Source organism: Pinus tabuliformis, chromosome 2_2 (assembly GCF_031772625.1).
Source record: "Pinus tabuliformis cultivar Carrire ecotype Pingquan chromosome 2_2, CPIR1, whole genome shotgun sequence".
Taxonomy (NCBI): Eukaryota; Viridiplantae; Streptophyta; class Pinopsida; order Pinales; family Pinaceae; genus Pinus; species Pinus tabuliformis.
In genome coordinates, this window is record NC_142300.1 from 297,180,968 (window position 1) to 297,253,056 (window position 72,089).

Consider the following 72,089-nt stretch of genomic DNA (forward strand, 5'->3'; position numbering starts at 1 on the left):
GTCACCTCTGTAGGTGCTTGATGAGTAGTTTGACAATTAACCCTGCCATAGTGTAACTATGACCCTGCTTGGGGAGAAGGCTTTATACCCATCAAATAGAGACAACTATGATAGGGAGAAGAACACTGCAGATGGAGAAGGTTTTCAACCCTCCATATAGAGAAGGTTTTATCACATGGAAGAAGCCAGAAATGGTTCTATTAGGTGGAAGAAGCCAACAAGAACCATGCCACTTCAATGCCAATAACATAGAGACCTGTCAATTCTATAAGCATTTGAGGACTGTAAGTTCTGCAAGCATTCGAGGAGAGGAGTAGTTATAAAGAAGCTCTTTTAGGTAGAATAAGTCAAAAATGAACTTGCAGATGGGAAAAAAATAATTTATTCTTTTAAATTGGGTCACGAAAATTTACCAGGATAGGAAGAATAGGCAGATTTAACCTCCAGGATAGTGTTCTTCTGCTTACCTGCTAGTATATGATGCAAGCATGGTCACAAAAAATAAATGGGCCCACTAACTTGATGTTAATTCCATAGATTTGGTACTATGTTCATTAAACTACTAAGAAAATATCATCCTACATAGGTTTGAAGCAATTCAGCTTCCGAGGCGAATTTTGGTAAATTTTGGTACTCCTTTCTATAAAATACGCTTGACAACAATTTATATTCTGCTATTTTTTCAATATTCTCTTGGCCTCTACCAAGCTTAATAATAATGCTGCCAATTTAAAATCCTTTTCCATTGTATTTATGTAAATGCACCCCCATCAAAGGTCACCTTGGTCAATATGTTGGTGCCCACAATGAATTTAATGTAAATTGGCAATGGTGCCCAGAGTTCCCTTGTGTTAATTTCCATGGCCTCAACTATGTAGATCAGGTAGAATGTCATCATGATCTCAAATTCCAGAGCATTTCCCAACCCCACCCTAGAAGACAATGAAAGAAACCCCACCCTAGAAGATAACGAAAACAAATTGATGCTTTGCATCTAGTCAACAAGATTTGCTTATAATATTTCCATTCATACGAAGTAAAAATGAACCGAACAAGTGGAGAAATGGCTTACCGCACTGTCCACGTTGGCGGTGGTATACTTGAGAATCCCATAGGAAACTACAATTCCAAGAATCGAAGAAATCCAGTAAAAATAAATTTTGAAAACAGTCCTTAAAGGTGTGATGTGCCCTCTAGCCAGGGGACCTAGTCACGTGAAGGTCTCCCTCAGGTCTGATTTTTAACTAGAAATTTGAAGGTCTCCCTCATGTCCCATTTTAACTTGACAACCTCTAAGTCTCAACTATCTCCTCTATATTAACACTACCTGTGTTGTTTCTAATCTTATATTTTGCAAAAACATGTAGTGGCTTAGCCTAGCCACCTTGATACCTTGTTGATACATTGCATCCATTAATATCATCTATTGATACACTGTAGCCATTAATATCACCTCTAAGGGCATGTATTAGTTAAAACACTTCTTAAAAATGTGATGTGACCTCCAGCTAGTCCCCCTCAGGTCTCCCTCAACTCTGCTTCTTAAATGGATAGTCGAAGGTCTCCCTCAAGTCCGATTTTAACTTGAAAACCTTAGAGTCTCAGTTGCCTCCTCTATATTGACATTGTTTTTGTTGTTGCTAACCTTTTATTTTAGGGAAAATCTGAAGTGGCTTAGTCTAGCATTCTTGATACCTTATTGATATGTAGCAACCATTAATATCACCTCTAAGGGCCTGTATTTGTTACAACTTTTAGTCTAGCATCCATGATTGTCACGAAAATTTTAGAGATTATCGTTCTTCATGTGGACCTTTGTGTGGGAGAGATTATCATTCTTCATGTGGACCTTCGTGTGGGAAGGAAAGGAAAGCAGAAAATACACACAATAGTAGAAGTCATCCATATTCTTGTCCTGGGCCAAGTCATCCATCATCTTCTCCTGGGCCAATTCAAAGGCAGATGCCAAGACGGGGATAGATGGAATGTGCATGCCCTCCCTGATGTAACCTCCAGCCAGTAGCCCTCAGGTCTCCCTTAGCTCTAATTTTCAAATGGACAGTCAAAGGTCTCCCTCAAGTCCGATTTTAAGTTGGCAACCTCAGAGTCTCAGTTGCCTCCTCTATATTGACATTGTTTTTGTTGTTGCTAACCCTTTATTTTAGGGAAAATCGGAAGTGGCTTAATCTAGCCTCTTGATACCTTATGGATATGTAGCAATCATTAATATCACCTCTAAGGACCTGTATTTGTTACAACTTTCAGTCCAACAACCATGATTGTCACGAAAATTTTAGAGATTATCATTCTTCATGTGGACCTTCATGTGGGAGAGATTATCGTTCTTCATGTGGACCTTCGTGTGGGAAGGAAAGTAGAGAATGCATGCAATAGCAAAGTTCATCCATATTCTTGACATGGGCCAAGTCATCCACATTCTTGTCCTGAGCCAAGTCATTCATCATCTTGTCTTGGGCCAACTCAAATGCAGATGCCAAGATGGGGATAGATGGAATGTGCATTCCCTCCCTATTGAGAGGGTATCTAGGTAGTGGAGAACACATGTTTTACATGCAAGAGGGGGCCCACATGGTAAGATTCATGTTGAGTGGTCACTACTAAAAAGATGAAAGTGTTTATTTAATTTAGTTCTCAAAGTTGGTTCAAGAAACATGATGATGTGTATTGCTAGTAATACCTTGTGGGATATTACTTCTTTGAATGCTACATCGGTTACATTGACTATTGAGAATGCCTTGGGGATCACATCATATTCCTTTTAGATAAGCAACTAGGAAATCGGGTGGTTTTTCTCAAGGACACATCTTATCATTATCTATTTATAGGGCTTAGTAAGGTATTCATTTTGATCCTTCTTCGAATATCCATTCCTCTGGTAGCAGGGTAGTCTTTTTTATCCTTCTCTAAATATTGGTTCATCTTCACAGTCAGATGTCCTTATTGTGTAAGATATGGAAAGGTCCACAAAATCTTAGGGTGCAGGGGTACGCATTTATCATAGCAGAGATGAGGAATGTTGTCTAACAAAAGGATGATTTGGGTGCAGGTACTTTCTGAAATTCTCTTACATTTTAGATTTGCCAACATTTGATTCTTTTCAAATATTCCCTTCCATTTTCAGATAGAATAGACCCTTTAACCATGCTAACCTCTAAGATATTGATACTCACCTCGTTCTCGGAGGTCATCTGACGGTGTGTAGAGCATCTAAGCCCAGCCCTACCCTGACATCGAGCATACAATCATCTATGATTTGTTCTCCAATATGATCTTCCATGCTTTCCATTGGTAAAAAAATAACCAACCACTTTCAACCCTCTATTGAGCCACCTTGACTAATAACATGCGAGTCTTGGTATAGCCCTAATAGATGAAAGGGAAAAAAGAAAATAGAATAACCCATTATACTCCACTCGTCTACTCTGTCCATTTATTCCAAACAATTTTTCCACTCATAGACTTTGTCCATTTATTCCAAACAATTCTTCTGGTTCTGCTTGACCTTCCTAACAAGATAAGATAGGTAGGCCGAAGATAAGATATGGAGGTATCTATTCGGGATGGCCCACTTCCTCTTACCGGGATGACCTTAGACCATTGCTTTCTTACCTTAGTAGAAGTAGAACAGCTCTAGCAGATAGAAAGGAGTATAAGGGCATAAGACTGATGGAAGTACAACTAGTTCAGATAAGATAATAAGTACCTGGATTTAAGATAAGTCAAAAGATAATAAGTACCTAGTGAAGTTGCTCACTCACTATCCAAGACCAAGGAAGGTTACTTTTGCTAGGGGTACGCATTTATCATAGCAGAGATGAGGAATGTTGTCTAACAAAAGGATGATTTGGGTGCAAGTACTTTCTGAAATTCTCTTACATTTTAGATTTTCCAACATTTGATTCTTTTCAAATATTCCCTTCCATTTTCAGATAGAATAGACCCTTTAACCATGCTAACCTCTAAGATATTGATACTCACCTCATTCTCGGAGGTCATCTGACGGTGTGTAGAGCATCTAAGCCCAGCCCTACCCTGACATCGAGCATACAATCATCTATGATTTGTTCTCCAATATGATCTTCCATGCTTTCCATTGGTAAAAAAATAACCAACCACTTTCAACCCTCTATTGAGCCACCTTGACTAATAACATGAGAGTCTTGGTATAGCCCTAATAGATGAAAGGGAAAAAAGAAAATAGAATAACCCATTATACTCCACTCGTCAACTCTGTCCATTTATTCCAAACAATTTTTCCACTCATAGACTTTGTCCATTTATTCCAAACAATTCTTCTGGTTATGCTTGACCTTCCTAACAAGATAAGATAGGTAGGCCGAAGATAAGATATGGAGGTATCCATTCGGGATGGCCCACTTCCTCTTACCGGGATGACCTTAGACCATTGCTTTCTTAGCTTAGTAGAAGTAGAACAGCTCTAGCAGATAGAAAGGAGTATAAGGGCATAAGACTGATGGAAGTACAACTAGTTCAGATAAGATAATAAGTACTTGGATTTAAGATAAGTCAAAAGATAATAAGTAGCTAGTGAAGTTGCTCACTCACTATCCAAGACCAAGGAAGGTTACTTTTGCTAGGGGTGAATATGCTTCTAGAACTAAGTAAACCACTTCTAGTTATGAAGCAACCGGGTATGGAACTAATGGGGTTATGGATATCCAATAATGTACACTGTATCTCAATCTTGAAAAGGCTTTCTAATAAAATAGACACCATGTTTACCAAGTATCTTTCCCACCTCTTACACCAAGTTGACATAACAATATTTCCCATTTATATAGATATATATTTTCCACATATCATACACAATGTTAATAGATACGGATTTACCAGCCACTTACCTCAAGAACCAATAGAAATTCTAGTGGTCAGTCCTACGTAGTCCATCAAGTGTAGCGTGAACCTTTCGTTATCTCGGTGCTCTCCTCCTAGTCATGCCTCCAACGATATGATTGCTCTTATTATAGGTTATCTATCTATTGTCTTGATTGTTTAACTGTTGCAATTTGCTTCATTTGGTTTTGATGCATGTTGTTATTGCCTTGTTTTCTTTTTATTATTTTTGTCAAAGATTTTAGGGCATCCTCGTAGAAGCTGCATAGTTGTGCTTGCTGCATCCATATCCAATAATTTCTTTTACATGGGAAAATAGCCATAGTGGTGCACCTCTAATTTAGAAAATTTTCACTCTTGCTTTGGCATTAAAATTGGATATTTGGGTACAGGTGAAAAGGAGATATTCATTTTCATATGTCCTTTTTGAATGCAGAATTTCAAATAATATGTGGTCCACCAATCAATTGCAGTTGACAGTAAGGGACATAATATACATAGAGGAAAACAATGGTGCAATTAAAATGGTAGAAATAAGTGATGAATTTACCATGGGATTTGATATTGAAGCAGAAGAATATGTTCCATTAACAAAAAATGAAGTCCACATGAAGAAAGAGATATTTCAATTGCATTTTTATCTTGTATATGCATTTTTAAATTAGCTACTTTTTATTTAGGATACAAATATCGGTAGCACTTCTCACAGTGTGACTTTAAAAGTTCATTGAATGAATGAATCTTGTGCAATTTCTAGTTGCTACTCATTGACAAAATATAATTCGGTTGAATTTCTCTAAAGATAGGAGGGATTTTCTTCAAGTCATGTAGCATATTATCAATGGAAATTGCATAGATGCTAATAGTCTAGATAGTTGGTGAATATAGTAGAGATTCATTTTAACATATATGGAGTTGATTTTTATTACTTTGTTTATTATTTTGAACATATGTAGTAGAAAGTAGTGAAGAAAGTATATGGGCACTCGAAAGGTAGATGACATATTACTAGAAGAAGGATTGTAGCAAATAAAGTTTTTAAAGAAAGTCCATACTTCGCTATATGATGTTAGAATTTATTAAACTCCTGAAAGATATGTTATCTCAAGAACATTCATTATATTAGGAATTATTGTTGATGTCTCATAGGTCAGAGTCGATACCAAAATTATTTCACATCCATTAACAAGGTGAGACATGTTGCACTAAATGACTAGGTGTGGAAATATAAGGCACCATTGTCGTAATGTCAGCTTCCAAGTGACTCTTCTTGGGTTGTGCCACCTTCTTCTTAGTGCTTTCCAATCTTTTCAGGGTATGTTGAGGTTATTCTTTTCGTATTTATCTTACTCTTATCATGAAAATGCCATGCACAAAGTCCTCAAGCCCTTGTCCTGTTCTGTGCTCAGACACTAATCTAGGAACTCCCATGAATAAACTTCAGCTTCCCTTTTTGTAATTTTACCCTAGCCATATATCTTTTCCCGATACTTGTGTAGTGGACCCATATTGATTTTCATCCATATTGATTTTCACAACACTTGTGAAGTGGACTAGATCATACCTCATATAGATACCTCTTTATATAGGTCTGAAATGATCTCGATTTTTCTTATCAGCTACTTTCCCTTTGTTACTAGATATGAAAATTTTTAGTTTCTAACAATCACAACACTTATAACACAATATTAATATCTGTGTGATGTAGAATTCCTAGAATAATTCTGATAACCTAATGAGCTTTTTTGTTTTAACTTGAAAAAAATTGGCTTTGTTGTCCATTTTGTTTCAGAAATGCATTGCTTTCTTGTTTCAGGAGGGATAGCGTGATAGTTAAGGAACCCTTGAATAAGTTGACGCAAAATGGAAAATGAGACAAGAAGGTGAAATCACATGTGAGAGGAGCCATTTCTTATGCTCTTTCCGATCAAGTACCCAACTATGTTCAATGTAGATAAGTCACTTGAAAATTCTTTTATACATGTCCTTGAATAGATGCTTTATTTCTGGCAGATTTTAATTATTATCATCAAATCCTATGCACGAGACCTCAAATGAAGATGTCAATTTTACATTCAGATGTAGATGTCAGGTTTAGATTTTGATATTTTATATGCTTATAACTTTTATGTGTGTATTATTAAACATCTTTACTATAACTTTTATAGTAATCATTCTAGCAAAATCATGGCATGCATCCATGTATATAGGTCCCATCGTTCGTGATGGAGTGAGTGAAATTTCTTTAGCTATATTTCTCATTCTTATGTAGATGAAAGATAACACTCAGTTCCATTCGTGCTAAGTTGAGAGCATCAATGCTCTAACAATTTCCTTGTATCTACGTGTAGGGTATATTTAGTTAAATAATTTAGTAAACAAAACTCCAATTATTGACAAAACTCAAATCAAATTATTGACAAAACTCAACTCCAATGGTTACCAAAACTCTCTATACAATTTTAATATGCAAATTGCTTCACGGCACTGAGATTACATGTCAGCAGTAGTAGGGACTACTGCTACGCCAATTGCCCTTGTTATTATAGAAATGTTGTAAGATTGTGGAAATTTATTTGGAAGCAATTAAATATATTGGAGATTCACGAAGCGAATACTATTTGCAACACTGTAAATTATAGTCACATGTCGAGATTTGATCTGACTACAAGTGGATAGGAAGAAAACTGACAATGACAATAAGTTTTTCGTAAGAAGAACTTAACAGTAATGGGTGAGTTATAGACATATGGAAATATAGTTGGTAATGGAGGTATGATGAAAAATATTTTTTTTTTATCTTTTTATTTTTTTCCATTTCGTTTATATTTCATTATTTATTAGCACGATCAAATTAGTAAATGTGGTTGATATAAGTGGAAAGCGTATACAAATCACATATACAACTAGGTAAATGTGATTAATATACACCAAACAAATGTATTTATGATTACTATTATTATTAATTAATATTATTATTTTTATTGTTAAATAAATTTAATAGCATTATTAATTAATCCATTTTTACTTTATTCATTATTAATTAATACATTAAATAATTTATTGAATAATTAATTCACTCATTAATAATAAAATATCATTCATAAATAATAATAATAATTGACTAATTATTATTAATTATTAATAATGTTTTATTAATATAGATATTGTTAATTAAATAAATATGTATTAATATAAAAATTCTTAATTATATATATATATATATATATATATATATATATATATATATATATATATATATATATATATATATATATATATATATAGATAGATATATATTGAATTAGTTAAATAATTCATTTTTATTTCATTCATTAAATAAATCTTAGAGTAAATATTAATGGAGTATTAGAGTTTTTGAATAATCTGATACAATCCACTACTGATAACAGAGTCAAAATCAGTATGGAAACTATTTTGGATATTGGAACGTGTTTGCAAAATGCACATGAAAAGATAGAGTTTTTGCAACTTGAATCATAGTTACAGAGATATGAGTTACAACAACATAAGAATCATGACACCCATCAATAGCGAACAAGTGGTCAAATCAGTAACATTGAGGATGACTCCCATTGTGTGCCCATTTTAGGAGCAAATTTGCATTGCAAAAGCAGAAATTCAGTCTACACTTCGAACCCAATCATTAGAACTTGGGAAGATCTTGTCCATAACAAGCATAGAACATGTCTGGGATATGACAAGAATGTTTCTTTTCATATTCCAAATTACTTGAAGCCCATCCAGTTTCAGAGTGCTAGATTTCCTCATGACAATTCATCTTCAATGGTTTCATATTCCGGTCCTCTTCCACAACCACAACAAATTGTTAAATGCCAACATTGTGAAAGAGTTGTTAAGGTGAAAGATCACTATTTTGATCTTCTTCCATGTAAGAATTGTCATAAAACCAGTCATTCTTCAAACAGATGCTTAAAAAAAAGCCTCCTGCAAGAGCAAAGATTCATATTGGATGGATCGCTTCTTGGCAATGGGATTCAACAACCAAGAAGATATTTCAGTCATACGTCAGAACTTGTTCTAGAGTATTGAACAATCTTGCAGTTGAGTTTTCTCCATCGTCTCGTCTTCTATCTGAGAGGGGGGAAGTGATCGTCATCTACAAGTTTCAAAGCCACATCAAGCAAGCATGAGCCACAACCCACCATACCAGATTCAGAGTTGTAGCCAGAGACAAAGATTCCCCTGAGCATTCCTTCGGTTGATGATCAACCTTAAACCATCATATGTTGAGACCTCCCCTTTTAGGTTGGGGTTCTTCCTTTTTATGTGGGGTGAGACCTTCATTTCAAGGTTGAAGGTTTCCCTCTTCAAAATAGGAGGAGCACTTCCTCCAGGAGAATACCACAACTTCATGTCAGATTTGGAAGAGTTATGGGAACTGCACTAAGCATTCTAGTGTGGGTCATCATCCTTAAACTACCCCCCTTATACCAACATTTTAGGGAGCACATTCAGCCTATTGCTGCCACGCATGGTTTTGCACATTTTGTATTATAGCTCTCTTCTTGGACTCATACATAACCCTTCATATTAAGGGGGAAATGTTGGACACCTAATATGGGTTGGTGTGGGATGTGAACAACCATCGAAGTACAATACACCACTTGGAATATGAATCTAAGGGTCACACCATGTACAATAAATGTAGACCATTTCAATAATATATGTAATCTAATGCTTATCATTTAGATTAGCTATTTGCATTCCTTGTGAGTTCAAGAGGTTTAAACTCGATATAATTTTTATATAATTTTCATAGTATTTATACAAATCAAAGAATGAGATTTATTTTCAAAGTAGTTATGCAAATTTTATCTTTTTTCATAAAATTTATTAATTAAAAAAGATGTAGGCTTTTGAGCATATGGTATTGATAAAAAAGGGTATTGGCTCATATTATTGTAACCAAGTCTATTTATTGATTAACAATGTTCATATACAATGGACTTGAATCACTATGATTAAAAATATTATTAAATGTTTTTTTAACCTATAGGTTTAAGTTACATATTAATTTCTTTTTGTTATTAATAATAATAATTATTTTTAATAAAGTTATAATTTAGTTAACTTTTATCTATTATATATATATATATGTGTGTGTGTGTGTGTGTGTGTGTGTGTGTGTGTGTGTGTGTGTGTGTGTGTGTGTGTGTGTGTGTATTAAAAATGTATAATAAACCAAGTGCTATGGGGAAGTGTAATCGGTGCCATTCAAGTGAAAAAATTGGAAATCAACATATGAAGTGGAAAAATTGTAAGGAATAAGGATTGTTTAAATTTTGGTGTGTAGAGACAACTAGTACTTATGCATATTTACATTTTATTGATACTTATTAAAGCATTTCACATAAATAATAAACACATAAGATATATAAAAATTAAACCTAAGACTTATTCAAAATTTCAAATTATAAGATATATATTCAAATCTACATTATAATGTTTTTTTCTTTTTTTCTTTTTTTAAGGAGTAGTATTTAGGTCTGACTTTTGTTAGTTTTTTATGGTTGGTAGCATCATAAAAAATTTCTAATCTCAACTTGGTTAGAGAGGCTTAGAAACAAAAACTTCAGTTAAGGAGAAAATACCTAGAGATGACTCAATTAAGTTAATTAGTCTATAATTAAATATTTTCAAAATCTAATTTAGAAAAAGTGATTAATTAACGAGAATTAATTGAGAATGGTGAGATTTCTCGAGAGACTCACATGGATAGACTTAGAGATGATGATTTAATCATGGTCATTTTTTAGCGAATGCAAAATTATAAGAGTAGGTCAATGGGATTGGAGTGTGACACACAAGAAGAGTGAGTTTCCTTAGTAGATTGATTTTCCAAAGAGATCGTCTTATCCATTGATGTTGATTTAATCATGGTATTTGGTGAGCCAATGACATATTATAAAATTAGGTCAATGGGTTGGAGTGTGACACACAAGAAGACTAAGTTTCCTTAGCAGATTGATTTTCAGAGAACAACATTCAACCAAAAGAATTCAAGCTAGAAGGAAATAAGAGAAGGAGGGAGACAAGTAGCAGATTTTTGGAGGAAGAGTCATCTGAGAGAGGGACGATTTTTCCTCACAAAGATGTGAAAGAATTAAGTAGAGGGTCTTTAGAGGAAAGTTTGATTTAGCTAGAGAAATTGATTCAATAGCTCACGGTAGAGATAATTTCCAGAAGGCCAAGTGTGTCACTTCTAGGGGCATAGATAAGAAAACCTACAAGATTGAGTGTGTTCTGAAGGGAGTGTGAATTAGTATATGTAGTGGATCACACAATGGCATTTCATGGTGCCTACATTGACCAACGTTCACAGTATAATCAGTTTTGGTGATGAGGTATTGGCCTGAGATATTTTGCGAGTATTTTTTCTCTCACATTGGATTTCTAGATTAAGCATCCAAATTATACTTAAAATTTATACTACTGCATAATAATAAAACTCTCATTTGCTGCACTTGTTTTCGTGCATTGGGTTTTTCTAGGGATAATTATCGAAAAATAACGATGTCATATTTTTGTGTGTGTCATTTTCCTGCATTTTATTTTCCACACTATTTTTATCATGAAGAAATTGCAATGTGATTCATTTGTTATTTTAAAGTAACAAGATAAATTGCATAATTTAATTAGTTAGAAGAATTAATTCCATTTTCTGAATTTCAAGGAAAATTTGGCAACTTTTTGGAGTTTCTAGTGGATTTTCGGTGAGAATCCAAGGAAAATATTTGTGGCCAAATCTTGATTTGCGTTTCTTAAATTGTCTTTTTACTGTAGATATAGATTCATCACCGTCAGAAATCCCCAATGCAATTCCATTGGGAAGAGTTCAACTATCAAAATTGTGGTTTCAATGAATCCGGCTTATATAGTAGATAAAAGTAAAGAAAACAACTTTCTAAAAAATAACACTTAAAAACTAATAATTTAATTTCATTATTTTTTACATCTCCATCTATGTTATTAGTTTTGGAAAAACTTGCTACACAAATATGAGAATTACTTTAAAAATATTTCTTAAATCACTATCCATGGCCTTCTCCCAAAATGGAAATCAAACAACCTTGACATGAAAATTGTATTTTTGAAAACCATAACATATGAAGGATAAAACATTAAAAAATTGCTATTATTATTGTATTTAATGGATTGAAACTTTTCCACTAATCATATGCATAATCACTTTATTGCTTACCTATCAAGATAAACAAAAAAAATTCAGTATCAACCCGTTAAAAGACGAAATCATATGCATACTCACTTTATTGCTTACATATGAAGATAAACAAAAAATTCAGTGTTCTGACTCATTTCTTTCAGATAATCACCATTTATACAAATGTCTTATCATATGCTAAAAAGTAAATCAATTACACTAGACTGTAATGCTCCAAACATATAGATCATTCTAGATAATTGAGTTGGATTCTTCTTCGCAACTGGATCCAACAAAATTTAATACAACACACGTATCAAGATTCAATGTGAATTATTAATAATTTGAGTGATATTACTTGCAAGGAAGCAGATAAGATCACAATGATCACCTTAAATACAATCCAGGATGCACTATGTTGTTGCTTACAGTGGAATTGTATGCATTTAGCATTTTATTGATAGGGTCCTTGTACAAGGTCATCACCACTGCATCATTTGCAAAAATAATAGCGTGTAAAGGTCCTTTCAGGCTCTTAGTATGTGCATAGTAATTATATTTCGACCAATGAAATAATATGAAAAAAGTGTTGAATAATTTGTTAGAACACTATCGCCTGCTGTAAAAGTCTTAAATTACAGCCCAAAGATCGTCAATACCGAATATTTCACAAACAGAACTTTATATGAGATGACATACCTTGATCAACAGCGGATGATGTAATGGCTGCCATCTACTGTGATCTGACTCCTGACTGTTCCTCTTCTTCAGAATTCGGTTTCTCTCCTCTTGCCCTCACTTCCTTTATGTGCTTCTTGATGGAGAAGAATGCAACTCTTGTGTGTGGGAGAGAGAGGACCCAATCCTTTATATATTATTTGACTCTAATCTGGTACGTCCATCATATACCAATTCAACGCTTAAGATCTAATGCTTTAGATTAGAAACTGCTTTAGGATAAAATCTAAATGCCTTAAGATTAGATCGGGTCACATTAAGATTAGAAACTGCTTTAACGTTAAAAAGCAATGAGCCTTTTGCTGTTTCTAATAGCAGTTTCTAACATTCTCCCACTTGACCCGACTATTCACAATATTAAGTGTTGAACATCATACTATGATAAATTGCTGAGAGTTATGGCGGTTGTGCACTATTAATTCAATGCATTCCCTTCCATATACTACAATACCAGCAATCCATCAATTCATACTCATAATTTATATAAAACAGCATAATGGTCCACATAATGTCTTATATCATAATGATTAAACATAATATCTTTATAAGACTCTTTCTTATTTAAAATTACATAAAATACGTATTACTACATTAAAACAAGAAACACATGATTGTATATCAGAAACACATAAAAGAGCTCAGAATGTCACACATCAATTATCATTAATACAACCAAGACCCATTCTTTGAACATGTTCCTTAAATTGTCTTGGTTGTAACCCTTTCGTCAAAGGGTCTGTAATCATAAGTTCTGTCCTGATGTGCATGATTGACATTCTTTGTTTCTGAACCTCATCTTTCACAACAAGATACTTCAGTTCCATATGTTTGGCACCTTTAGAGTACTTGTCGTTCTTTGAGAAAAATATTGCTGCAGAGTTATCACAATAAATTTTTAGCGGCTTGCTAATGGTGTCGACAACCGCAAGTCCTGAAATAAAGTTCCGCAACCATAATGCATGAATTGTGGCTTCAAAATATGCCACAAATTCTGCCTCCATAGTGGATGAAGCAACGATAGTCTGTTTCGCACTTTTCCATGATATGGCACCTTGAGCAAACATAAACAGGTAACCAAAAGTCGATTTTCTAATATCGATGCATCCAGCAAAATCTGAATCGCTATATCCAATCACTTCCGATTCATTGGATGAGCATGTAATCTTTCGTTGAGAGAAATTCCTTAGTCTCATGCAATATACTTAAATTATTTGCAGCAAGCAAGACGTCATCAACATAAAGGACCAGATAAATAAACTTGCTCCCACTGATCTTTCGGTATATACAATGATCAACCGTATTTTCCTTAAAACCAAAAGATGTAATAATGGTATTGAACTTAATATACCACTGCCGGGATGCTTGTTTAAGCCCATACCTTGACTTCTTAAGTTTACGCACCAATTGTTCTTTACTTTCTACAGAAAAACCCTCAGGTTGATCCATATAAACATCCTCATCAAGATCTCCATTCAGAAAAGCTGTTTTCACATCCATTTGATGCAACTCCAAATCATAATGAGCTACTAATTTTTGGCATTTTGGCACAGGTATGGCGCTTTGATACAGGTGTTGTCCTTGATGGCAACTCTCTTTGATGACAGACCTCCGTTCAGACTACAGAATAAAGAGAAATCTAATATACGCCGGTTAATCAAGTCCAAGTTGCGTATACACGCTGGTTATATGCATACTAAGTCGCGTATACGCAGGAGAGCTATATCGAAGGCGCGTATACACGCATATGCATGAACAGAAAAGGGTGTATATTTCGGGAAGTTTCCTTTTGGTCCATGGTAGTTAGTCCTCGGTACTTGTGCCCATGTCTTTGGACCAAAGTACCTCGACAGTCGTGTAGATCTCCAGTTTTGAAGTTGATGGTTTTGGATTTCTATGGTTTTGGCTCTTGGTATTGAGCAAGGCCTAAGGCTATATAAGGAGAAGAAGATCATTAGGCAGAATCATCTTTTGAAAAGGCTTGAATATCTGAAAAAGAAAGAGATCTGATATGCAGGTTCTGGGTTGCTTGATCTAAGCCAAGGAGAGATCACATCGGTTGATGGAAGACTAGATCTAAGTATAGATCGGGATCTAATGGTTTGAAATGCACTATCATGATATGGTTGATTATGCGTATTTCTAGATCTGCATACTGTCGCAATGTTATGTTCTGGGTCTAACTGATGTCTGGTACAGCTGCAAATTGAGAGAGTTTATTTTTAGATCTGTACGCAGGTTGGCTTCAGTAAAAGAGCGTGTATACGCGGGTTTTTCTCATTGAAGTAGCGTATATCTTTTGAAGCTTGTTTTTGGGTTTACAGTTGGGTCTGACTGTTATTGCAGAGTTCTGTAGTCTGCTCTGTGTTCTGGTAACTCGTGATTGACAGGGTTCAGTGGTTCAGTGATTCAAAGTTTGGTTGTTTTATGCTTCAATGATCTGTTATGAAAGGTGAATGAATTGTGGTCTTCAGAATGTAATGTTGTGCTTCAGGAATATCCAGTCTGAAAATGTATGAAAAGTGGTACCTGAAAGAAAGAAGATTGTAGGTCAGCACCTACGTACTAGTATCTTGGCTAGTACAAGAGAAAAGGGGGTTGGAGCTCCCTTCCAAGGAAGTTTGGAGAACAAGAGAAGGTTGTAGCCTTCTGCAGGTTGTAGCCTGCGTACTGGTATAAGGCTGCACCAGTACAAAAAGATTGTAAACTGAAGTTTCATATTAAAGAAAGATAGAGACAACTTGCAGCAGGTGGTTTTCACCCACATTGGGTTTCCACCTTATATCTTGGTGTTCATGTGTGTGGCTTTTGATCTGTTCTGTTATACTGCACCTGTTTACTGTTAATGTGGTGAATAATGTCCTGATGCACTTAACTGAAGAATAAGCTAACTAAATTATGAGTTTTCTTCTTATACGCTGTTTTATTTAGTCACAGTAGCGTGTACACGCTGGTTCACTTAACTGAAGTAGCGTATATGTTTCTGAGCATTGAAAAGTTTGATTGATCTGATAATACTGATTCACCCCCCCTCTCAGTATTATTTCCAACAATTGGTATCAGAGCAGGTCCTTCAGAGAAGCTTGATCGCTTGAAGGTAGGTCATTCATCATGAGCAACTACGAGAAAGAAGCATCAATCAGGCCACCGATTTTTGATGGGACAAATTTCAATTATTGGAAGGTAAGAGTTACTGCATATCTTCAATCTCTTGGTATAGAAGTTTGGAACATTGTAGAAACAGGCTATGCTTTTCCTTCAGCTACTCCTACAGATCCAGCTGAGAAAAAGCAGTATGAAACAAATGCAAAAGCAGTCAGTACTCTATTAGGAAGTATATCCCAAACAGAATTCATGAAGGTCATGCACTTCAAATCAGCAAAAGAGATATGGGACAAAATGATCACTAGCTATGAAGGAGATGAACAGGTAAAACAAGCTAAACTTCAAACTCTCAGGATTCAATATGAGACTCTCAAGATGTATAATGATGAGAGTGTGGCTAATTATTTTCTTCGGGTAGATGAGATTGTTAATTGTATGAAAAATTTTGGTGAAGAAATAAAAGAGACTATAGTAGTTCAAAAGATTCTAAGATCATTATCCCCCAAGTTTGAATCTAAAGTATCTGCAATAGAAGAAAAGGAAAATCTCTGTGTTCTCACTATGTCTCAGCTACATGGAATTCTAACTGCTTATGAAATGAGAAAGGGAGGTCCATCAGACAGAAGGGAAGTTGCTTTTAAGGCATCAGGAAAAGAAGATTACTATGAAGCAAGCCATGTTCTAGAAGAAGAGGAAGAAGAATCAAATTTTGTCAGAAATCTTCAAAGGGGTTCTGGAAGGTTCAGAGGTAAGCTACCTTTCAAATGCTTTGCTTGTGGAAGAGTAGGTCATTATGCTGCAAAATGTCCTTATAAGGATAAAGGAAAAGAACCTGCTAGATGGAACAAGAAACAAAGTGCAAATAAGAAAAGCTACTACACCCATGAAGATAGTGATGGCTTATCAAACAGTGATGAAGATGAACAAGGTAATAAATATAAGCTATTAATGGCATTTGAAGATGATGATTATGAGGATGTTGTAGATGTGAATAATCTCTATGATGAAATTACTAGACTCAAGAGATGCATAGAAGAAAAGAATGTGATCATTGATACTTTGCAATTTCAAATTGATGAAAAGGAAAAACATCTTGAAAAACTAGAAGGTGAAATTGTTGGTCTCAGAAAAGAAATTGAGAAAACAAAAGCTATTAATCTTAAGTTTGTCAAAGGATCTAAAACTTTGGATGAGATTATCAATGTGCAGCGGTCTCCTCTAAATAAGACAGGTTTGGGCTATAATGGAGAAACCTCTCAAGCATCCACCTCAAAAAGTTATCTTGATGCAGCAAGAAGAAATGAGCAGAAGAACAATGAAGATAATCAGGTAAAGCAGGGACGAATTGCAAACAGAAACTATCAGGGACAATCCATCTTAAGGGTGAACAAAAGCTACAACCAGCCACAGGTAAAATCTTCTCAGTTTGGTTCAAGAATAAATGAAAATAGAAATTACAATCAGTTGGCTGGTAGATTCAATAACCGCAGAAGCTTCTTCAATGGACAATGCTTTTCTTGCCATAACTTTGGTCACAAAGCAGCTCAATGTGTTGCATATAAAACAATCATGACTAGGGAAGCTCAAAAACAAAGAAGTATGACAGGGATTACAAAAAGGACCTATAACAACTTTTCGGTTCTTGAAAATGAAGTTGAATGTTCTATTTGCAATAATTTTGGTCATGAGGACTCTGAACGCAGGAGCAGGTTTCAGGAGAAAAAGGAACAAGCCACAAGCACCAAAACATGGAGAATAAAGGAACCTCAAACAGAAAGATGTGGGATAGCATTTTATGCAGAAGGACAGGAAATTCTATGGTACATTGACAGTGGATGTTCGAAACATATGACAGGTGATAAAGAAAAACTTGAATCTTATTCTACTTTAGAAAAGGGAAAGAAAGTTTCTTTTGGAAATGATACTCCTGCAACTATAAAAGGAAAAGGTATTGCTCCTTTGAAAGAAAAGGTCAAGGCTGGAAATGTTTTGTATGTTGATGGATTGAAGCATAATCTACTAAGTGTCAGCCAGATGTGTGATCAAAAAACCGAGGTTATTTTCAGATCGAATGGATGTCTTGTTCGTGATCTTGATACAGGTAAAACAGTTCTCAAAGGCAAAAGAACTCCAAATAATCTGTACATATTTGAAGAAGGACAACAACAATGCTATCTTAGCAAGGATGAAGAGCACTGGTTATGGCATCGAAGGTTGGGACATCTAAGCTTCTCACAAATAAGGAAATCATGCAAATATCACGCAGTTCGCGATCTTCCAGATATCAAAATTCCAGACAACACCATATGCAAATCTTGTCAGTTTGGAAAGCAAACCAGAACTAACTTTCCAGAGAAGGAAGGATCAGCTAGCTTGCCTCTTGAGCTAGTCCATACAGATGTATGTGGTCCATTTAGGAAAAGGACACCTCGAGGAGAAGAATATCTGATATTATTCATTGACGATTTCTCAAGGTTTGTTTGGTTAGGGCTTATGAAGCACAAAGATGAAGCATTCGAAAAATTCAAATCCTTCAAAGCATTGGTTGAAAATGAATCAGGACACAAAATTAAGTGCCTCAGATCTGACAGAGGTGGGGAGTTCACCTCAAATGAATTTTTCGATTTCTGCGATGAACATGGGATAAGAAGAGAATTCTCTACAGCTAGAACTCCTCAGCAAAATGGGGTTGTGGAAAGAATGAACAGAACTATCCAACAAATGGCTCGTGCTATGCTCGATGAATCAGGTACTCCTGCAACCTTCTGGGGTGAAGCTGCACATGCTGCTGTTATTATTCTTAACAAAACAAATGTCCGAGTAAACAGCACTCAAACACCTCATGAGCTTTGGAGTGGTAAAACTCCTTCCGTGAAGCACTTCAAAATCTTTGGGAGAAAATGTTATATTAAGAATACTGATGAGCAACTTGGCAAACTTGAACCAAGAGCAGATGAGGGCATTCTTCTTGGTTATTCTCCACATAGCAAAGCATACAAGTGCTACAATAAAAGACTTGGCAGAATTGTTGACAGTATTGATGTAGTGGTTGATGAGAAGGGATATATTCCTAGGCAAGTTCATCATGAAGACATTGAAGAAGATGAAGGCTACTCTCAAAGGCGGAATGATGAAGAAGAAGAACCTCAAGAAGAAGAAGAATCTCAAGAAGAACCAGAGGAGCAGACAAGAATAGAAGAGAAGACTCCATCCAGATATGTTCAAAAGAATCATCCAGAAACTCAGATTGTGGGGCAGAAAGAAGCAGGTGTACAAACAAGAAGGACACTTGCAGAAGCTTCAAGCTACTTGGCATTACTCTCCTCCACTGAACCATAAAATGTGAAAGAGGCATGCAAAGATGAATGTTGGGTCAAAGCAATGGATGAAGAACTTGAGCAAATCGAAAAGAACAACACTTGGGAATTAGTTCCTAGACAAAAATATAAGAATGTGATAGGAACAAAATGGGTATTCAAGAATAAATTAAATGAAAATGGAGAAGTAATTAGAAACAAGGCCAGACTTGTTTGTAAAGGGTATGCATAGCAAGAAGGAATAGATTTTGAAGAGACCTTTGCTCCTGTGGCAAGACTTGAGGCCATCCGAATGTTCCTTGCTCTCTCAAGCTTTCAAAACTTCAAGGTTTTTCAAATGGACGTGAAATCAGCCTTTCTAAATGGAGACTTAGAAGAAGAAGTATATATTGAGCAGCCAGATGGTTTCATTCTTGGGAATGATCCAAACCTTGTATGCAGATTGAAAAAGGCTCTCTATGGACTCAAACAAGCTCCAAGGGCTTGGTACTATCGGTTGGACAAATATCTTCACCAACAAGGCTTTTCAAAAGGATCAGCAGATAGCAATCTCTATATAAAAGTTGAAAATAACAAATTGCTAATTCTTGTTGTTTATGTAGATGATATTATCTTTGGCAGCAATGAAGAGACTATGAGTCAAAACTTTGCCTCGGTTATGCAGAAAGAATTCGAAATGTCACTACTTGGAGAATTGACATATTTTCTTGGATTGCAAATTCAACAAAATGAAGGAGGTATCTTCTTGTCTCAAACCAAATACCTCAAGCAGATCTTGAAGAATTATGGCATGGAAGAGTCAAAGCCAGTATGTACACCCATGGTTACAGGATGCAGCCTCAGTGCAAATGATGAATCAGCAGCAGTTCACCAACCCACTTATAGATCCATGATTGGGAGTTTACTCTATTTGACAGGTACCCGACCAGATATTACACATGCAGTAGGAATTGTTGGAAGATTTCAAGCCAACCCAAAGGAAACTCATCTTCAGGCAGTCAAAAGAATCTTCAAGTATCTTCAAGGGACCCAAAACTATGGCTTATGGTATCCTAGAAATACAGATCTCACTCTTCATGCTTACACAGATGCAGATTGGGCTGGAAGTGTGGATGATAGGAAAAGCACAAGTGGTGGTGCTTTCTTCATGGGTTCCAGATTAGTATCTTGGTTCAGCAAGAAACAGAGTTCGATTGCCTTATCTACAGCTGAAGCAGAATATGTGGTTGCAGCATCTTGTTGCACACAACTTCTTTGGATGATGCAGACCTTGCAGGACTTTCAAATCACTTGCACTCCACCAGTTTCTATCTTATGTGATAATACTAGTGCAATCAGCATTTCAAAGAATCCAGTCATGCACTCAAAGACCAAGCACATACCTATCAAGTACCATTTTCTCCGGGAACAAGTGCTTGAGCAGAAGGTCAAGTTGGAGTATGTTCCTTCTAAGGAACAAGTTGTTGATATTCTCACAAAACCACTGCCCAGGGAAACTTTTGAATATCTCAGACAAAAGCTGGGAGTAGTTGATGCTTCATCCTGCTGTTGAAGCTTGTCTGTTCTACAGAAAAGTTTGTATACGCAAGTTACGAAAGGTATATATGCGTATACACACGGATTTATGCTGGGAAAGTCGCGTGTCTGGTGTATGCTTGTTGCAGAGAGTATATCCGCATCCATACGCTGTTCTGTGCAGGATAAATCGCGTATATGGAGTTCTGAGCAGCAAGGGCAAACTCTGGTTTGAAAAAGGTCTGAGATGGGTATGTCAGAATCCTTCAGACACAGTTTCAGGAGGTGCAGCAGGCACAGGTTCAGGGGGAGCAGCTTAAAAAGTCTCATAAAGCATTGTTGGCATTTAGATGTCTTGGTTATTGGTTTCAGGAGAAGGAGCTCAGAAAGAAATCCTGGTTGCTGATCTAAAAAATGTTTATCAGATGCTGCTGGTGACTTTCATAAGTCTTGGTCTAGATCTGTTGTCTCTATGTCAGGTATCTCTTTTGTGATATCTCTTTTATGATGTCAAGGTCATGTAACGGCCCAGGTTGGTTTCCCCACTATGCCTGGGATGATTGTTGTAATATAATTGGTTGTTTCTGATGTGTCCCCTCTTGGTAGGGAGTATGGATGTATGTATTGAGTCTTTTGGTGATAGGAAGGTTCCTTATGGTATAGAAGTCTTGGTTCTTGTTGAAGAACATCTTTTACAGATCTGGCCTACAGTCAGGGGGAGCATGATTTAGCACAGCCAAGCAGAGGTATCAGCATGTACTCAGGGGGAGCATACCCCTTTGCCCTTGATGACAAAGGGGGAGAATGATTCTAAGGATCTTGAGGTTGCCATCAAGTCCAAAGGGGGAGATTGTTGGCATTTTGGCACAGGTATGGCGCTTTGATACAGGTGTTGTCCTTGATGGAAACTCTCTTTGATGACAGACCTCCATTCAGACTACAGAATAAAGAGAAATCTAATATACGCCGGTTAATCAAGTCCAAGTTGCGTATACACGCTGGTTATATGCATACTAAGTCGCGTATATGCAGGAGAGCTATATCGAAGGCGCGTATACACGCATATGCATGAACAGAAAAGGGCGTATATTTCGGGAAGTTTCCTTTTGGTCCATGGTAGTTAGTCCTCGGTACTTGTGCCCATGTCTTTGGACCAAACTACCTCGACAGTCGTGTAGATCTCCAGTTTTGAAGTTGATGGTTTTGGATTTCTATGGTTTTGGCTCTTGGTATTGAGCAAGGCCTAAGGCTATATAAGGAGAAGAAGATCATTAAGCAAAATCATCTTTTGAAAAGGCTTGAATATCTGAAAAAGAAAGAGATCTGATATGCAGGTTCTGGGTTGCTTGATCTAAGCCAAGGAGAGATCACATCGGTTGATGGAAGACTAGATCTAAGTATAGATCGAGATCTAATGGTTTGAAATGCACTATCATGATATGGTTGATTATGCGTATTTCTAGATCTGCATACTGTCGCAATGTTATGTTCTGGGTCTAACTGATGTCTGGTACAACTGCAAATTGAGAGAGTTTATTTTTAGATCTGTACGCAGGTTGGCTTCGGTAAAAGAGCGTGTATACGCGGGTTTTTCTCATTGAAGTAGCGTATATCTTTTGAAGCTTGTTTTTGGGTTTACAGTTGGGTCTGACTGTTATTGCAGAGTTCTGTAGTCTGCTCTGTGTTCTGGTAACTCGTGATTGACAGGGTTCAGTGGTTCAGTGATTCAAAGTTTGGTTGTTTTATGCTTCAATGATCTGTTATGAAAGGTGAATGAATTGTGGTCTTCAGATTGTAATGTTGTGCTTCAGGAATATCCAGTCTGAAAATGTATGAAAAGTGGTACCTGAAAGAAAGAAGATTGTAGGTCAGCACCTACGTACTAGTATCTTGGCTAGTACAAGAGCAAAGGGGGTTGGAGCTCCCTTCCAAGGAAGTTTGGAGAACGAGAGAAGGTTGTAGCCTTCTGCAGGTTGTAGCCTGCGTACTGGTATAAGGCTGCACCAGTACAAAAAGATTGTAAACTGAAGTTTCATATTAAAGAAAGATAGAGACAACTTGCAGCAGGTGGTTTTCACCCACATTGGGTTTCCACCTTATATCTTGGTGTTCATGTGTGTGGCTTTTGATCTGTTCTGTTATACTGCACCTGTTTACTGTTAATGTGGTGAATAATGTCCTGATGCACTTAACTGAAGAATAAGCTAACTAAATTATGAGTTTTCTTCTTATACGCTGTTTTATTTAGTCACAGTAGCGTGTACACGCTGGTTCACTTAACTAAAGTAGCGTATATGTTTCTGAGCATTGAAAAGTTTGATTGATCTGATAATACTGATTCACCCCCCCTCTCAGTATTATTTCCAACACTAATGTCATTATTATTCTTAGTGAGTCCTTTTTCGAAACAGGAGAAAATGTCTCCTTGTAATCAACACCATCTTTCTAAGTGTAACCCTTAGCAACAAGTCTAGCTTTATACCGTTTGATATTGCCACTAGAGTCGTGTTTGGTTTTAAAAACCCATTTGCATCCGACTCTTTTACAGCCATGTGGTAACTCAACGAGATCCCAAACTTCATTCTGTTGCATGGATTTCAGTTCTTCTTTCATGGCATTAATCCATTCCTTTGACTCTTTACTTTCTACAGCATGTGAAAACGAAACTGAATCCTTATTGATTCCAATATCATAATCTGATTCTTGCATATAAACCACATAATCATTAGAAATAGCTGACCTACGATTTCTTTGAGGTCTTCTTAATGCTACTTGTTGTGGTTCATGCATATCAGCATTATGTAAGTCATTTCCTTCAGGAAGTACTTCTTCATTTATATGTTGTTCATTATCATCATGCTGTTATACAACAGCTGGAACAACATTTGGAGTAATAGTAGATGGAGGAACTATTCTAGGTAATGTAACATTTACCCTTGTTTCCTTTATTTCTACTATTTCTCTTCTAGTACTCCCACTGACTTCACCATTCTCAATGAATCTTGCATTACCAGTTTCTAATTTCCTCTCAACTTCATTTACAAACGTCTCAAGGACATTCACAAATATCGGTGTGTATTAGTTCAAGAAGCTGGCTGCTTCTAGTGGCTCCTTTCTTATTATGTTATTATGTTTGGTTTGTTTACCTTTAATACAATCCACACATAATTCTAGATCACTAAAGTCCAAATTTGACAAAATTTCATTACTTACTAATCTCATCATTCTTTCTTTGGATATATGACCTAGTCGTTTATGCCACAAGAAAGCAGAATTTTCATTCAACATGCTACGTTTTCATCCAACATTATTTACTACATTCAACAAGGAATTCGCATAAGTGTCATTTAGTTTCAATTTATATAAACCATCAATTAGAATACCAGAACCAACATTATCAGCATTCTTATATAAATCGAAACAACCAGATCCAATCATACATCTAAAACCAGAAATATCCAATTTACTTGCGGAAATAAGGTTTCTAGATAATGAAGGTACATAAAGGGTACTGTATAAGTTTAATACATATCCACTTTCTAGAATTAGATGATAAGTCTCTTTTTACAGATACGACATTGAACACTCTTTAGTTCCTTCTTTTCCTCATCTCGCCCATTCTTAGCAGGTGCCTTTTCCTTCTTGAAATGACTTGATTTTCCTTTCTTTTCTTTACCAGCTTTATTACTCACAAAACTTACTGAGTGATTCACTTGATTTTTCAAACGTCCTTCTTCCTGAACAAGACTACTGGCCAATTCATTAACATTCCACTTATCCTTTATAGTGTTATAGTTAATCTGAAAAGGTCCATATTCAGAAGGTAGTGAGTTCAGAATGAACTGGACAAGAAAAGAATCCTCTACTGTAAGTCCCAGGGAGTTTAACCTTGCTGCAATATTAGTCATCTCTATAATGTGCTCTTGCATAGTTCGCGACCCATCAAACTTCATGGTCGTGAGTTCTGCCATAAGAGTACCAGCGAGTGACTTATCAGCTGAACGAAAACGCTCTTCCACAGACTGCATATATTCCTTAGCACTTTCTGTTTGTGGAATTGTTGACTTGATGTTGTTAGCAACAGTCATCTTAATAAACATAAGGCTCAATCTGTTACTGCGTTCCCATGCTTTATGGTGTGATTTTTCTGCCTCAGTACTATCTCTTGTAAGAGCAGCAGGCTTATCCACAAGGAGTGCCAAGTCAAGATCCTGAATACCTAAATGGAAATTGACTTGTTCTTTCCATTCAGAAAAATTAACACCAGTGAACAATGTAACAGATGAAGCATGTGTATTCATGGTAACTCCTGCAAATTAAAAATGAAATCACTATAAGCTCATAACTAACGCGATTCAGATGTAGACATAATAGTATAATATAGCACTCCTTTGGGTAGATACTATCTTATACTTAACATAATTAAATACCAAAACATAAGCAGGTAATAAATATATTCAATCAAATAGAACTGATATCTTTGGATGATTAATATTTATTTAATCAAAATATCTATTAAACCTCATCATGTCAACTTAGTTATAGAACAAGACTTTCCTTTGGGTAAGTTCTCAGGTTCTATCATTAGTGACGCCAGCTTTAATTGGTATTTTTTATAACTGGCAATTTCTATCAATAATCGTTATGTCAATTATGCACTAAATGATTATTCTGATTTTGACCACTTTGGTGATTAACAAAATCATAAATCTCATGTGCATAAATGATTTATAACACATACTTGATGCGAAACAACATTCTGATTTTGACCACTTTGGTGATCATAAATCTCATGTGCATAAATAATTTATAGCACATACCTTATGCAAAACAATCAGTCATAGAGCAATTACTTTTATGCCCGAATTTCAAATTCAATCGAAACTGTAACTTTCCTACAGGAGTTCTACTCAACTCTGTACAAAAATGATTGCTTTGTTAGTCTTCTTACAGTGCACAAATTTGACTATCTACCAAGATTCAATAACTTATATTCACCGCATATTCATTCCAACATACACAGCGAACACACAATGATGCGGCAATTTTCTAGGTGACCTGGATCCATCATTATATGGCATCTCGAAAATACAAAGAGCATCGAAATCCAAGGATCACCGCGGAGCATAATTCAGAGTTCTAGTCCAAGCAAGAATTTGTGCAATGTATGGAAGCTAAAGGCTCCGACGTTATGGTTATGTGACATGCAATAGGGTTGTGACAACCGAACAATGATACAGTTCCAAGGATGAGTTTTCCTTCGAGGCGATGATTGTCGAATTAAATTGAGCGTGCTCCGGGCTATCAAATGAATTACAATGGAGAAGCTCAAGGCAATGACCACCTTAGTGACATGATAAGAGACAGTAACACGCGCACTGATCTATTCAACAGAGCACGGTGTATGGCGACCTCTGTAGCGAACAAATGACTGGCGCAACGGCTGTTCTCAAGCTAATCGTTATTGAATTCGGATGGGAGCTCATAAACAAATACTGCAAGGACTATCCTCATCCAATGGTCATACACGCACTCGTATGCAGAAGACAACTATAAAAATTCAAGTCATTTCCTTGATGGGTGAATGTCGAAACATACATTAGCGATACGCTGCTATTACTAGGCAAGACTCTTTGGAATCGACTTTAGGCGTTACTATGAATGGGAGAATACTGGTTGGACACAAGAAGGCGTGAATTCTCAAAGCCATTTGGAAAACAGAAATGAGGAAGCAACCAGTTGATGAGAAATCCTTTCCTCAAACATGAAAATTCATAGTGTTAAAATCAAACGAAGGAAACCCATTGTTGGGAACAATCAAAAAGCCGTTTAGGGTTTGGCGTGCTCTGGTACATACATACACAACATTGATACCATTCATGAAACCCCACAATTTCCCGAAGGCTCAATCACATGAGTAAAGCACAAAACAGATCAATTGCAATCATAGGAAATATTCAGTTATTGATTGGCTCTGATACCAAATGTAAAAGTCTTAAATTACAGCCCAAAGATCGTCAATACCGAATATTTCACAAACATAACTTTATATGAGATGACATACCTTGATCAACAGCGGAAGATGTAATGGCTGCCATCTACTGTGATCTGACTCCTGACTGTTCCTCTTCTTCAGAATTCGGTTTCTCTCCTCTTGCCCTCACTTCCTTTATGTGCTTCTTGATGGAGAAGAATGCAACTCTTGTGTGTGGGAGAGAGAGGACCCAATCCTTTATATATTATTTGACTATAATCTGGTACGTCCATCATATACCAATTCAACGCTTAAGATCTAATGCTTTAGATTAGAAACTGCTTTAGGATAAAATCTAAATGAGGATAAAATCTAAATTCTTTAAGATTAGATCGGGTCACATTAAGATTAGAAACTGCTTTAACGTTAAAAAGCAATGAGCCTTTTGCTGTTTCTAATAGCAGTTTCTAACACCTGCCACAAAGGACACATATAAACAATAAATTGAAATCCAAAAATATAGTTCCTATACAATGTGCCCTAATACTAACTATCATACCATGGAAATCATCTAAGGCCTATCTAAATTCTCAAGGAATTTTTAGTTACCTGTAATTCAAGCAAATGTTGCAATACAAATATTCATGGGTATTATTTTTGCAAACTGTATGCTATCAAAAACGTTGTAAATGTAAATGGAATTATAAGGTAAGTAATGATGTTGTCGATGCTCCCAAGACTCCGAGTTTGAAGAAAAACTTTGTTCATATTTTTTTATTTAGTGTAGAAGTAACTACGTTCACTGCTTTGAGAGGATTGTAAACATGATTTACCTCCTATCTAGTAACTATGAAAATCTCGCAGTGCCCGAGGGTGTTACACACCTGCCATTTGCACTGACAACTTCTCAATTCAGAAAGATGAAGACGGGTAATGTATACAGGATTATTTCTGTGTGCCATTAAGCTTGCAATAATAAGTTCAATTTATTTGAACAATCAGTTATTAAAAAAATAAAAATTTAAGTGCTTCAAACATATAGATATTTATAATATATTTATTTGTAATGTGTAATGTTAAATTTTAGACATGGCAAAATTTAAAAATAAATTATTTTTATCGGTAAATTTATTACTAAATTTTTTTCGAAGGAACTAATAAATGTTTTAATATTTATTATTCATTTCCATTCACTAACTATTTAATTTTTTAAAAAGAAATATAAGAAAAACATTTTCTTTATAATAAAATAGTATTAAATTATATTTCTTTTTCTTTCAAGGTTAGAAAAACATTTTCTTTATAATAAAATAGTATTATACTATATTTCTTTTTGATTCAATATTGAAAAACATTTTCTTTATAATAAAATAATATTATAATATATTTTTTTCATTCAACATTAATCAATCACGAAGGGAATATATTTTAAATAGACTATTAAATGAATTTTTTCAACATTTTGTTTGTAACAAAAATTGGGTTACCTTAAAATGCAGCTATAAAACTTTTTTCATAAAAGTTGGGTTACTTTAAAATGCAACTTCATTTTATATTTCATATTTCTAGATTTGTGTTTAATTGTATAAATAATTATTATTTTTAATAACTTTGTTGTTAGTTTTAATCCTTTAATGTAAATTTTATTTAAATATTATTTATAGTTATACATTAGCTTCATTTTACAAGTATAAAACTTTTTCATAAAAGTTGGGTTATTTTAAAATGTAACTTCATTTTATATTTCATATTTTTAGATTTGTGTTTAATTGTATAAATAATTATTATTTTTAATAACTTTGTTGTTAGTTTTAATCATTTAATGTAAATTTTATTTAAATATTATTTATAGTTATACATTAATATGATTTTACAATCTTTAGATTTTTTTTTCCAAAAAAATAATTTTGGAAATTGAAAAAATTAAAACTCTATACTCCAAAATAAAATTGAAATTATAAATTCAAAATCATATAATAATTAAGATATCATTTTGAAAAATTTAAACCTCATGATAAAAATAACTACTATTTTTCACCACTTCGTATAAACCAAATTACCACCCATAAAAAGGGGCTACTCATCGTTATTATATAATGTTTACCTAAAGAAAGGTAAATGATTCAATATCTAACCTATCACAACGCATAGCTATTTATTAAATTTTTCAATAGTGATATTGTCAAATAAATGTTAATTCATGAGTACGAATATGAATATCGGTTTAATATAAGGAATACGAATAACAAAAATTACATTAATATATTGTTAACATCAGCATTATTGAAAGTCTCCCATTAATATATTGTTAACATCAGAATAATTAAAAGTCTCTCTTTTATACATGGTTTCAAATCACATTCTGTCTTCGGGCCATAAATGAATGGCGGGTGTTTATGCCCACCGTTCGATTTCGGGCTTAGCAAAATCGAACCGATAACATCGAATTTATTGATCCCCTACATTCATAGCATGAGATAATCACCTTTTATCATTTTGAAATTCTGAAGACATATGTGCATGTCGAGACAATGAAAGCGAATTGAAAACGCCTGTAATTATGTGGGGGAGACAAGTGATAGAATTAGTAATGTATCATTTGAGTAATGCACACCTTGTCAGCGACCATAAGAATTTTTATTCAAGATAGACTTTGTTGCTTTGCAAACATGGTTATCAAACACGCAACCCTACCATAATGATATTATAAAAATGTTGGTCGACATAACTTGTTACCATAATGATATTATAAAAATGTTGATAGCCATAACCTGTCATGAAACAAAAGGTTAGTCTGTCAATAAATCGAAGGGAAAACTACCGTATCATAAATGTAAACATCACATGAAAGCTAACCATAGCTAGCGAAATCTGGAATGATTTGGCAACGAATATTGATGATAACATAAGAGATGTTCTTTGTTGAGGTACATAAGAAAAAGTATTTCAAATCATATTTAAAAAGGGATATAAATAATTTAAGGTCAATTTTGAAGGACAGTCTAAAGAGACAAAATAATTCCGCCGAACACGTACTTATTTCAACATTGGGGTCGATGAGGGCTCCGGATATTTTTTTTAGTTTTTTAATCAATGGCCAGGATGAATTCTAAAGTGAATATCTTTTGTCCTGGCTGAAATTGCACCACGTTTTTTTGACTGTGTTGAGTTGGGAGATTACACAAACATATTTAATTTAATAATGATAATTAAATTGAAATAAAATGTTTTTGTTTATTTAATTTGAAACCATTGTTATCCAATTTGAATTGGAATCCAATTCTATAGGAAAAAATTTAATATTATAAAATTAAAATCTAGTACTGAAAAACATTTACTAACATTTTCCTTTTCAAATTTAAAAAAAATTGAAATTAAATAAGATTATATTCAAATTTTGAAAGAAATTTTATTAAATTTTTTTCCCAAAACTTTTTCTTACCTATGTTTAATATGTGTAATATTAGTTTTTCTGTGTATTAAAGATGATGTAGAAATAATAAAAGACAAAATGCATCAAATTTGTTTGTATTACAGATTAGGAAACATGTTAGAATCTAATAATATAAGTAAGAAAACTCAAAGTTAAAATCCAATGCAAAAAAATAAGATATTAAATATTAATAATATGTTTCAATTGATGTCTACATACCAGAAAGTTCATTTCTGGATTGTTATTCTTAGCTGGTCCAGATTTATTCAACAATAAATATGTACAGATTAATCATTGTGATAAATGAATTCCTCAAATAAAATTCCTTACCAATAAATTTCATATTGAAGCAGAGTGCAATATGATCCAACATTATAATAATTATCATCCAAAAAACCTATAAACATTTCAATTTAACATTTCTATAATTTTTTAAATATAAAATTCTTTTTTATTTACAATATTATATATCAAATTTACTATTTTTTAATGGTTATCTCTTTTTTTATCAATATTATAATAAAAAACTTACTATTTTAAATATTTTTTTTCAATATAAAATTTTTAAAAATTAAATGATTTTTATTTTTTAATATAAACTTTTATTAATTTAAAATTCGGTACCGTATTAAACTCAACAAATTATTAACCTCAACAAATTATTAACCGAACGGCTCGTATTCACTAGTTTTTTATTTATTTTTTACCGATACGGCCGAACTTGGTAACTATGCTGTGATACGGTTGTTTTCCCTTCGTTTATTGACAGACTAACCTTTTGTTTCATGACAAGTTATTTCAATCAACATTTTTATAATATCATTATGATAAGGTTGTGTGTTTGATAACGATGTTTGCAAAGCAACATAGTGTATCTTGGAATTAAAAATTCTTATGGTCGCTGACAAGGTGTGCTTTACTCAAATGATACATTACTAATTCTATCACTTCTCTCGCCCACATAATTACAAGCGTTTTCAATTCGCTTTCATTGTCTAGACATGCACATAAGTCTTCACAATTTCAAAATGATAAAAGGTGATTATGTCATGCTATGAATGTAAGGAGACAGAATGTGATTTGAAACAATATATAAAAGGGAGACTTTTAATAATCCTGCTGTTAACAATATATTAATATATAAAAGGGAGACTTTTAATAATCCTGCTGTTAACAATATATTAATATAAAAGGGAGACTTGTAATAATGCTGCTGTTAACAATATATTAATGTAAGTTGTGCTATTCCTATTCCTTATATTAAATCGATATTCATATTAGTAGTAATGAATGAACATCTATTTGACAATATCAATAATGAAAAATTTAATAAATACCCATGCGTTGTGATATGTTAGATATTGAATCATTTACGCTTGTTTAGGTAGATATTATATAATAAAGATTATTAGCTCTCTTTTAAGGGCCGTAATTTGGTTGGTACGAAGTGGTGAAAAATAGGTGTTATCTTTATCGTTAGGTTTAAATTTTCAAAATCATATTTTAATTACTCTATAATTTTGTATAAACAACTTCACTCCGGTCTTAAAGTAGAGAGCTTTATTTTTTTTCAATTTCGAAAGCAATTCTTTTTTGAAAAAAAACCAATAAAAAAATATTGTAAAATAATATTAATATATAACTATCAATAATATTTAAATAAAACTGAAAATGAAGGTTTAAAAGTAATAACATAATTATTATAAATTATAATTATTTATAAAATTAAACACATATATAAAAATATAAAATGAAGGTTTCTTACTAAAAAAATGCTCAAGAAAGTTATTTTATAGTTTATTTTAAAATATATTTCCTTTATGGTTGTCTAATGTTAAATGAAAAAGAAATATGGTATAATACCTATTGGAGGAAATCTAATAATAATAACAAAAATCTAAAGATCTTAAAAACGAGTATTTCGTTCTAATTTGTCCAAAATCCTGTAGGGATTCCTTGAAATCACAAGTTTGACAAGTGAACTCTTCACAATCTAAGTGACTTAGGGGTTTCTGAGGGTTCTAAAGTCATATATGCAATAAAAAAACAGTTTAAACAACACAAATCAAAATTTGCCCAAAAATGTCTTCACTGGATTCTAGCCAAAAATCCACCAGAAACTCTAAAAAATTGTGAAATTTTCCTTGAAATGTAGAAAATGGAATTAATTATTGTCCCTAGAAAACTCAATGCAGGAAAACTGGTCCAGTAGATCAAGGTTTTATTATTATGCACGGCAGAAATTCTAAGTACAATTTGGATGCTTAACATAAATATCCAATTTGAGATAAATAGTGGCAAAATATCTGAGGCCAATAACTCATCACCACAATTGATTCTACATTGAAATATGATCGATATGGAGTACATGAAATGCCCATGTGTGAGCCTTTGCGTGACCTCTACATAGGCTAATTTACACTTCCTTCAGAACACACTGAATTCTGCAGCTTTACTTATCTATGCATGTGGAACTAACTTGCTTGGCCTTCTAGAAGTTATTTCGGCCTTGAGTAATTGAATCAACTCCTATAGCTGAATCAAACTCTACTCTGAAGCTCCTCTACGTAGGGCTTGCACAACTTTGTGAGGAAATTTGTCCCTCTCTCAACTGACTCTTCAAGATCTAGAATCCTCCTCCAAAAATCTACTACCGATCTCCTTCCTTCTCTTATTTCCCTCTAGCTCAAATTATTCTAGCTGAATGTTACTCTCTTAAACATCAATGTGCTAAGGAAATTTGCTCTTCGTGTGTATCACATTCCAACCATATTGAAATCCTCTTATAGTATCTCATTGGCTTGCCAACGGCCATGATTAAATCATGATCAATGACTAAGGTCATCTCTGAGTTGTTCCACGTGGTTTTGTACAAAAATATCACAATTCTCAATTAATTCTTGTTAATTAATCACTTTTTCTAAGTTAGACTTAGAAAATATTTAATTATAGACTAATTAACTTAATTGATTATAGACTGACAACATTATTCTATGGTTCACCATGTTTGATTTTCATATCGAGACAATCTTTGTCACAAACTCAACAAATGCTTATTATTCTTTGATGATATGCCCCAAGATAACACGATTTATGGTAGTAGAGGAAAATGTGTAAGAACGAGAGATTTCCAATTCCAAATCATCATGACTATTCAATGAGCATCACAATTGTTAGAATTCTCCACATAGTATATAAATGTCTTGTTAAAAGTTTAACATAAATAGTTGCAAAGAAAGTTGATATATCCTATACCAACACAAGGATTTTATACATATTTTTTGTTGTACAAATAAAAACAATTTAAAATTTTAATAATTTAAACCATACACCAAAATTTTTAATAAAACTCACCATGTTACAATTTTATGTTCTAAAATTGTTATTTAAATTTAAAAAAAAATTAAGGAAAAAAATAAAAAAATTTGATTTAATAATTATCCTTAATTTAACCAATAAAAAAAATTATTTATGAAAACATTATTTCCCTGCTAAATATCTTGATATATTAAATGATATAACCAATAAGTATCCTTAATTTAACCAAAAAATAATTGTCCTTCGGAGCTACATCCCCAGGTCCAAAATAAGCGTTGCACATATATTAAACTAAGATTATATTATTGGGAAGACAAATTATCTTACAACGGTCAGGCTACGCCATTTGAGTTGAATAAAATCATGAAAACAAAAAAAAATTGGCATCGCATCAATTAATTAAAATACTAGTTCCTCGTGGTTTAACATGTTTTTAGCCCGCCAAGGAATTATAATGCTACAAAAAATACAAGAGGGTTTGTTGTTGCGTTCATCAGTTGAATTAGATATCCATAAAAATGCTCTCATTATTAACATGTCGCTTCATTACTTTTAGAAATGCTCATTTTTATTTTTTCTTAACTATATTTTGATGTTTTTATTTTTATTTTTAAATACGTTTTTATTAATTTTATATTTCTTTAGGATTGTAAATTTATGATTAAATCTCCATAATTTGGAGATCCTAATGTTTTTTGAATGCTCTCATTATTAACATGTCGCTTCATTACTTTTAGAAATGCTCATTTTTATTTTTTCTTAACTATATTTTGATGTTTTTATTTTTATTTTTAAATACGTTTTTATTAATTTTATATTTCTTTATGATTGTAAATTTATGATTAAATCTCCATAATTTGGAGATCCTAATGTTTTTTGAAAAGGGAAAAAATCATAATAGATTAATAATATATTTTAAATGTAACCATACAATTTTTTTGAAATTTACTTTAGACAATTCCAAAGAAAAACCAAACTGTGGAATGATTAGCCTACGCTTTACCATTTGGCATCGCATTTCTGATACATGATCCAGCAAACACCACAATGCCTTTGTCTGCCATTGCTACCACACAACCCCTCGGTTCACGGCTGCCTGTGCAAATCAAACCAACTGTAATCAAATTGACCACTATGAATTAAATTAAATTCATAAGGTGGCCACCTTTGGAGGTAGAAAGGGCTATAGGAAGTTCACTATATAAATTTGTTACGGGGAAGTGGTGTTGTAGTTGCAAATTTCATCTAGTTTTCTTAACAATATGCAAAAGAAATTAAAAAAATACAGAGGACTAGTGTAATTTTACAATCGTTATGATGAATGTGATGTATTCATGGATTGATAATTATATCTTTCTTTTTTACTTTGAGAAGTACATACAATACTTTTTTCTTATAATAGTTAAAATTAATATTTTTTTTATAAATAAAATCAATTATTATTAACAAAAAATTTCTTGATATAAAAATCAATCTTGGTTGATCTATAATGTGATCCTAAATCAAGAAAAAAGTCTTACAGAGTCATGTGCAGGAAAATAACTAGATTATTTAGTGCAACGGATCAAAAAGATTGTGAATAATATAGACAATGAAGAGTTATAAGACATAATAAACACAAATCCACACAATGAAAATAATGAAGGAGTTCACAAAGCCCCCTGGCTACGTCTCCTAGTCCAAGCTTTCAGTGTCGACCTCTATATTATGTCTTTAAGGGCAGAATATTACAAGTGTGAGCTCAAACAGTGTCTCAACACAACAATGACAAAAGCAATAGGGATTTACTCGAAATCCTCAAGTCTACAAAAGTACACAACCGCTTCCTCTTGCTCTTTGTCTTCTACTTTCTCTTGCTCCCACTCTGTCCCCCTCTATTCTGCCATTGAGTGGTTTTTAAGCCTCTCGACCTTGTCCATTCACCTTCCTTTTCGGGCTCTCTGCATCCCGGCCTTTGTCCTTTCATCTCCCTTTTCGGAGTTGGACACGTTATGTTAAAAAAAAACACTTTAGGCACAAGGAATTCCTTTTAGAAATAGAATGATCGTGGGTTTGGTGAAAACGACCATTCAGTCTTCCTTCGCACAAATCCCTGATATAATGCATATTTGGTCTATATACAATATTATCGGAATACAAAGAAATACATAGAAATGTCAATAACAAAACTGATTATCGGAACCAGGGAAAATTTTAAGAACCCCCCCTAAATTTATAAATATAATAAATGGGCGAATCTGCATGGTATATAGGAAAAATGGAAGGCGATTTTATCAATAATATAATATGTATATATAATTTTTTGGCGAATCTCATGGCGAATATTTTGCTCAATTATAAAATCTTGTAAGATCTTGGCGAGTCTTTCACTAAATAATAAAACTTTGTAAAGTCCTAGTGAATCTTAGCATAGGCTACATGCTGGTTTAATTCCCCCATTTAAATAGGCTACATTCCAGGTGAATACCATGGGTCAATACCATGTGCCATTTTGGTGAATACCATGGGTCAATACCATGTGCCATTTTTATTTTTATTAATTCTAATATTAGGGCTAATAATGGTTTTTTGCATGGTATTAATAACAATCTAGTCCATGGTATTTGTCCCATAGTATTTTGGCTATAGGTTTCACCTAAATATAACCCATTTTTTTGAGTGTTCGTAAATATAAGGTGACTTATGGAGTAAATATAAAAAAATGTTTTATTTGTTTACCATACCTCTCGTTTATTTATATTTTATTAATTTACCATACCTCTTTTACAAATATGGTATTTGGCCCATAGGATTCACTTAAATAAAACCTCTTTCTTGAGCCTTCATAAATAGAACGAGGATTATGGACTAAATATAAAAAGAGGTTTTATTTATTTACGATACGTCTAGTTTATTTATATTTTTATTTGTTTACCATACTGTTTGAGTAAGTATAAAAAGACGTTTTATTTATTTACCATACCTCCACTTATATTTTTATTTGTTTACACCGTTACATGTATATAAGGTGACTTATGGAGTAAATATAAAAGATGTTTTATTTATTTACCATACCTCTCATTTATTTATATTTTTATTAATTTACCATACCTCTTTTATAAGTATGGTATTTGGCCCATAGGATTCACTTAAATAAAACCTATTCTTGAAAATGGGCGAATGGATTCACTTAAATAAAACCTATTCTTGAAAATGGGCGAATGGAAAGTTGTAAGTCCTAATTTCAAAGGCTAAATTTACCTTTTTTACCCTCTCCCTTAAAATAAGGTGGGCTATTTGACGTGATTTGTAAAAATGTACTATGATACAAAATATTCGCCCACTAAAAATTTAAAACCCCTTAATTTCGCCAAAGGGCGAACATTCGCCCCTAAAATTATCCTTGATCGGAACTCAAAATTTATGAAACTATGTATATAATCCTTTCGTGTTCGCTTTATTGCATGTCACATGTCACATAATGCTACTTCTTTGTATTGCCACGATGCGCTACTACGATGCAATATTGTGATTTGATATCGCAATCGGTGATCGCATATCGCAAGTCCTCGAGCCCTCGGTAAGTCCCCCTTTCAGTAATATTGTGATGCGATATTGCGATGCAATCTCCACCATTGATCTTTGATCTCCAATCTGATGGATGACAGCCATGTCAGATGGCCCACTTGCGCAAAGATTACCTGCCCGAAAAGAGTGGTTTTTTGTCTCTTGTGCCATGCTACGTGTCAGCCAGTGTATGGAATTGGGTGAATCCTTTCCAATATCCCTTACCACCTGTAGCCTGCCCGAATTACCATTTACCATGGAACTCAAATCCTTCACTATTTAATTCATAACTCCTTCGGGTTCGTTGAAAGCCTTCCACCTGTGTTAAGTCCTCCCTTTAGTTTATTGCGATGCGATATTGATCATTTATCCCCACTGTTGATCTACGCGCTAGATCCATGGTCCATGTTATTGCAATCGCAATTCCCTTACGACTAAGGTCTGAACACAATGCTTGCTTTCCCCGGATGCGATATCATTTGATGGACTTACTCTATTTTCACAATTTTAAAACATATTTTTTAAGACTGTTAGACTTAGAGGTTTTTATTCAAGATCTATTTTGGATCAAGCCTTCTCACTGAAAAGCTTTTGGACCACCAAAAGTTGTTTTTTAGCATTCGAGCAAGTGAGGATACTACTCCTTCACCTGTCTAACTCCTATTCATTGTGCTTTGCTTGGATTTGAACCTTTGAGTCCCACTCTCAGGTACTCAACATCACCTTGACACGTAGTTCTTACCTTTTTGTCTAGAATTGTGTCCTCCTGTAACTCATTGAGATACTCAGGCAAAAAATCCCCAATAGAAGGCAAGTGACTCTTCTCTTCAGGATATTCAATCAATGAAGGTTCATACAATCTCAAGTTTTTTGCGTTAACGACTGAATAGGTCTGCATATAAGCTAGCAAATCAAGGCGAGAATCATTTTCACCAATTTTATCAAGTATCTTGAAAGGTCCATACCTTATTGGTTTTAGCTTCTTACCTTCACCCTGCATTCTGTTTTTGCTTATGTACAACCAGACTTGATCACCAACTTGAAAACTATGCTCAACTCGATGCTTATCATGTCTTGCCTTGTACTTGGCTTGACTTCTTTCTAGCTATTCCTATACTGCATGGTGAATTTCTTGGATTTGTTCAATGAACTTGGTTGCTTTGTCCACATCACTGTGTCCATCAACTCCTATGTTTTTACCAAAGACAAAATACAAGGGATACTTTGGTATAAAACAAAAACAAGTTTGAAAAAGAGATCTTTGAGTAGAAGAGTGCTTGGAACAGTTGTAAGCATGCTACACTTAGCACAAATTCGCATCCCAAAGCTTGGTATGCTTGCTACAATAACCTCTGAGCAACTGGATCACTATCCTGTTGACCATTTTTGTCTGACCATCTGTTTTTGGATGAAATGTTGTGCCTTTTTTCAATCTGGTGTCCATTAACTCCCATAGATTTGACCAAAATTTCCCAAAAAATCCAGAATCTTGATCAGATACAATAGAAGTGGGTAACCAAAAATGAACCTATACTTTCTGAAAGAACAACTTGGCTATTTGTTCAGCTGTAACCTACTTGTTACATGGTATTAAGATACACATTTTACTGAACCTATCCACAACAACATACAAATAATCATGACCTTTCCTAGACTTTGGCAATCCTCGAACAAAATCTATGGAAACACTTTCCCAAGGACGAGAAGGAATTGGAAGTGGAGTGTACAAGCCTAATTTCCTATTACCTGGTTTTCTTATAGCACACATTGTAAATCCTTTGATATATCTAGAAACTATCTCATGTATTCTTGGCCAATAACAAAACCTTTGCAATTGTGAAATTGTTTTACTTACACCAAAATAACTTGATATGAGAGAAGTATGTGCTTCTCAAATTATGTTAACTCTTTCAATTTGTGGAATACATAACTTTCCCAAATGATATAAGAGTTGGTCCTTTACATAATAATCCAATTATTCTAGTTTCTTTCCATGACTTAAAGTTACATATACATCTTTAAAATCTACATCTTGAGCATATTGTTCAATGTAACTTTCATGCATTATTGAGTTATGCTTATGTATAGTAGATGCATTTATGATTGGTCTTGATAACATGTCTGCAACCTTATTGTGTATGCCCTTCTTATATCTAATGACAAGATGAAATTGTTGTAGAAAACCCATCCACCTATAATGCCTTGATTGCTGCAACTTAGTTTGTGAGTGCAAATATTGAAGTGGTTGATGATCTATATGTATGATTGTTTCTTTACCCATTATGTAATGTTTCCACTTTTTTCACAATTAATGCATACAATTCTTTATCATATTTGGGATAATTAACTACTGCAAAAGTAAATGTCTTAGAATTATAACATATGGGTTTTCTGTGTTGCATCAACATTGCTGCCATGGCATAGTCACTAGCATCTGTCTCAATCTCAAATGGATGTTGAAGATTTGGCAATGCTAGTACTAGTGTTGTACTGATTTTTTCTTTTAAGGTGTCGAAGAAGGCTTTTTTCTATTTGGCTCCCCACTTAAACACCTGTTTCAATCCCGTTAAAGCATGTAATGGAGCTGCAATCAAAGAAAAGTTAGCATTAAACTTTCTCCAGTATTGTGCTGCCCCTAGGAAACTCCTAACCTCTGTAGCAGATTTGGGTTTAGGCCAATTCACAATGACTTCAACCTTAGAGGGATCTATCTTTAATTCACCACCCCCTACGATATAACCCAAATAATTTAAAGATGTTCTGCCAAATTGACATTTCGACAGTTCTACATAGAGATTTTCTCTTTTTAAAACATCGAAAGTCTGCTTTACATGCTTTACATGGTCTTTACATATCTTACTAAAAACAAGAATGTCATCTAAATAAAAAATTACAAAATCATCAATAAATGGTCTGAGTACATCGTTCATAACTCACATAAATGTAACATGAGCATTAGTTAAGACAAAAGGCATAACCAACCAATCATAAAGTCCTTGCTTCATTTTGAAAGTAGTCTTCCATGCATCTTGTTCTGCAAATCTGACTTGATGATAGCTAGTTCGTAAATCTAACTTAGAAAAGTAAACTGCTTCATTTAATTGATCTAATAAATCATCAACACAAGGAAGAGGATAACGATTCTCGATCATTATTTTATTTAGTTCTCTATAATCAATGCACATTCTCCACAAACCATCTTTCTTTCTCACCAGCATGATTGGAGATCCACATGGTGATGTCCTTGGTCTTATAAACCCTTTATCGAGCAACTCATGTACCTACTTCTTTATCTCTACATTCTCTAAATCTGACAACCTGTACATTCCAATGTTAGGTAATGGAGCATATTGCTGCAAATAAATATCATGTAATATTTGCCGCTTGGGTGGAAGACCTTTAGGTTCTTGAAATAGAACATCATATTCTGAAACAACTTTAACTAAATCAACTTTTTGTTTAGAATCACAGCCTTCAAATACATTGGATTTGTCGGATTATCATAAAAATTTCTATAAATGTAGATTTTAATCCTGATGGATCTTCTTTTGCCATTCTCCTCTCAGAATAGACTCTTACAATCTCTGGATTAGCCTCAACAAGTTCTCCTTCTCCTATTCTGAGCTTTAATCTAGTTAGAATTCAAAATCCAGCACAAGCTTGTCTAACCTTAATAAAACAAAAACCAAATGCTCTAATACCACTTGATCTATAATGAGATCTTAAATAAAGAAAAAGGTCTTACAGAATCATGTGCGGGAAAATGCCTATATTATTTAGTGCAACAGATTGAAAAGATTGAGAATAATATATACAATGAACAATTATAGAACATAATAAACACACAGCAACACAGTCAAAATAATGAAGGAGTTCACCAAACCCCCTGGCTACGTCTCCTGGTCCAAGATTTCAGTGTCAACCTCTATATTATGCCTTTAAGAGTAGAATATTACAAGTGTGAGCTCAAACAGAGTCTCAACACAACAGTGACAAAAACAATATGGATTTACTCGAAATCCTCAAGTTTACAAGAGCACACAACCACTTCCTCTTTCTCTTTGTCTTTTGCCCTCTCTTGCTCTCTCTCTATCCCCCTCTATTCTACCATTGAGTGGTTTTTAAGCCTCTTGGCCTTGTCTGTTCCCTTCCTTTTTGGGCTCTCTGCCTCCCGACCTTTCTCCTTTCATCTCCCTTTTCGACGTTGGACACTTTATGTTAAAACAAAATGCTTAAGGCACAAAGAACTCCTTTTAAAAATGGAAGGATCAGTGGGTACGGTGAAACCGACCATTCGGTCTTCCTTCGCACAAATCCCCGATATAATGCATATTAGGTCTATATACAATATTATCGGAATACAAAGAAATACGTAGAAATCCCAACAAAAAAACTGATTATCAGAACTCAAAATTTATGAACTTAGGTTTATTATTCCTTCGGGTTTATAATATCGGTCATGGTAAAACGTGGTCAATCATGTTCAACCATGGCCAATTATTCGTTAATCATGGTCAAACATGGTCATACATGGTCAAAAATGTTTAATAAAATCAATCATGGTCAACCATGGTCCAATGTCACATTATGACAAGGATTGTCTCGATATGAAAATCAACCATAATCAACCATGATTCAACGTGTAAAAATTCTTATAGATTCACAAGCTCATGCAATTTACTAAAGCACAGGACAAGAATCTACTTATACTTTCAACCAACGGAAGCTAATAGATCGATGAAAACAATAATAGCAAGAGGAGGAAAAATCAATGGCACATGACACAATAAGTATCCAGGGAAAGCCACAACTCAATACCCCACTATCTATATTTCATTAAATTAGAAATCCATGATGACAATACAATGCTTGTTCTCTCAAGAAAAATCCTAACACTTAGTAAAATTAATCTCCAACTCACAAGCAATGTCTTGGCCAAGACTTAGCCAATTATCCAGATCTCCAAGTCCCTATTTCCTTGTGCAATGCCTATGAATGATTAGCCCATATTAAAGGGAAACCAGTGCATCAAAAATTGCATAATCCCTTTTAGGTTCAGTTCCTAATTGCGTGCACCATTTGTACAACTCAGAAAACTATACAACAAATAATACAATGTCCCTGCACTCTAGTCTCAACTAGGTCATTTTCAGAATAGACATGCATGATTTTCTAATGAGGGAATATTCAGTTAACTGGAGTAGCACTAGTTAAAGCATTAGTGCACCAACTGACTCTTAACTCACTATTAGTTTCTCAAACAGTTTGGAACTACTTTAACTAGACTTAACTCAATAAATTGAGTTAACTAATTACAACTCATACTTAACTCATCATGGACCCCTATAATATGACAAGAACATATACATGACTTCAGAAAGACTTCCGACTTGAACTTCTTAAGTCAAATAACTCAACCACTCTAGTTAACTATTACAAGTCACTATGAGAATAAAATTCGATTTTAATTCACAGTTTAATTCAAGGACAAATTAAAATGGAAATTCTGGATTATATTTTTATTAGTTCTTGTTGCTATTTTCAACACAGCATCGCATTGTGACAAATATTCTCTTTATATGAAATTCAATCCTGGTCAAATATGTTCTAACATGGTCCAATGTCACTTTTTGAGAAGGATTGTTGCAATATTAAAATCATCCACAATTAACCCTGGTTGACAATGTTTCTTAAAGGCATTTTAATATTTATGTTAGGGTTTATATACCTTAGGTTTCTAATATTAGTTTCTTTGGTTTAATATTATTCCATTGTGTTCATAATCCCTTTGTTTAGTATTAACCCCTTGGGTTTATTATTCCCTTTGGTTTATAATATAAATCCCTTGGGTATAGTAATTGAAAGGTGGATCCATGGTCAAGCATGGTATTTATCTTAGGGTTTATAAGATTAATACCTTGGCCTAAATATTATGTCCTTAGGTTTATAATCCCCTGGCCATTTACTATTAATCCCTTGGGTTTATAATATCAATATGTTGGATTTATTAATCTAAGTTTTTATATTCCTAGGGAGTATTATATTATTCCTAGGGTTTATTATATAAATCCTTGGGTTTAATATAAATCCCTTAGGTTTATAATCGCTATCAACCATGGTCCAACATCACATAGTGAGAAATATTTTCTAAATATGAAAATTAACTATGGTCCAATGTCGCATTGTGACAAATATTATCTCAATATGAAAATTAACCATGCTCAACCATGCTTATTTTACGTCACATTATGACAAAGATTGTCTCCATATGAAAATAACTCATGCCAACTATGGCTCAATGTCACATTGTGATAAATATTGTATCAATATCAAAATAAACCAATATCAACCATGGTCAACCATGTTCCATCATCGCAGTGTGACAAAGATTATCTTAATTTGAAAATAAACCATGGTAAAACATGATAAACCATTTTTTTTTAGGGTTTATAGTATTTATTTTAGGATTTATATAGCTAGTGTTTATAATATTATTCCCTTGGGTTTTAAGGGATTATGGTTTTATTATTCCCTTGCGTTTATAATATCAATAACTTGGGTTTATTAATCTAAGGGCTCATATTCCTAGGGTGTATTATTATTCATAGGATTTATAATTTAAATCCTTGGGTTTAATATAAATTTCTTAGGTTTATAATCATGGTCAACCATGGTCCAACATCACATTGTGACAAAGATTTTCTCATTATGAAAATCAACCATGATCTAATATTGCATTATGACAAAGATTGTATTGATATGAAAATAAATTATTCCCATCCATGGTCAACCATGCTCCAATGTTGTATTGTGACAAAGATGATCTCAATATGAAAATGAACCATGGTCAACCATGTTTATTTTAGAGTTTATAATATTTATCATAGGGCTTATATACCTTGAGTTTATAATATTAATCCCTTGGGTTTAATATTTTTCCTTTTGCTTTACAATACCTTGGGGTTTTAGAATTAATCCCTTGGGTCTATTATTCATCTTACTTTATAATATCAATTTCTTGGGTTTATTAATCTAACGGTTCATATTCCTAAAGTATTATATTATTCATAGGGTTTATAATATTAATCCTATGGTTTAATATAAACCCCTTCGGTCTATAATCATAGTCAACAATGGTAAACCATGGTCCAAAGTCACATTGTGACAAATATTATCTCAATATAAAAATCAACCATGGTCAACGATGGTCCAATGTTACATTGTGACAAAAATTGTCTCAATATGAAAATCAACCTTGGTAAACCATGGTCAACCATGTTTGTTCTAGGGTTTATAATATTTATCTAATAATTTATATATCTTGAGTTTATAATATTCACCCCTTCAGTTTAATATTATTCCCTTTGGTTTAAAATCCATTGGGTTTTTAATATTCATACCTTTAGTTTACTATTCTGTTTGGTTTATAATATCAATCCCTTGGTTTTATTAATCTAAGTGTTCTTATTCAAATTGTCAACCATGGTCAACCACGGTACAGTGTCACATTGTGATAAAGATGAACTCAATATGAAAATAACCCACTGTCATCCATGGTCAACCATGGTCCAATGCCATATTGTCACAAAGATTGTCTCAATATGAAATTAAAACATGGTTACACATGGTCAACCATGCTCAACCATGGTCCAACATTGCATTGTGATAAAGATTGTCTCAATATAAAAATCAACTGCTCAACCATTGTGAACCATGGTCCAATGTCACATTATGACAAATATTATCTCAAAACAAAAATGATCTACAGTAAACCATGGTCAACTATGTTTATTTTAGGGTTTATAATATTAATCCACTAGGTGTTTAGTATTAATCCCTTGGGTTTATTACTTCATTGGGTTAATAATATGAATATGTTAGGTTTGTTAATCAAAGGGTTCGTATTCCTATGGTGTAATAATATTCATATGGTTAATATTAATCCTTAGGTTTAATATAAACCCCTTAGACTTGTAATCATGTTGAACCATGGTAAGCCATGGCCCAACGTCACATTGTGACAAAGATTTTCTCAATATGAAAATAAACCATGGTCCAATGTCGCATTGTGACAAATATTCTCTTGATATGAAAATCAATTATGCTCAACCATGGTCCAACGTTGCATAGTGAAAAATATTGTCTAAATATGGAAATGAATCATTTTTATTTAATGATTTATAATATTTATCTTAAGGTTTATACACTTGCATTTATAACATTAATCCCTTGGGTTTATAATTATGATTAATCATGGTCTAACTTCGCATTGTGGCAAATATTGTGTCAATATGAAAATAAACCATGGTAAACCATGTTTATTTTAGGGTTTATAATATTTATCTTAGGGTTTATATACCTAGTCTTTATAATATTAATTCCTTGGTTTTAATGTTCCCTTGGGTTTATAATCATGGTCAACCATGGTCAAACATCACATTATGACAAATATTTTCTCAATATGAAAATCAACCATGGGTTAATATCAAAAGCGCACTCAAGATAATCAGACATTAAAAGAGGCTGAAAGGGTCATTGCCGAATTTGAAGAATCATCAAATGGGACTTTCCTCTCCCCTGAAAGCAAGGAGAATTACACCTCTCTTATTACAAAACGCTCCCAAATACTGAAGGAAAGGGAAGAGAGCTGGAGACTTAGGAGCAGAGCTATTTGGCTCACTGAAGGGGATGCTAATACTAAATTCTATCACAAGTTTGCAAATGGCCGCAAAGTAATAAATACTATCTGGGAGTTAAAGAACGATCAAGGGAATACTGTCTCCTCTCAGCGGAACCTGGCCAGACTGGCCACAGAGCACTTTAGAGGCATTTATAAGGCTCCTGTAGAAGCCAATATCTTGGAAATCATGAGAGTGGCCGAGCTTTTCCCTAGATACATTGAACAGGAAGATGCTGAGGAACTACAGAAGGAAGTGACCATGGCAGAATTGGAGGCTACACTGAAATGGTTCAAAAAAGATAAAAGCCCTGGACCTGATGGATGGACCATTGAATTTTACCTCGCGTTCTTTGATCTTTTGGGTAATGACCTTCTGGAGATAGTTGAAGACAGCAGAAGAAGAGGTCGAATATCCTCAGCCATTAAATCCACCTTCATAGCTCTCATCCCCAAATCAAATGCCCCGAGCACTTTCGATGACTTCCGTCCTATATCACTCTGCAACTGCCTCTACAAGATTATAGCCAAGACCATTGCTAATCGCCTCAAGCCTATTCTATCGCATCATATATCCGCTGAACAATTTGCTTTCCTTCACCATAGACAGATCCACGAGGCCATTGCCACTGCCCAAGAACTCATGCACACCTTGCAGATCAAAAAACAAAAAGGAATGATCCTTAAGGTGGATTTGTCCAAGGCATTTGACAGGACTAACTGGTTATACTTAAGGCTGCTGCTCACTCACCTGGGTTTCCCCTATGACTTCATCAAATGGACCATGAGCTGCATCACTGATGTATCCTACAGTGTATTACTTAATGGGGAAGCTACCTCGTTCTTCACTTCAGAGAGAGGTCTCAGACAGGGATGTCCACTCTCTCCTCTGCTGTTTTTACTCATTATGGAAGGTTTGAGTAGAGTTATCTCATCTGCACGTGACAGACATCAATTATCTGGTATTAAACTTGCGGATAATCTTTACCTCACTCATCTATTATTTGTTGATGATATCCTAATATTTTTGAATGGCAGTATTGGAGACTCCACTACCCTCCATAACTCCATTCTTCTCTTTCAGCAAGCTACAGGTATGAAGATTAATGACAATAAATCCACCATCACTACTATTGGCTGCTCTATACATGAAACAGCTTATGCTATTCAGCGATTCCCTTTTATCAACTTGACCTTGTCGGAAGGTATAAAGTATCTTGGTTTCAGACTGAAACCTAATGGATACAGAATTGCTGACTGGTTATGGCTTATAGCCAAGGTGGAAAAGAGACTTCAAGTATGGTATCACCGATACCTCTCCCGAGCTGGCAGACTGATACTCATTAAAGCAGTGATTGAAGCCACGCCAGTTTACTGGATGGCTCTCACATGGATTCCTAAGGGCATACTGAACAGGTTACAACATATTTGCAGCAGATTTCTATGGAAGGGACATCAGCCAGGCAGAATTTTTGCCTGGGTAAAATGGGACACCGTTGCTAAACCCAAACGCTGGGGGGGATGGGGTATCAAAAGGCTCGACCTTTTCTCCAGGGCACTGGCTGCCAAACTTGGATGGCAGCTCCTTACCACTGATGGACTTTGGACTCGGGTAGCATATACAAAGTATATCAAACCCCTGAATGTGTTGGATTGGATTTGCAGTCATCATGGAACAAATCATCACATATCCATCATATGGAAAGCTGTCATCGGTACCTTACCTTTGTTACGAGAGGGATTAACTTGGCGCATTAAGGCAGGTAATGCGGTCCGAATAGGTCTGGACCCATGGGTCGGATGTGGAAACACTCATAGACTATCAGCTGGCCTCATTGGACATCTTAATGACAGAGGTATCATCAACATCATGCATATCGGCGACCAAGCAAACTCCTCCTTTCTCCATCAGGCCTGGACCAGCGCGCAAGCATTAGATATTCCGGCTCAGTGGCATAATGAATGGACAGAGTACACGGACGCGCTCACACAAGCACATATCAGGCTCACTGAAGGACCTGATGAAATCATTTGGGCCTTTGCTAAACATGGAGCATATGTCCCGAAGCTTGGCTATCTAAAACTCATGGAGCCACACAAACCTCAAATTATCCACCCCTCATGGAAAGCATTATGGAAGCTCAAATCAGCCCCTCGCACTCGATTGCTTATGTGGAACATTTTGTTTGATAAAGTACCAACGGGCACTAATCTTATGAAGAGATCCTTCCACGGACCGTTCCGCTGCCATCTCTGTCATGAGGAGGAAGAAAGCACTGTACACCTATTCTTGAACTGCAGCATTACTTTACAATTTTGGCATGCCCTCATTACTCACTTCCCGCAATTGAAAAATTGGCATGGCAATAACTTAATGGATGCATGGGAGAACTGGAATCATGACCACTCGGGGAAATCCATCAATATCCCGCTGCTTGCTTGCTGGGCAGTTTGGATTGCCCGGAATCAGGCTATCTTTAATCTTAGAGCCCCCCATTGGCCCACAATCCTTCACCATACTATTGCAGATTATAACATGATACCAGATGACGAAACCTCAGGCCCTGTTCGCATCATTAGACAAGTGGATATTGACAAGTCCAAACCATGGGCTTTTTTTGATGGCTCGGCACAAGAAGTGGGCTGTGGAGGAGGAGCAATTCTATATCTCAACGAATCACACTGCTATAAAATTCAAATTAACTTAGGCAGAGGCACAAATAACTATGCTGAACTGTGCACTGCCAAGCATATCATATACTTTGCCATACAAAAACAATGCAGACATCTCCAGCTGTTTGGAGACTCTAAAATAGTTTGCAATTGGCTGACTGATGCATCTCATTGTCATGCATTTACGTTGAGACATATATTAGATGAGGCAAAGAGACTGACTACTTCCTTTGAATCATTTGTTTGTCGTCACATCTACAGGGAACAAAACACCATCGCTGATCAACTCTCCAAAGAGGCAGCGCACAGACAAGGAGATAATTGGCTGATACAGGAGGAAATCGAAGGGTCCTACTATCAGCATTATCACCGACCCTTTGATGATCAGATGGATGATGGGCTATAAAAGCCCACTACAGACTTTTTCTTGTTTTTTGTTGTCAATAGCCTGTATATATTTCTCTATGTCTAGTACAATACAACACTTTTACTTTTGATATAACAGCATATATATGGCTCTCTGCGTAGAGCAATGGCCTCATTTTTGAACACTGCTAGTGTATAGTTTTGGACTGCTCCCTGCGTGGAGACAACCTGCTTTATTTTTTATTATCTAGTTTAGCAGACTATGAACTTGACAGGCACTGCTGCCTCTATATGAATGCTTCGGCATATACAAAATGTAATTTCTAAACTTTAATAGAAATTACGACTTTTTCCCAGGGGAAAAAACCATGGGTTAATATCGCATTGTGACAAACAATGTTTCAATGTGAAAAACAATCACACTCAACCATGGTCAACCATGCTCCAACGCCATATTGTGACAAAGATTGTATCGATATGAAAAAGAACCATGGTCAACCACGATCAACCATGTTTATTTTAGGGTTTATAATCATGGCCAACGATGGTTAAACAAGGTCCAACAAAACGTTGTGACAAATTTTCTCAATATGAAAATTGATCATGGTACAACATCACATTGAGACAAAGATTGTCTCCATATGAAAACCAATCATACTCAATCATGGTCAAACGTCACATTATGACAAATATTGTCTTTATATGAAAATCAACCATGGTAAACCATGGACAAGCATGATTATTTTAGGGTTTATAATATTTATCTTAGGGTTTATAATATTAATCCTTTGTGTTTAATATTATCCCCTTGGGTTTTTAGTATTAATCCCATTGGCTTATTATTCTCTTGGGTTTACAATTTCAATCACTTGGGTTTATTAATCTAAGGGTTCATATTCCCGAGGTATAATATTATTCAAACAATTTATAATATTAATGCTAGACTTTCATATAAATACCTTGGGTTTATAATCATGCTCAATGATTGTGAGCCATGGCCCAATGCCACATTTGTGACAAAGATTGTTTCAATTTGAAAATCAACCATTGTCAGCAATGGACAACCATGGTCATCCATGGTCGAACGTCGCATTGTGACAAATATTGTCTCAAAATGACTTTTAACCATGGTAAGCCATGGTCAACCATGTTTATTTTAGGGTTTATATACCAAGGGTTTATAATATTAATACCATTATTATTAATAACTATTATTAATTAATTATTATAATAGCTTTTTATTAACAATATTATTAGTAACATTATTATTTTAAATTATAAAAAAACAATATTTAAATTTTTAATAAATAACAAAAATATTTAATTTATTACTTAATTAGTTTTAAATAAAAATAAAAAAATTAATTAATTATCGAGAATCTTGCATATTTGTATTATTAACCACAATGACCATTTTTGCATCAAGATTTTGAGTTTATAACAAGATTCGTTGTCAGGACAAATCCACAGAGAAGAGAAAGGTTGAACGTTAATAAATATGGAATGGACGATGAGAAATGAAAAAGAGCTGATTAGATAACCCACTAATTAATTAGAGGAGAGATTATTATGAAAAGAAATATTTGAAAAATTAATTATTATAGGGGACTTCATATTAATAATTATGATTAATATTAATAATAATTTGTATTAAGGAAAATTGCAGTTAATAATCTTAAGTTAATAATCTTATATTATTATCATTAATCATAATAATATTAATATTAATATTATTATTATTATTTCTAATATTATTATTATATTAGAAATGTTTATAAATATTGATAATAATGTTTTTATTGATTAGGGTTTAGAAATTTAGGTTTTCATTATTAATAATGTGTGATGTTTTATATTATCATTGTTATTAAAATTTATTATTAATCTAAGAATAGAGTTAATAGTCATTGTTAATTAACTATAACCTTTAATATTATAATAGGATATTAGAATTATGTTATTGTTTTGATTATTAGTTAGGACGTTAGGTAGGGAAGATGAAAGGGGTATGGAGTCAAAATATTTTTGAGGGGAAGAATGTGAGGGAAGGAGGAAGAGGATTAATAGGGAAAAAAGGGAGAGTGGAGAAGGGAACTAGTTTAGTCATGGTTACGAGCTATAAGGCCTTGAGAGAGTAAGGGTATCCATATCTTGCTTACCTCCAAACCACCATGTCTATTAAGATTGTGAGGATGCTTAACAATTTCAAGGGTTTCCGAGATCTTCCGTTTGTACTAATGCTTTTCATTAGAAATTATCTTGGTGTCTTCAAGGCACATATGGTGACATGTCTTTGACGAGTTATCGACAAATGTTGAAGACCGAGTTCTACCATTCTTATTGTCAGTACCATGTTCTTTGAGTCTTATCTTGAAGGATCTTCATGTTTCTACAATGTAACATTCCCCACATGAACACATGACTTTATAAAACCCTTTTGTTGTAGGCAATGTAGACATTCTTTAACCAATCTCATCTTTTGTCTTATCGTTGACAAGGGTTTAAAAGAAGTTTCAATATTTTTCTTTCTGAGAATCTTGGTTATTTTAGCATTGAATCCTTAAATGTATATTATATAAGTCTTATTGTAAGAAGCTTGAGAGATTTCTGTCGGAGTTCTTACTCCCTTTCTGGTTCTGGCTCTTTTGATGGCATTATATCTTTATTCCTATACCCAATGTTTACAAAGACCCTTATTAAATACTCAATTTCTTCATCAACATGATTAGTGTCTGGTATTCTTAAAGCCTTTGTGAAGAGGGTTTTGATCACACCCATCTTTTGCATTGGGTGATGGTGTGACTCAACATGAAGTTAGTTGTCAATGTGTGCTTTCTTTATGATAACCTTATGCCCAAGTGATCCATCATCATTCCTAAGAAGGATAATGTCGAAGAATGGGATGCTTCTGTTTTCTTCAACTTCCATTGTGAATTGAATGTCTTTAGATAATTTTTTTTTTTCTCGTTAAAACTATTCTATTATATACATAAATAGAAAATAGTTACATTATTTCAAGACAGAAAGAACCAGTTGCCTGTAATGGCAGCTTGGAACAGCTGAGACTGCAATGTCCGAGGACTTAACTAGACCAAAAATAAACCAGCCCTCGCAGGGGCACCAGTAGAATAACAGATTAATCCTGCGCAGGGGAAAAAACACTTCCCAACCATAGAAAAATATTCGAAAACCCAAGACCCAAACATAGACAGTTTGCCATCAGAACATAAACATAAAAACCAAAACATAATCCAAACAACAAGAGAGGCCGAAAGTCCTAACAGATGTGCCACAGAGACCTAGAACAAAGGCGCCACTATTCTTCAGGTTCCTCCTCAACCACCCGGCACCACCCGTATTCCTCCACCTCCACTACAGTTGGAGCGGTTTCCATGTTGACATCTTCTCTTTGGTTGATCATCGCCTCTTGAGCCAAAGGGTGTTTTGAGACATTCTCTGGATCTGCAGTGGGTGTCTTCATGAATTTCTCTGAGCCATCAGCTGGCTACTTCCCCCGATTGTCTTGAGTATCGCTGCCATCCAGGGATTCTTCGATGAAGAGAACCGACACATGGGCGTTGATCCGGGGGTAGTTCAAAGAACTGTTGAAATTGAAAATGGCAGAGCCGAAGGCGGGCGAGGAAGCAAAATCAGGAGCGCTTGAATCCAGGAATTGACTGAACTGAACGGGGTTGGCTTCAAGGGTACGACGACAATGGCAATAGCAGCAATGGGGAGAATTATCATCTACAGGAGGGCGCAAAGACCCTCCACGGGAGGTGCCTCGATGGCTGAGCATTTGCTGTTGAGGCCTAACCATGATTGCAGGGTCCAAATGGATAAAGTGCAGAGCGAAATTGAGAATCAAACCAGTCCCGAGGAGACCACAAACAGACGGCGGATTGGCCCAGACAGAAAGATAGCCACTTGGAGTTGCTCGCAGCTCCAGAGGTTGAATAAACATACCCTGAGGTTGAACAATGAACAGACCATAAACAGGCGTAGTGAAGCCCAACCCACCATTGAATTTATCATACATGCCTGCACCTCGAAACCCGTCCACCATTACTGCAACCTCCATGCAAGCCGAGGAGCCGGACTCTGGCTTACGTATAAGGGTGGATGGAGCATTTAAGCTCCTCTAGTAAATATCAAACAGACCACTCCCGCGCGGCTGGAAATAGGCCTGCGCCCATGTGTGTTCCTTGCGACTGCGCATGGCTGGCATGTGGCTGCATTTAAACATGCATCCCATCCGTTCTATCACCCGCATCCAGGGGAGCCGCATTGTTTTGGACCAGACGTGTGTATTCCTGTTCCTGATCATGATTCGATATGATATCCAGATTTCCTGTGAGTAGAGTATTCTCATTTTCCACCCCTATATTGGCCAAGAGGTCAGCGACCTTGTTGCCTTCCCTTTTTATGTGATTGAAGGTGATGGCCATGTTACTGTGGAGCGCTTGTTCTATGGCTTCAGTCCTGCTTTGAGCCTCCAACTGGTGGCTATTTTCCTTGCATGAGATCCATTTAGGAGATGCTTGGCCATATTTATAAGGATCTGGGAGTCTCCTTCCACCTCCAGGGGTTGGAAGTTGTGTTTCCATGAGAGAAGGAGTCCTTGCCATAGTCCCTCTAACTCAGCCGAGTTATTGGTATCCCACCCAATGTTTCCATAGTAGAGCAGCAGGGGTGTGCCTTCGTGATTCCTTAAAATTCCGCCAAAGCCTGCAATTCCAGGATTTCCTTTTGAGGCACCATCAAAGTTGAGCTTGAAGGTATGCTTTGGAGGGGCAGTCCAGGAGACCTTTTTTAGGTTGCTGCCTTTAGAAGTGCCCTTATTGTGAGATTCTTCAGGAATATGCATTTACCAGTTTTCTAAAATGGCTTTCTCATTGTCTAGAGTCGGAAAGTCCTCCTCAGTCCATGAGCGGAGCATCAGCGTCTCTTTGAGATTCCCACAAAGCGTGCTCCATATACTATCTATCGGGGAGCATTGATCTTTGAATATGCATTTGTTCCTTTCCTTCCATATGCTCCATAGGAGGAACCCGGGGATTATGTTCCATAAATGGTTGAGAATTTCACTTTTGTAAGGATTCTGTTGCCGATGACGTAAAGAGTTGGTTATGTCATCCTCAAGTCTCCATCTTCTTTGACATCTAAAGCTTGCCTTTTCCCATAGCTGATTGGCTAAGGGGCAGGAATCCAGGAGGTGTTGAAGAGTTTCCTCATGGGATTTGAAATTAATACAAATGGATGGGCCATGAAAATTTCTGCGCCTAAGTTTATCCCATGTGAGGATTCTTTGATGTCCTACAAACCAAAGGAAGTAGGAGACTTTGGGCCAAGATCCTAACCCCCAGATTTTGCTCCAAATTGGGTCAGGGAGAGCAGGGTTATTGCACATGATTTTGTAGGCCTCAAATGTGGTGAAGGCGCCTTTAGGCTGGTACCCCCATCATAGAATGTCTCTGCCTTCGTCATGTCCGATGCTTCCTTTGCGTAGCTCCCTTTCCAGTTCCTCAACGATTTGGTGATTTTCATTTGTGATTAACTGGTTACCCTATTTCCAATTCCTGAAGCCTTGCTCTGTCTCCTAAGTCCAATATTGCCGAATCTTTTCTTGTTGTTGTTCCTCCCCATTGAAGTTCGGAGGTGGATTAAGAATGCGGCTAAGCTGTGGCATTTGATTCCAGGCATCTGTCTAGAATCGTGCATTTCTGCCATTTCTTACCTCCCAAAAACTATGTTGTTGTATCAACTGGAAGTGTTGTAAATTAGCGAACCTTTGTCATTTGGAGTGAACCTGATGAGCTCCTCCTAGGGTTCTGTGATTGGCGTATTTGGCCGTCCAAATGGTGGCCCAAGGTTTTTCTGGGTTAGAGAGCCACTGCCACCAAATTTGTGCACTCATGATGGCGTTGCTGTGCGCGGGATCTCTCAGGCCAATGCCCCCTTTTTCTTTGGGTGTGCATACAGTGGTCCATTTTACCAGGGCCCATTTGCAGTTTGTAGTTGTGTTTCCCCAGAGGAATCCTCTCTAAAGATCCCTAATTCTTTTTAGAACCCATTTTGGCACCGCTAGGATTGAAAATAAGTAGAGCGTCATTGCCTGAAGAACTGACTTTATGAGCACTACACGACTGGCCAAGATCAGAGCTTTGTGCATCCAGAGGTTGAGGCGAGATTCGAGCTTCTCAATGAGAGTACGCCAGGAGGAATGCTTGATGGCTGAGGCAAAAAGGGGGGCTCCAAGATATTTAGAGGGGAGAGTGGCAATGGAGAATCCCAGGATTCGAGCAACATCAGTCTTAACGACAGGAGGGGTGTGAAAGAAAAAGATCTGCGATTTGGAGCTATTGATGCTGGTTCCGAAGGCTTCAAAGAAGTCATTGAGCAGGGCTTTAAAGAAGGAGGCTTCCTAGATAGAAGGGTAGCCAAAGAGCATGGTGTCATCAACAAACTACTGATGAGATATAGCTGGGGAGTGGTGAATGGAGAGACGTTTGAGCTATTGAGAGAGGAGGGCTTGTTTAATGTGACGACCCAGGCCTTCAGCCATTAAAACAAAGAGGAAGGGGGAGAGGGGATCACCTTGCCTGATTCCTCGGGAGGGTCTGAAGGGGCGAGAAGGGATCCCATTCACGAGAATGGAGAAGAACGAGGAGGAGATAAGACTCATGATCCAACGGATCCACATGGGATAGAATCCAAAGGGAGTTAGCATTTGTTGAATGTAAGTCTAACTGAGCTTATCAAAAGCCTTAGAAAGATCAAGCTTTAGAATCATACCTGCCTGATTGGACTGCTTGAGGGAGTGTATGATCTCATGTGAGAGGATAATGCCATCCATGATCTGTCTCCCTTCCACATATCCAGATTGTTCCGGAGAGATGAGCAGTGGCAAGAGGGGCTTTAACCTGTTGGCGATAACTTTGGAGATAACTTTGTATATGACGTTGCAAAGAGCAATCGGCCTGAATTTGTCCGGGGTGATGGAATCCGCCTCTTTTGGTATAAGGGCAATGAAAGTTGAATTGAGTGAGGGAAGCAGCCAATGAAGAGCTCTCGATTCCTCTACAACTTGCCAGACCTCCAATTTTATCAGCTCCCAGAAAGTGTGAAAGAAAGTTGTGGTGAAGCCGTCCGGGCCAGGGGCTTTTCCTTCCTTGAGCTGGGACATGGCCGTATCCACCTCCTGAGTAAGTATAGGGTGAAGGAGAAGTTCTTTATGTTCCTCTGTGATTAACTTCTGCACATTATGTGTAATTCTATCTATTGCAGGTCGCCTGTCTGCATCGGGCTCTAGATGAACTTGCTTGAAGTGATTTAGTAACTCCTCCTCAATTTCCTCATGCTGTTCTGCTTTTGCCCCTCCTTGTTTTTGAATGAAGGGGATTTTGTTGTGCATTCTTCGTTAAACAGTGGTTTAGTGGAAGAATTTGGTGTTCTTTTCGCCCTCTTTCAGCCATCTGATCCTGGACTTTTGCTTCCAATATATCTCCTCCTGCTTTCTCCTCTCCTCCAGTTGGTTGTGGATGCGCTGCTCCTACTCCAGGGTCCCCTCTGTGTGACCCCCTGTGCTTATTTTTTGCTGGAGTTCCGCCATTTCCTTATTTAAGTCATGTTGCGCCTTAAAGATGTTTCCAAAGGTCTCATTGTTCCAACGCTTTAGATGGTATTTTAAATATTTGAGTTTCTGTTGGAACTGGAACATCTTGGAGCCTTCTGGCGGAGTGAAGGTTGTCCAAGTTGTTTTGACAAAGTCTTTGAAAGTTGGATGGGTGAGCCAGAACTCTTCGAAGCGAAAGGGTCTTCTGGTGGAGTTGCCTGGTCGTTGCCACTGGAGGGCAATTGGCCAGTGATCCGAGCCTGAGTGGGGTAGAATGGCAGCAGTTATGTCTCCTCCTAAGTGAACCGAATTATCTGATATGAGGAAACGATCTAGTTTGGAAGCGATTTGATGCTTTCCTGCTCTTCGATTGCTCCAAGTGTAAGTTCCATTGCAAAAATGCAAGTCTATTAGAGAGGTATTGTGGATGAAGTCTTTGAAGTGGGCATTTCCCTGTTCCAATCTAGTTCTTCCCCCAATCTTTTCCTCCAACTTAGTGATCATGTTAAAATCCCCTCCAATAATCCATAGTGGATGCATTCTATTGTTATTCAGAGCTTCTATGGTGTTGAGAAGAGCTATTTTGTTTCCTGCTTCCTGTGGGAAATAGACATTTGAGAGGTTTCCATGAATATTGGTGCCTAAAATGTGGAAGGCAGCCTGGATGAGGTGATGAGAAGCATGGAAGTCTGAGAGAGTAAGCGCTTGTGTGTTCCATGCAATGGCAAGCCCCCCTGATGCGCCAGATGCATCCACTGCCACCGATTGACAACCTGGCCATGCTTTAGAGAGGATACTGCCTAGTGTAGAGCTGTTACACTTGGTTTCCTGGAGAAAGCATAGTTGCGGCTTTTCCATTTTTATCATATTTTTTAACATTCTGAGTTTTCCTGGGCTGTTGAGCCCCCTTAGGTTCCATGAAATGAGCTTCATGATTCACTATTAATAGAGGGTTTATAGTACTTCGTCAATTTTGCATACCTGCCTGAGTCCACCAGGATTTTCCCTATTGCTATTGTTCACTGGAGATCAGTTCTTCTTCCCCTCTTTTTGGAGTCTTTTGGGGGAAGGCCTCCATCCCAATGACTTGCTGGCTAGATGCCTAGCTGTTGCTGCTGATAAGCCCGATTGATGACCACTTCCAATTTGTTGAGCTGAAGCTCTGGGATACTTTCGTAGGCCTTCTTTTTGCATGCTAATTCTAGTTCTAAAATGTCTAGTCCGTGCAGATCTATACTTTTTGGTTCTTCATCCATCTGTTGCACCTGGCTATTTCCTTCAGTGGAAATATCTAAGCTTTGGGGGGGATCTGGAGTTCCATCCACATCCATTTCATTATCTTTTTCTGCAGGTTCCTTTCGACCGTCCTTGGGGTTCGCCATAGTAGCTTTAGGGGTTTGATGTTCAGAGGGGGAGGCCGAAGGAGGAGGCTGGGAGGAGGAGGATGGGGGTGCAGAGCTGGGCTTGGAGAACAGGATTTGCTCTTCCGAGGTCTGAGCTAGAATTTCAAAGTTGTTCCTTATAGCAGGGCCAGGGGCATTGTCTTGCTGGGGCTTTTTCCCGGTTGAAGGTTTTTTGTGTGCTTATTTGTGGCTAGGTGCTTTGGTGAAGCCATCATGGGTCAAGGAGTTTGAGGGTTCAGGAGCATTAGCTTTGGCATTTAGGGGACAGTCCCTGAATAAATGCCCGAGAGCGTGGAATTTTCGGCAACGAAAAGGGACATGTTCATAATCCAAGGGTTGAATCCATTCATTGTCACGGTGAGAGAGACTTACCGATTCTGGCAGGGCTTTTTCCAGGCGCATAAAGACGCAAATGCGAGCGTAGGATGTGTATCTGCATAGTTTTGTTTCTTCCGCCGCTTTTATGTATTCCCCTAATCCATTTCCTATGTCTTTGAGAATATCTTCATCCCAGTATTCTTCTGGAAGTGAGTACATTCTAATCCAAACTGGTGCCCAGGTGAGGTCTTCCTTGTCCGAATTAAATCTGGCTATCCATTCCCTTAAATACAGACCAGCTGAGTTGAAAAAGTAAGGCCCTTCAACCAGGATTCTGTATTTGTCTTCAAGGCAAAAGAAAATCGCAGTAAAGAACCCTTTCGGCCCTAGCTGTAGAGTTATGTCTCCTTTGGGTTTCCACTTCGCTGCAATCCAACCATATAAGGTTTTTTCTGTCGGCCAGAACCCTATAAATTTTCCGATGAGGGCATGATCCCTCATGTATTGGATTCGTTCTCCAATCTTTTGTCCCAGCAGCTCTATTCTGGGCCGTTTGGTTGCTATTGGTTTGCAGGTATTTGAAGAGATCTTCAAAACTTCCTCTGGTTTGTCCTTTTTCCGGGTGTGACGCATGTCTTGTCCCCCTGACTGCCTATCTCATTGTGCCCGTATCGTTGCGAGATATCCTTGTTAATCACTTCCTCATCAACACAACCAAACACAATCGTCCTTTCAGGTCCTGGCTGTGAAGTGTTTGCTTTGGGGGAGGGCATTGATGCGCCCCCCCCCCCCGGGGTGAATCGATATGCCCTACGATAAAACCTTGAACTGCTTAGTCGAAATAGAGCTAGAGGTCAGGCCCGTGATGGTAGCCTGATCTGTACAGACTGCGCCGTCTGAGTTGTGGTCAGAACCCTAGCAGTCGAACCCTCCGTCGCTTCCCTAAACAATTACTTAGATAAATTGGTAAGGTAGTCTAGCAAGTTAATTAAATCCTTGTCCCCATGAGGCCAATTTACTCTCGTGTCGTCCATGAACCTAATCCAAAATTTCGGTTTCAACGAGAAGTAATCAAGGGCATTCTTCTCAAATTTACCTATAGAGACATTGGCTACTATAGATGACAACAAGGACCTCATTATTATTTAAATATTACTATTGTATAATTATCTATGATAAATACATATGAAACCTTCTACCTATATCAAACACATTAATATTTTTAATGTAGTTGTCTAAATATTATATAAATATCCACCCATCATTTAAAAAATTTAACAAGAAAATGTGAGATAATGAATTTAATGCAGAAGGACAAAAAAAAAGAAATTGTTTGTTTAAATCACATCATCGTTAAAACAAAAAAGTTTCATAATTTTATCAAAAGTTCATAATTTGATCAAAGATACTATATACATGCTTATGAAATACGTCTCCTTTTCCCTCACGTATAAAGGCTGCTGTGGAGCTGCTAAGGTACCAACATCTCAGCCCTCATACAAAGCTTCCAATTTCAAGAATACACCATTAGAAATTATAACAGCCTTAAACCATTAATATGGAACAATTTCCTAAAATTGGGAATGTGGACATGGTCGGAATATCGTTCGTTTATTGGTGATTCAATTTCAATTATTGGATTATCAATTTCTAATATTTTTGCAATGTTAAGATATACGAGAGTTTATATTTTGAAGAGTTTATTATAAGTATTATAGGTATTTTTAATATTTAAAGCAAAAATAATATTGTTTTAATGATGAATTATATGGGATAGTTCAAAAGGTATTAGTAGAAATTTCTTTTATATTTTTTAAAATTGTTCTTAAAACATTATAAATAAATAAAATCTGAATTAGAATATTTTTGTTTTATTAATTTTTCTTGAATATAGATTTGTAATTAATTGTATTATTAAAATATTTGTTTTTATCTTTTTTACAACATTCCAATCTTAAATTTCGAATATTTAGAATTTTATCGTCACAATTGTTGTATCATCATTCGTCAACCATTCAACTTTATTTTGTCAAAACATGTTAACAAAGATGTTATTACTATTTGTTCAACTTTATATTGCTGCACTAGTGATTAAAATATGTTAACAAAGATGATATTACTATCTGTTTACATGGCAAGAAAGACATATCTAATGTATAACTTTATATATTAATTAAGTTTTTGATATTGAAAAAAATTATATAATAACTAATTTTATATTTGATCTCTTTTGGTATTGGATAAATATGATTTTAAAATGAAAATATTAGTCTTTCGTAATATGTCATAATAAGTTATACAGCGCTCCTATAAATTTTTTTATAAAAAAATTATTAAAATTAATTTTAGTTTATTATATTTCACATGAGTCTTTTTTTCTTTCTAAAAATAGAGTGATTGTGAGGCGCCCTGTGGAAAGGTGTATGGAAATTGTCAAACATAATATTCAGGGGGTGGACATCCCAACAAAACCCCCATATTAATAAACATCACATATGTGCACGAAGGCATATATGTTATTATATTACATTATTATGGAGTAAATGGTGCAAATCACAAGAATTTATACAACATATATGATGGAGGTGATTGTATTTATGAAGTAGCTGGTCGGCCCTTTCTCCTTCCTTCCTCTTATGAAGAAAACTGACGATGCACAAAGTCATTTGGTAAGCCTAATCATAGTGGAAATTGTCTTTAGCCAAAAAAATTTCGAGGTACAAAGTTGTGCAGAGTTATGAGTTCTGACCATTTATGGTTCTTAGCTTTCAAATTACAATTTCATTTCAATATTTGGCCTTTATGGATTTTAATGTTTTTTTTTTTTTTTTTTCTATTTAGAGTTTATTTTGATGAGCTATTTCCTAAGTTTCTGGGTGTTTTTTCATGTGCATTTCATTTTAGGGGAGGTTTTTTTGTAATTGAGTTATTCTTGATTTTAGTCTTTTCTCTTTGTTTCTCTTAATCCATGGAAATCAAGTTTCTCACTTGTGTTGGAATTTTTGGCTTTTTTTTTCTCTTTTATCACGACTTTTCCTCAAGTCATACTTCTCCTATCTCTGTATAAACCCTTTTCTTACTCCCTTCCTCAACAAGGCTACCATTTTCCATAGCTCCCACTTCTTTGATGTTAATTACCTAGCCCTAGCCAAATTCTCAGTTAGTATTTTGGTATGTAGTATTAATGCCTCATTAGAACTATTATAATTGAAAATGGGTAGTGTATTACAAGGAACATGGTAGGTATTTCGATCAATAAAAGAAGGAGTCGTATGTGAGGCTCTATATTTGTCATACTCAATTCATTCAAGATGAGATGGCTAAACTGGAAAATGAAATAGTAGAAGAGCGACGATGCTTCACATATCGAAAGTTGTCGAGGGACGTATTTGATTGGGTCCTAGTCATAGGGAAAACTAGAGGTCAATACAATCAGTAGATGTACTGTTGGTATCTATTTTAATTTGAAATTTTTATTGGGTCGAAAAATACTAGACCAATTTGAACCGACTGAGGAATCGACCTAATAATGGATGAGATTCATCTCTACATGAAAGGATTAGATATATACTTAAAATGATTCATTGAACATGTTCAAATTTTTTCCATACAAACTAATAATTCTAAGGAAAATAGAGCCCAGGTGAAGTGAGATTAAACATGCTAATTACCACCTAAAATATAGTCCTTTGACTATATATATACATATATGAAAATTGAACTACTATCCATTAGTTAGGTCATTATTTGCAAAAAGGCTAGTTATTATAATAGAAATCTTGTAATATTGTGGAAAATTTTGAATTGATTAAACATGCTGGATATTAACGAAGTAGGAACTATTTAAATCTCTGAAAATCAGAGTGGCACATCCAGATTTGATTGGAAATGAATTGAAAACCATGTATTCCTTTCTCTAAATCTAGGATTACTCGTCCTGATTTCCAACATGTTCAATTTTTTCAATACATATAAGGAAAATAGAACCAAAAGGAAAGGGATTAAACATCCTAACTACCACTGAGCTATAGTACTTTAACTATATATATATATATATATATATATATATATATATATATATATGAGAAAACTTTTCAATTATAATGAATATAAATAAAATTAACAGATGACTTAACTCGTTTATTAATAATTGTTTACTTAATGATAAGACTATCATAATTAAAAGTGTATGTTTTATATGTGTATCTATATATGAAAATTGGACTAATATCCATTAGCTATCTCATTATATGCACACTGGTTGGTTATTATTATAGAAATGTTGTAAGATTGTGGGATTTTTTTTTGAAGAAATTAAATATATTGGAGATTCATGAAGCAAGTACTATTCCCAACTCCATAAATGAGAGTCAAACATCAAGATTTGATCTAAGTAGAGAGTGGAGGAGGAGGAAAGCTCACATTGAAATTAAGTTTCTAGTATGAGAAACTTAATAGTAATGGGTGAGTCATAAACATATGGTTGGTAATCACGGTATGACAAAAAATGAAATACTTAATTTGTTTTTTAAAATTGGTTTATATCTCATGATTTACTAGCACAACCACGTTAGTAAATGTCGTTGATATACGTGGAAGGCGTATACAAATCACATGCACAACTACATTAGTAAATGTCATTGATATACACCAAAGAATTAGAATTATGATTATTATTATGATATAATATTACTACTATTATTAATTAATATTATTATTTTTATTATTAAATAAATTTAATAGAATTATTAATTCATTCATTCATTATTAATAAAAAAATCATTCATAGTTAACTAATAAATAATAATAATAACTGAGTAATTATTATTATTAATAATTATTAATAATGTTTTATAAATATAAATATTGTTAATTAAATAAATATTTATGTTTTATTAATATAAATATTGTTAATTACATAAATATTTATTAATATAAGAATTGTTATTTAAATAGTGTTAATTAGTTAAATAAATATTAATATAAATATTGTTAATTAATTAAATAATTCATTTTTATTTTATTCATTATTAATTAATTAATTAATTAAATCCTAAAGTAAATATTATAAATGCTAAAATAAATATGGTTGACCATGGTTGATTTCCATATTAAGACAATCCTTGTTTCAATGCGATGTTGGACCATGGTTGACCATGCTTGATCATGATTGATTTTCATATTGAGACAATCTTTGTCACAATGTGACGTTGGACCATGGCTCACCATGGTTGATTCTCATATTGACACAATCATTGTCCCAATGTGACATTCGACCATGGTTGACCATGGTTCGCTATGATTTCCCATGGTTTACCATGAATGATATTGTAAACCCAAGGTAATAATAAACACAAGGTTTTGATATTATAAACCCAAGGGATTGATATTATAAACTTAAGGGAATAATAAACTCAAGGGAATAATAAACTCAAGGGATTAATACTAAAATCCCAAGGGAAAAATATTAAACCAAAGGGACTAATATTATAAACCCAAGGTATATAAACCTTAAGATAAATATTGTAAACACTAAAATAAACATGGTTGACCATGGCTGACCATGATTGGTTCATATTGAGACAATCCTTATCACAATGCAACGTTGGACCATGGTTGACCATGTTTAACTATGGTTGATTTTCATATCAACACAAGCTTTATGTTCGACCATCATTAACCATGATTGACCATGGATGACCATGCTTGATTTTATAAAACATGGATGACCATGGTTAACCATGATTGACCATGGTTGAGCATGGTTGACGATGATTATCATATTGTGACAATCTTTGTCATAATGTGACATTGTACCATGGTTGAGACAATGATTGATTTTCTTATTGAGACAATCTTTGTTACAGTGCGCTATTGGACCATGGTTGATCATGATTAACCATGGTTGACCACGTTTGATTTTATAAAACATGGTTAACCATGGTTCAATAATATTAAACCCAAGGGAGTAATATTATAAACCAAGGTATATAGGCCCTAAGATAAGTATTATAAAAACTAAAATAAACATTGTTTACCATGGTTGATTTTCACATTGAGACAATCCTTGTCACAATGTGACATTGGACCATGGTTGACCATGACTTATTTTCAAATCGAGAGAATCTTTGTCACAATGCAACATTGGACCAAGGTTGACCATGGCCGCTTCTCTTATTAAGATAACATTTATCAAAGTGTGATGTTGGATTATGGTAGATCATGATTGAATTTAAAAAAAATTGACCATGATCGATATTATAGACCCAAGGGAATAATAAACCCCAGATATTAATAATAAAACCGAAGGAATTATAAACCTAAGGGAATAATATTAAACCTAGGAATATGAACCCTTATATTAGAAAACCCAAGGGGTTGATATGATAAAACCAAGGGAATAATAAACCGAAGGGATAAAACTTATAAACTCATGGTATATAAAACCTAAGATAAATATTATAAACGTTGAGATAAACATGGTTGACCGTGGTTAATTTCCATATTGAGACAATACTTGTCACAATGCAACGTTGGACCATGGTTGACCATGATGGATTTTCATATAGACGCAATATTTGTCACAATGTGATGTTGGACCATGGCTGACTATGGTTTATTTTCATCTTGAGGCAATGATTGTCATGTCATTCAACCATGTTTGACCATGGCTAGCTATGATTGACAATGGTTGACCATGATCGATATTATAAAATCGAGGGAATAATAAACATAAGGGATTGATATTATAATCCCAAGGGAATAATAAACCCAAGGGATTGATACTAAAACTCCAAGGGATTATGAACCCAAGGGAATAATATTAAACCAACTAATATTGTAAACCCTAAGTATGTAAACCCTAAGATAAATATAATAAACAATCTAACAAATATAGTTGACCATGGTTGATTTTCATATTGAGACAATCCCTGTCACAATGCCACATTGGACCACAGTTGACCATGCTCAACCATGGTTGATTTTCATATCAAGACAATATTTGTCACAATGCAATGTTCAATCATGGTTGACCATGATTGACCATGTTTGATTTTATAAAACATGGTTGAACATGGTTGACCAAGGATGACCGTCGTTGACCATGGTTGACCATGATTAATCATGATTATCATATTGAGACAATATTTGTCACAATGCGACATTTGAACATGGTTGACCATGACTGATATTATAAACCAAGGGAATAATAAACCAAAGGAATAAAAATTATAAACCCAAGGTATACACAAAGTGATAAATATTATAAACCCTAAAATAAACATGGTTGACCATGGTAGGTTTCCATATTGAAACAATCCTTGTCACAGTGTGACTTTGGACCACTTTTGACAATTCTTAACCATGATTGGTTTTCATATCAAGACAATATTTCCCATAATGTGATGTTTGACGATGGTTGACCATGATTGACCATGACTGATCATGATTTTCCATGGTTGATCATCATAGCTGATCATGATGAAAGACATTTTAATCAAGGTTGACCATGGTTGATGAAATTTAACCATGGTTGACCATGGTTGACCATGGTTGATCATGGTTGACCATGGTTGATTTTCATATCAGGACAATCCTTATCAGAATGTGACGTTCGACCATGGTCGACCATGTTTGATTTTATAAAACATGGTTGACCATGGTTGACCATCATAGTTGATCATGATGAAAGAGATTTTAATGAAATTTGATCATGGTTTATGAATTTCAACCATGGCTAGTAATGGTTGGTCATTGTTGACCATGGTTGATTGTGGTTGACCTTAAAAACATTGACCCTGGTCAGCCATATTCAAGCATGATTAACCATCGTTGATCATGGCTCGACCATGGTTGATGATATTGGAGCATGCCTGACCCTGGAAGATCATTATTGAACATGGTTAATCAAGGTAGACGATGGTTGACATTGATTGACCATGATTGAACATGGTTGAGCATGTTTGACTAGATTCGACCATGATTAACTATATTGGATTTTATTAATTTACTAATTTATTAACTAATAATTGAATTAAGGTTATTTATTTATAATAATTAATAAAAATATTAATGACAATGTTAATATATTAATTAATATTAATATAATAATCTAAATATAGGTAAATTAATTTCAATGTTATCCAATATTTTTTATTACAAATTATTTAGAAACAAATTATTAAAAAGTCACTCATAGTAATTTTTTTTTAAATTATTAATATTATAATTAATAAATATTTTTATTTATTTGTAATATTATTAATTATTTATGACAAAATTTTTCAGTAAACATCACATAAGATACAATCTTGCATTTGGAACCAACTATTGTGGTTCATCTTCATGTTAAGATGCAAAACTAGATCTAGGCGATGAAATAAATAAATGAAGAGAGAAGCTATCTAGGTGTTAGAATATAACAACTAACCAACGAGTGTGGTTTATCTTCAGGACAAGATGAGGAACTAGATCTAGGCAATGAAATAAATAGATGAATAGAGAAGCTAACTAGCTGTTAGAATATAACAACTAGTGGTAAGATAAAAATTTATTATAATAATATTTTAACATTATTATCTATAATATTAATATTTAACATAATACTTATTTTGAGTAATAATATTATTTATAATATTAAAATTTTAATTTTAATAGTAATTGTACTTATAATAAATTTAGTTTGGTTCCCTTTCCTTTTTTTTCGTAAAATCATAATATTAAAAATTATTAATAATGGGTGATAAGTCAAACTAACAATTATATTCTGATGACTAGTTGTTTCTCTCTTCATCTATTTATTTCATTGCCTAGATATGGTTCCTCATCTTGTCCTGAAATTGAACCAAAACGCAACGAAATTGTCTCCTATATAATTTTACTAAAATATGTTGTCATAAATATTATGGATCACGGAAGTCTAAATTCAAAAATGATTAATTGTTGTTTTTTAATTTTTAAAATATTAATCTTCATTATTATTTAATGATTTTTATTGTTTATTAATTTTTAATGATATTATTGTTTAATGATATTTAATAATATTTCAATTTATTAATTTTAACTACATTATCATTATTATTATAATTATATACTAATTTTTATGTTATTGTGAAATTTTAATGGTAAATATATCAAAATTATTAAAAAATATGTGTTTTTTTATTTTAAGAAAGAAATATATATATATAATGATGATGATGACGGCTAACGTCTGTTGGGACGAAACATTGGTCTATCAGACCTAAAGAAACAAATTATTTATTTTGATTTAAGATTTTATTCCTATGCTCAAAAGGTTTCGAGAGAAGCCTCCCGAGCTCACTATAATTTTGACATTGTAAAAGGCTAGGAAGGTCAGTATTGTAACAAAGATTATAAAAGTGAGATGTAATGTGGTTGTACGCGGGGCACTCTAAAAGGAAGTGGTTTTCATCCTCAATGTTCCTATTCTCACATATATGGCAGATCCTTTCCATCCATGGTGTTTTAGGAACTACCCAACGACATGTTTCACTATGGAGCTCATGAGAATTCATTCTAATCTTTGCTATATTAATTTTCTTCTTTGAGCTAGTTAAAATAGAGAGATACTTTTGATCTTCTAGGGTGAGGTTGATGACCTTCTTATAATAACTTAATTTTCTTTTAGCCGCTAAATCTTTCTCACATCACTTTTTTTTTTGAACTTAGAAGTAACAATATCTTTAATGTTATTTATATTTTGCAATGCATCATTCTCGTTGATCTCCCAATAGTTTAACTAGGCCCTTCTGTCTTTATGCCACCCCTGATTGAGCCTTAGGTGGTTTTGGCTGGAATTTAAAGCTAACTTAGGAAATCTATGATCGTCTATGTTATTGAGTTTGTGTTTGTACAACAGAAACCTAATCATAGCTAGGCTCTCAATAGGGGAAAGATATGCTTCTATAAGGAGAATAGGATAGGGTGTATTACTTTTAATTTTTAGGTTATAAGTTATAAAATGCTTCTAGATTTGCTCAATCTTTCTCCATGATTCATTGGAGATACTGCAACCCAGAAATTCACAGCCATATAGGATAACATGAGTGACTAAAGTTTCAAAGAGGAACTTCTTTTTATCCCACATTACGAGGTTTGTTGTTTTACAATTCTTTCAAGACAAAAATAAGCTTTCTACCCCACATTAAAATTAAAAAAAAAATACATATATCTTTCAATAATTTTCACATAGTCACGAGCATTTTAAATTACATTTTCTTATATCAAAGATTGATTTTAAAGAAAATATCTTTGTTATTTTATGAATTTTTATAATTTTAATTATTTATAATAATTATATATAATTCTGATTTCTTCCAGGAAGATAAATTAGATTTATGTTCTATTATTTTAATCATAAAAATAAAATCTACTAAAATTTAGTAAATCACAACATTTATATTTATTAACCACCTATTAATCGTGGACATATTAACTTCAGAATTTATGCATATACAATGAATGGCTCCCATTTTTATTGTCAGTATTTTTTAATGCAACCCTACTATATTCACAGATCGGCGTTAAAATACTTTTTGCTTAGCACCATCTACAAATCATCGGTGATAGATCGGTGGGCTATGTTACAACGACAGGCCGCAATCGACCACATGGGGCAAAGGCGGGGATTTCGAAACGAAGGGACAAAAAATGCGTTTTTCTTTTTCCTAGTCGTAGATAACGTTTCAGACGAAACATATTCGCAGTATATCAAATCTCCACCATTAACTAAAAAATCAACGTGGATTCTCCTCCTGAAATTGAAATAAGATGCCTTTTCCCCATCCAAATGAACTTCTAAGATTTCCATTGAATATCACCTTACAAGTTGTATATTACCTACTAATTCCCGTGATATGGCATAATAAAATCATGGGTGACAGATCCATTGTCATTGGTTGAGGCTCGGCCTAACCTCTAAACCAATTCCGAGTCGGTCTTTCATGTCTCAATGAATCGAATCTCGACTCCGCGCCTCAGAACTGACTTATTAAGCCAGTAGAACTGACATGCAATTCTAGATTGAAGCGCTCTGTCGTAATACCCATCCTTATTTACTTCAGAAAGCACTTTCTTTTTTCTTATACACTTTTCTAAATAAGTATATAATGATTATAGTAATGTAATATCTGACCATGTTTTAACAAAATAATTATACCAATTTTAATATATATCACTATACCATTCTTAAAATTCACATTATAATTGTAGCTATAATTAATTATATAGATATATATATAATTATAATTATAATTAATTATATAGATATAATATTTAAATGAAATACTTAAGGTAAAGACAGTATAATATTTCCAAAACATGATATAAAAGTGAATATGTAAAATAGTAATGTTAAAGTTAACCTAATTTGTTTATATAATCTTAATGTTATGATTAAATTTATTTATTTATTTGAGTAATTAGTATAAGTATCCATTTAATAATATTGATTAGTTTAATTATGTTTGATTAAATTCCGTTTTTAGTTTTGATGATCATTATAATATTCTTGTTGGTATTTAATAACTGATTTAGTTAGGGTATTAGAAGTAAAGTGTTGTAGTGGTTAAAAAGTAAATAGTGAAAGTGTGTATAATATAGACAAGATTTGAAGTAGGCATTCCACGCCTTCTTATTTTTCAATATTGATAGAAAAAATTTGTGTATGGTATATATTATAGGTAAATACACAAAAATCTAATAAGACTCATTAATTTAAGAATCTTAAGCCAAACATTTATAATACAACTATACTAATTTTATTATACTTTATTTACATGTTACATCTATGTAGAGCTATTAAAACCAATGATATCTTTAATTCTTGATTAATTTGTTGAATCACATTAAGAGGTTTGGTGATTTTAATTTCATAAAAAAGTGTCTTATAAAAAAAATGAACTCCAATGCTTAAGAAATATTTCATAGTTCTAATTCATCAATTTTCTTTTATTAATCAATTTAGTTACATTTTAACATCATATTTAATAATCATATAAAGATTTGCTAATTCTAATTAATCATTTTTCTCTTATTACTCAATTCAATTATAATTCAACATCACATATAATAATTATTTTCTTTATTTTAAATAGAATAATTATGCATATTTAAAAAATTAATACAAATATGATTTGTCCAAAACCACATGATAAATTACACCATTAAACCATAAAAATGACATCACACTATAACTTCTTTTATACATTAAGTTGTTTATATATTCTCAAAGTATTGTAATAAATAATAGTCATAAAAATAAGTGCTATGGTATAAGATAAAATTGCTATTATATAAGATAAAATTGTATCCACTATATTAATAATTCATTTACATTAACTTAACTAATTTCTTCAAATATACATAACTAATTTCTTGAAATATACATTGTATATGGAAATTTCCTTAAAACAATGCAAATAAATTGTTTTTTATTTGAAACAAAAGTCATTATTCATTCAATTATATAAATATATATGGAGAGTTGTAATCTATCTTAGAATAAAAGTTTTATATTTCTCATTTTTTACAATAGACAATTTTATATTTCTCATTTTTTACAATATACAATTTTATATTTCTCATTTTTTACTATATACAAAAATTATAAATGGTTTACATCTAACAATTTGAAAATATTCCTAGTCATATATATGATCGATCGAATGGTTGAAATCATAGTATTATTAATTACTTTTGAATTTCAAACTTCCCCTGTGGATTAGATTTACAAATTTTCACGATGAGGGAGAAATGAATTCGAAACAAAACTTATAAAACATACACTGAAACGTGGATTGAATTCTGAAACATAGGCTTAGGCTTGTCGATATTATGGAATGTATGGCTATTTAGATTGTTAGAGACCGGTTGTATGTTAGCTACCTTAGCTGAATCAATGACAGTGTTCCCGCGAGATATGTGTAGGCTTTCGTGAACTAGCATACTCATAAACATGGCTTCATCAGGCTCTCAGTAAAAAATTTCTTTGTTTCCCCATGTTTGTTGGCTCAGTAGAAACACGTGATCTTTTCATTGCCTTGCGGTAAAGGATTAAAATGTTAATGCTGGGATGCAATAGAGTTCACCATTGAGCTCACTTGAATCTGTTGTTAAATTTGGCTACGCTATTCATGTTAACAACAAAAGCCAGAAAAAAAGACCAGTTAGAGAAAGCCTAGAGCCATTTGTATAGGAAGAAGAGTATATTATTATCGAGCTAATTGAGATTCCATGGATATCAAATTTGTTGCATAATCTAGATTGGTGGAACTGCGTAATCCAGATTAGTAGAACGGTTGCTAAATCCGTTTTGCTTAGATTTCTATTTACTTCGATTTCCTTTCAAATTTGCTTTCTTAAAGTTTCATTAGATTTGTGTTTTGCGGAGTTAAATTTCCCCAGTTCTAATTATCCCATCATCACATAGAATATTATATGCCCATAGATCGACCCCAGTAATGTTCAGCATGAACAACATCAACAAATGTCATGAACAAATATAAGACAAAACAAATCCAACCAGCTTGATTAACAGAAGCATTACAAAATAATAATGGGAGTAGCTCGTGGGCTGCTATATCTTCGTTAGGATTTTGGATTGTGCATTATTAATCTTGATGTTAAGGCAAGAAATGTCTCATTAGAGGAGTTAAACCCTAAGACAAAAAAACTAACCTAAGACGTTTTCCTCAAGGCCAAACGTACATCAAGACAAGATTTCTTGGAATGTAGTAAGATTTTAATACAATAATTACTCTCACCTGCTGTCAACACACATGTTTTACATGACGTTGTTTTGATTTCAATAGGATTCACATTGTTGTAATCGTTATTTATGCCAAATTTTTTAGTTGGAAAGGGATTTTACATTCTCGGTTAATATTTTTTATACTCTAGAGATTTCCGATCTTGGTTACAACGATTCTTCCTCTGCAAATAACTTCTCATCTCCCATTTCTAAATATTTTTCTGAATTTATGATATTC

General features: G+C 34.4%; 2 protein-coding genes across 2 annotated transcripts; one reads left to right on the top strand and one right to left on the bottom strand.

Moving 5' to 3' along the window:
- Positions 1-26,181: 26,181 nt before the first annotated feature.
- On the top strand, positions 26,182-48,781 carry LOC149192484 (uncharacterized). The gene is made up of 3 exons (XM_089406944.1): positions 26,182-26,289; positions 45,536-45,979; positions 46,085-48,781. The coding sequence occupies exons 1-3, from the start codon at positions 26,182-26,184 to the stop codon at positions 48,779-48,781; spliced, it is 3,249 nt and encodes a 1,082-aa protein (XP_089263070.1).
- A 7,512-nt stretch (positions 48,782-56,293) lies between these two features.
- Positions 56,294-58,850, bottom strand: LOC149192485 (uncharacterized). Its single transcript, XM_089406945.1, has 4 exons — positions 58,727-58,850; positions 58,132-58,502; positions 57,459-57,849; positions 56,294-57,129 (listed from the first exon to the last, which is right to left on the bottom strand). Exons 1-4 carry the CDS (start codon positions 58,848-58,850, stop codon positions 56,294-56,296), a joined length of 1,722 nt encoding a protein of 573 aa, XP_089263071.1.
- Positions 58,851-72,089: the final 13,239 nt, after the last annotated feature.

Coding starts and splice junctions, on each gene's coding strand:
- LOC149192485 (XM_089406945.1), bottom strand. CDS start 58,850: ATGCCCTCCCCCAAAGCAAACACTTCACAGCCAGGACCTGAAAGGACG. Junction 58,503..58,726: donor CGGGCACAATGAGATAGGCA/GTCAGGGGGACA, acceptor GTTGGATTGCAG/CGAAGTGGAAACCCAAAGGA. Junction 57,850..58,131: donor AAAAAGCCCTGCCAGAATCG/GTAAGTCTCTCT, acceptor ATTCTAGCTCAG/ACCTCGGAAGAGCAAATCCT.
- LOC149192484 (XM_089406944.1), top strand. CDS start 26,182: ATGACTGGCGCAACGGCTGTTCTCAAGCTAATCGTTATTGAATTCGGA. Junction 26,290..45,535: donor CAATGGTCATACACGCACTC/GTATGCAGAAGA, acceptor CAAGATAATCAG/ACATTAAAAGAGGCTGAAAG. Junction 45,980..46,084: donor TGACCATGGCAGAATTGGAG/GCTACACTGAAA, acceptor GACCTTCTGGAG/ATAGTTGAAGACAGCAGAAG.